This window comes from Zingiber officinale, chromosome 8A (genome assembly GCF_018446385.1).
Source record: "Zingiber officinale cultivar Zhangliang chromosome 8A, Zo_v1.1, whole genome shotgun sequence".
Classification (NCBI taxonomy): domain Eukaryota; kingdom Viridiplantae; phylum Streptophyta; class Magnoliopsida; order Zingiberales; family Zingiberaceae; genus Zingiber; species Zingiber officinale.
In genome coordinates, this window is record NC_056000.1 from 75,449,803 (window position 1) to 75,521,891 (window position 72,089).

General features: G+C 39.8%; 2 protein-coding genes across 2 annotated transcripts; both read right to left on the minus strand.

Moving 5' to 3' along the window:
* Window positions 1–7,894: 7,894 nt before the first annotated feature.
* Window positions 7,895–14,671, minus strand: LOC122009586 (pre-mRNA-splicing factor 18-like). The gene is made up of 2 exons (XM_042565792.1): window positions 13,668–14,671; window positions 7,895–8,457 (listed from the first exon to the last, which is right to left on the minus strand). The coding sequence occupies exons 1-2, from the start codon at window positions 14,547–14,549 to the stop codon at window positions 8,050–8,052; spliced, it is 1,290 nt and encodes a 429-aa protein (XP_042421726.1). The 5' UTR covers window positions 14,550–14,671; the 3' UTR covers window positions 7,895–8,049.
* Window positions 14,672–16,752: 2,081 nt separating this feature from the next.
* On the minus strand, window positions 16,753–20,266 carry LOC122009587 (alpha-1,3-arabinosyltransferase XAT2-like). The gene is made up of 3 exons (XM_042565793.1): window positions 20,054–20,266; window positions 19,879–19,971; window positions 16,753–18,069 (listed from the first exon to the last, which is right to left on the minus strand). Exons 1-3 carry the CDS (start codon window positions 20,181–20,183, stop codon window positions 16,883–16,885), a joined length of 1,410 nt encoding a protein of 469 aa, XP_042421727.1. The 5' UTR covers window positions 20,184–20,266; the 3' UTR covers window positions 16,753–16,882.
* Window positions 20,267–72,089: the final 51,823 nt, after the last annotated feature.

The window sequence follows — 72,089 nt, forward strand, 5'->3', positions numbered from 1 at the left end:
ACGGATTTTGACTTCCAATCGGATAGGGACAATAGTAAGTCAACTTCGGGGTTTTGTGTTTACTTTAGAGGTAAAGTCATAACTATGGAAGAGTGATAAGCATAGGTATTTTTCTGGACTCCACCATAGAAGCTGAGTATATGGCAAGCCTCTAAGGTAACCATAAAAGCTGAATGACTCAATAACCTCAAGATAGACTTAGATATGATTTCTAGTTTGTCCAAAGATTATTACAATTTATTGTAATAATAGTGGTGCAGTAGCAAACTCGAAGAAACCATGAGTCTATAAGGCAAGTAAACACAATAGAGTGTAAGTACCACCCAATACGAGAAATCGTATAAATGAGGAGAAGTTGTTGCTGCCTAAATTGCATCAGATGATGACCTATAGATCTTCTCACTAAGGCTCTTAAGGCAAGAGTTTTTGATAGGCGTGTTGAAGGGTTGAATCAGATGTATGGCAGTAGATATAGCAACTTAGTCTTTTAGTATAAGTGGGAGATTGTTAGGATGTATACTAAAAGCCTAGCCTTTGGTATAAACATTTATCTAGAAATAAGAATCACATTGGTCAAATATCTACATTTATGATAAATGTAGTTGTTCAATTAATTTATATTGTAGATAACATGGTGTGTGGTGTCACACACAGAAGATCATGTTATCAGTACCTTATAAATTATAAACAGTAGCTCACGACCAAGATGGAAAGGAACAAACCATTAGAAGGTCGTAGTGTGATTAGGTATTAGTTTATCTTAACTATATAATTACACTAGTACACTTAGAGTGTATTGAGTAGGACCATTAGAGGTCGTTTCTTTTATACTGACTTTATAAAGGAACAAAGACCTCAGTTATTATGGAAGTGTGTGCTCTTAATCCTAATATAATAACAAGCACATATATTTGATATTTATTTCTTTAATTTATCAATGGGTGAGATTTAGTTCAATAAATCAATAAGCCCGATAAGTTGGGAAATGATATCACTTATAGTGTGTGTTGTTGATTATAGAAGGAAACTGTGCCCTAGTAATCTAGGTTGAGAATGTCCCCAAGAGGAGCTCATAAGGATTGTCATGTTAAACCCTGTAGGTGGACTTAGTCCGACATGACGATAAGGTTGAGTGGTACTACTCTTGGACTAAGATATTAATTAAATGAGTTGTTAGTAACTCACTTAATTAGTGGACATTCGACATCTTAAACACAGGGAGACTAACACACTCATAATAAGAAGGAGCCCAAAATGTAATTTGGGATTGGTGCGGTAGTTCAATAATAGTTCTCTAGTGGAATGAATTATTATTGATAAAATTAAGTTGTGTGTTCGGGGCGAACACGGGATGCTTAATTTTATCGGGAGACCAAAACCAATTCCTCCTCTCGGTCCCTATCGTAGCCTCTTGTACATAGAGATTTATACCCACCACATACCCACCTTCTTACCCATCCAATGGGGCCGGCCAAGCTAATTTGGAACCCAAGCTAGGGCCGACCAAGACTAAGTGGATGAGCCAAGTTGGTGGCCGACCAAAGCTTGGGTCTCAAGCTTAGGTGGTCGGCCACTAAAATATTAAAAAGGATTTTTATTAAAATTATTTCTTATGTGGATATCATGGTTTTAAAAGAGAGTTTAAAAATAAAAAATTTCCTTTTATAACTTTCTACAAAAGATTAAGAGAAGATATTAATCTCTTTCCTTATTTGTAGATTAAAAGGATGGTTTTAATTTTTGGTAAAAACTTTCCTTATTTGTAAATCATCTACATGTTTAAAAGAGAGTTTAAAATTTGAAATCTTTTCTTATTTGTTGATTAAAAGGTGGATTTTAAATTTTAAGAAAACTTTCCTTTTTAACCATGTTCATGATTTAAAAGAGAGTTTAAAAATTAAATATTCTCTTTTATAAGTTTCTACAAAAGATTAAAAAAAGATTTGATATCTTTCCTTATTTGTAGATTAAAAGAGATTTTAATTTTTAGAGATAACTTTCTTTTTATCCACATGTTTAAAAGAAAGATTTTAATTTATAAAATTTCCTTTTTACCAATCATGAAGGGATAAAAATTATTGGAGAAATTTTTTAAAAATTTCTGGAGACAAATTAGGAAGTTTTAATTAATTAAAACTTTCCTTGTTTTGGGGAGAAGAGTGGCCGACCAAATAAATTGGGGAAGAGAAAATTATTTTTAATTAAATAAATTTTCCTTTTCATGGCAAAAGAATTAAGGAAGTTTTTATTTAAATTTCCTTATTTGTCAAGACCAATGATTATAAAAGAGGGGGTAGAGGTGCCTTCATGGTGAACGACTCTATTCTATTTTCTCCCTCTTTTCTTCCTTGGTGTGTCCGACCCTTCTCCTTTTCTCTCTTCCTCTTGTGTGGCCGAAATCCTTTATCTCTTGGAGCTTGGAGGAGGTGGCCGGATCTAGCTTGAGGAAGAAGGAGAGAAAGCTTGCATCCCTTGGAGCTTGGTTGGTGAAAAAAAGTTCTTCATCCTTTAGAAGATATGCTTGGCCGAAACTTGAAGGAAGGAAGAAGAAGGTGCCTTGGTGGTTCTCGTCTCGGAAGATCGTTGCCCACACAACGTCCGGGATTAGAAGAGGAATACGGTAGAAGACCTAGAGGTTTTTGTTTGCAAAAGAAAAGGTATACTAGTATTTAATTTCCGCATCATACTAGTTTTATTTCTTTGTAAAAATACCAAATACAAGAGGCATGCGATTCTAGTATTTCGAATTAGTTTTCGATGTTGTGTTCTTTTATTTTTCTTTTCCTTGTGATTTGATTGTTCTTTTTGGTTGACCTAAAGTTATTTAAGGAAATTAAATATTAGCTTTCCTTAAAAGACTTTGTCTAGGCGGTGGTCGTTGTTCCCATATCCAAGAAGGCCATGTACCTCGCCATGCAGTCCTGGAAGCCAATTTTGGAAATTAATATTTAATGGAATTAATAACCTAGGTGATTTGGATCGAACGTGTTAAGTTCCGCAGAGATCCAAGTCTAAACCTAAAAGAACAAATAAATTAAACTTTGGATCAAACGTGTTAAGTTCCGCAGGCTATCCAAGTTTAATTTAAAAGAACACATGGTAGCTAGGAAAAGATTCAGACCTTTGTATAAAATTTTTGTACAGTGGAACCATTAGGTTTTCCGAGTAGCAACCAACAGAAGTAGTAGATATTGGAGGCAAAAGGAAAAAAGTAGCGGATGTATGGTCACACGCCAAGAAAATTATAAGGAGAAATGATAAATGAGGTCACTGTTGTCGTTGCTATTTGCAATTATTACAAAACTGAAGTTCCTGCCCATAGCAAAGCACATGGGAATAATGGCATTGATAGGTATGTGAAGAAATGCAAAAAGAATCCTCATAATGCGGTGAAGTCAGATTCTTCTCAACCAATCTTAACACAGTCATCCATGAATAATGCTTTGACACCCCACATCTTTTGCCAAAGAAAGCTTGAAGATAAGGTTGTTGCATTTGTTGTTAAAGATGAGATGCCATTTAGGGTAGTGGAAGGGGCAGAGTTTGTAGTGATGATGAAGGAAGCTCAACCTCGATTCAAGATTCCCAACAGAAAGAAAATTACATCTCTTGTATGGGATTTATATGCACTGGAGATGGCTAAGATAAAGAGTGTCATTAGCGATCAAGGGGTAAGTATCACGACCGATACTTGGACCTCAATTCAGAATATCAATTACATGGTAATCACAACTCATTTCTTGGACAATGATTGGAAGTTGCATAAGCGAATAATAAATTTCACCAAGATTACCTCTCACAAAAGAGATGACATTGGCAAAGTTTTAGAAACATGCTTGAGCGATTGGGGGATAGATAAAGTTTTCACTATCACAGTTGATAATGCTAGCACGAATGATAAAGCGGTGGAGTACATGGGAAAGAGGCTAAAGGAAATGAGCACTCTATTATTTGATGGTAAATCCTTGCATTTGAGATGTTGTTGCCATATTATAAATTTAATTGTCAAGAGTGGGTTGAAGTTTCCTAATGAGTCAGTTGAGTCCATTAGAAATTTTGTGAAATATATTCACTCTTCTGGGGCATGGTTGGACCAATTTAGAGAGTGTGCTATCCTATTGAAGATGGATAAAATGTCAACCGTTCCAATGGATGTGCCTACGAGATGGAATTCCACCTATACAATGCTTTTTGTTGCATACAAGTTTAAAAAAGTGTTTGGTAGGATGGCAGAGAATGTTCAATTTGTTGAATACTTTGAAGAAGTAGATGGTTTGGAGAAGAAAAAGAGAGTGGGGCCTCCTATGGAAAAAGATTGGGAGAAGGCACAAGTCTTTGTAAATTTTCTCAAGAGGTTTCATGATACTATATTGCAACTTAGTGCTACCAAGAAAACTACATCACCCTTGATTTGGGAGGAAATAGTTGCAATGAGGATGATCATTGATGAGACAATACTTGACACTACTGATCCTTCATTACAAGAAGTTGCTAAGAGAATGGAGAGTAAGTTCAATAAGTATTGGGGTAATCTTGAGAAGGTGAACAAGCTTGTTTTCCTAGGTCACATTCTAGATCCTCGTTATAAACTTCAAATGATTAAGATCCATTTGGGAGATATGAAATTGGATGTTAGTAAAATACAATCCTTTGTTGACGGTTTAAAGAATTGTCTAATGGAGTTGTATCATGCATATAAAGGGAATTCACCTTTGGATCATATTAATGGGATTGATGATGGTGATGTAGATAAAGATTTGATGGAAATGTATAAGAATGATCCCATTAAACTAAACTATCATCTGAAAATGACTCAACTAAGAAAAGCTCAAAAGCAAGCAGAAATAACCAATGAGGTGGACAAGTACTTCTCGGATCCTTTTGTGAAATGGAGCTCAAGCTTCGATATTTTGGAATGATGGAAAGGAAATACAACGACATTTCTAGTCTTGTCTAAGATTGCTAAGGATATTTTTTCAATCCCTTCATCTACTGTTGCTAGTGAGAATGCTTTTAGCCTTGGGAGGAGGGTTGTAGATCCATTTAGGGCATCATTGCATCCCAAAATGGTGGAGGCACTCGTGTGCACTACTGACTGGCTTAGAGGTGAATAAATTAACTTATACAAGGAGCCGACAGAAGATGAATTCAACTTTTATAAAGATTGTGAAGAAGTGGTCACAAGTAAGCCAATATTTAACTTGTTTATCTTTGTATAGACTATAGAATATAGACTATGCTTATATGATATTTGTTGTTTGTAGGTACCGTCAATGCTTAATTGTGGATGTTTTGCACTAAAACAGAATTTCAACTGAAGATTATCAGATGGGTTGTTGCTTTGATTTTGATAAGGAGTCTTTGTATGTAGGATTGTATGTTTTGCTCTAGTCCTGATTTGCTTCTATCTTTCTATTTGCCAACACATCTGATATGTTTATTTTAATTCACCGAGCACCTCATGTAGCATTGCCACTTTTCTGCTTGCGACAAAATGGTTTGGCTGATGGCTCTTCCTAGTTTTCATTCTATGATGCTTTGACTACACCAGCTTAACTTTCAAATATACAGCTCACTGACTGTTTTTTGATCTGCAGTTATAGAATTAGAACTTCACTTTGCCTTCAGTTTAAACCTCGTCATATCGCTGTTGGAGCTGCATTTCTTGCTGCCAGGACCCTAAATTTTGAGACAGCCTTACATCCAAACATTTTGCACCAGTTTCATACGACACCATCTATCCTCCAAGGTATCTAGTTAACGAACGTTCTGGTATCGCATGATTGCTGATGATGTTTGTCTTATGTTCTATACTTTCTGTTGGAGCTGCAAAAGTTGTCTAACAGTTGATGGAGCTTTCTTGACTCGAGGGAAGACCTCATTCTGCTTTTATAGTAGCAACTAGTTATTGTCTCAGGAAAAATTGGCTGCCCTAATGTCTATCAAGTTTGCTTTTGTAATTGCCCCTTGTGAACCTTATACTTGCTAAGAAAAAAATCTGACTTCCCAATGTTGCCACTTTTTGTGTCAATATGATATCCCTTCGATAAATTGCTAAATAAAATCTGAAATTTTATTTTATTAGCAAAATAGTGGATGCTTTGAACTTCTAATTTCACAATCAGTAAAATTCCAACTCCTAATTTATCATAATTTATTATTGTTTCAAAAACTCGGAATGCTCTGAATGTTCACACATGATTAAATATACTTAATTGAATTGTGAACTCTGATAATTGAATTGTGAACTCTGATAACATGAACAATGACAGGTTTAGGTCGCCGATAGAGATGGCGAGCGCTGTCAACGCAGTCATTCACGAACCCATAAAAGCCAAGCTAATATAACAGTGGCAAGGAGAAAAAGGACAACCTCTCTGAATGAGCTATGAATGGCATTGTGTCAACGAGATTGAATTGAGAGATGCAGTATTAGTTTGTTTCTTTGTTTTGATGGTTCTTCTTCCAGAACTTAATCATCCGATGTTCAAAACATTCTTATTATTCCTCGCAATCTACTCTTATTATTCGATCGAACTGATATTTGATTCAAAATATTATTGTATAATGAAAATATTTGAACATTCGGGATATCATCTCCCTACCCGATGGGATCCCGAACATTCGGGTCCCGACACTTGTCGGGTACGGGATTGGGAGAAAAATTGATTCCTAATTTTTTATCCGGATGAGAATTGGATAAGATGATTACGAGACGGATCCCTACCCGATTCTACCCTTAATCTTACCAGCTCTAGGACCTCACCAGAGGTATGCTAAAAAAAAAACTTACACAGGAAAGATGATTCATTTGGATATATATATATCCAGACTTTTTCTACTATCTCACTTTGATTTTATTGACTCCATATTATTTTCGGACCACTCGTATCAATATATGTTAAGCAAAGGAGCGAGAGTACAACAGTAAGCAAAGGAGCGAGAGTACAACAGTCAGGACATCCGAACTTTCAGCAAACATGGCAACGAAGAGAAGAGGAGACGAGCAACTTGATAAAGTCAAGGAAAAAAATTGATTTAGGTGAGCAACTTGTATTAACCCTCGTTAAGCAAGGCATGCAATGGTCAGATGAAGATAATGAATGGACCAAGTAACTATCAGGCCTTAATCTATGTTTGGTGCCAAATTAATTTGGTAGTCAATTAATTGAGTTCATCGAGTAATAGTGAATTTTAACTATCGCAAACGGTTTATTATCATTACTCCTATAATAAGATATAAACAAATAAATCACGCAAAGCATTTTTTATTAGAGAGGTCAGACACTAAAAATGGATCCCAATTAGAAAGATTATTGATAAAAGCAATAAAAAAATAATAGAATAATAAGTACAATTGAAGAATCTACCCTGGGGTGAAAATAAAACAAAGCCCATGGGGCATGATACAGCTCAAGGCAGTTAATAAATTATCCACGCATCCGTAGTTCAAATTTCAACTACGACAGATTCCGGGCTATCGAACTGCTCAGATACCTATATTATAAAATAATAATAATAATAATAATAATAATAATAATAATAAACCTACAAACTCAAAATGTAAAAGTGAAGGCATGAATGATTTTCTCGTAGCTCCAAAAGCACAATGGAAATCTCAGTCATATTCAGGAATAAAGAGGAATAGTTATTCATTTTGAAATTTCTATGAGTATTCCAATTTAACCCTTTATAACGACATACAATGCAAAAAATGTTTATAATAGCATAAACCGATGGCCATAGGAAATCTATATCTAGCAACCTTACAATTTTATAATCTTTGTCAGCGCACAGTCGATTGCATAACAACTTCGAATGACACTTAGTTACCATTCAAAGCAATTACGTTCAAATGATAAGACTACAAATAGACAAAAGAACCAGAAGGACAAGTCCCTGCAAAGTCTGTCATGCATCAACGTAAATAGAATTTTGTCTCAACCAAGGAATATTAACTGAGAGTTGACATGGTAATAAAGACAGACATACATGTAAAAAGATATCCGATACGGATTAAGGGTTGGTGCCAGATTTGAACTCGTCAGATCATTCCTTTGGTGCGGGCAACAATTTTAGCCTCTCTTCTGAGGATCCGTTTCCAGTATGTCTTTCCTCAGATAGAAGAGAAAGTAAGTCACTTCCATTTGCTAAACTATTGAACTCTACTGATTTGGATGGATCTGCTGGATAACGCCGTTGGCAAAATGTCATAAGCCTCTTCACTGACTGTAAATATTTACGGGTGGTCTCATCATTCATGACATGAGCCACGCTATTTGTGTAGATCTTCTCACGAGCAGAGCGCTCGTGAATGCCAACCATAGTTACACCAATTGGCCATGGAGCATTTCCGATTGCCATCTTGATGTACTGATCCATTGCAGCCAGATAATCTCTTTTCATGCAACACTTCACAACTACCAACAATGCTTGACGAATGTCACTGGGAAGCTCCTGTAAAAAAACTTTATATCAGTGCAATTAACATATCTACAATCAGCATTTATTTTTCTGTAACAATGAGAATCGATAAAAAAAAAAAAGATTAAATTTGACAGGGAATACACGTAGGCATGAGAGTGGACTTGCCCTGTGGCTGCAAATTGAAATGCCTAGGAAGGATGACCAGTTGCCTGGTATATAAGGTTAAAGAATGAAGGCGAAAGCATATTTTTTTCCATCTCACTTAGAGGAGCCTATGGCTAGATCGATTGTACTGGAATTCATGAAGGAAAAGCAAAGCAGATATCTTGGGCTTTTGACTTAGCCTTCAATTTGACAATGACAACAAAAGAAGAGTCATCGATGGTTTCATGTCATTGTTTAAGGCAATGTGGCAAGAGGTAACATAAGATTTATGGTAGATAAGAGATATCCCAATCAAATCGGAGAGAGAAAGCCGAAGGAATGGAGAGGGGAGGTTGCAGCCCTTTAAAGAATACCCTTGGAAACCTAAGTCTAAAAGATGGCTCTGATACTATTTTGAATATCAAATACTAATGTGGACTAAAGTTACTACATTATCTATTAACCCTAGTACTTTTAACAAGAGCATAGCATGGAAGGGTAAGTGTTATGTATATACCAAGCTGATTTCAGATTCATTAATTCTACATTTCAATCCACTAATAAATTCCAAAGCAAAAAAGTGGCAAAATCAGGCAAGTAATACTTCGTCTGGTCAAACTAAAAAATTTGGATTCATGGCTTTGACTTGTACCTTGTTTATTTGGTGTAGAAACTCATTTTTATATCTATTTGTAGAAAAGAAAGTATTTGCCATCTTTCAATTGATAAATAAGTAAGATCTATAAAATCTTAGCTTCTAGGAAAAGAGAATAAGAGATGACTATTTCCTTGTTTTGGCATGATTTGACTTTGTTTTGTAGCTTCATGTTTATACCAGTTCCTGTTTTATAAGGAAAAGCTTTTCGACATGATTAATAATTGGATAGTAGTTAGAATACTGTTTCCTCATGACCACATCCAATGAATTCTTCCAAATGGGGTTATGGTGCAACGGCAGGGCATCCAGGTTGTCACCCAAGCACCCGTGGTTCGAGCCCTAACTATGGCGAATTTGCAGGAAGTTTTCCTCCAAATGGGGCACGCAACTAAAGGATGCTGGGTTCCTGGGCTGCCCGCTGCGAGCGCTTCCCGATTTACTGGCAGTGGGAAACTTCCATGGGGTCGGGCCGGTTACCCTAGGCTCAACGTTACCCAGCCTGGTTAATCTTTTTTTTTTTTATTTGCTTCCTATGAGATGTCTTCTGCAACTATTCTTTATTTTTCATTGCCACTGTCCTCTAAACTCCACTCCTAGCTTGTGTTCCCTATGAAGGGTAGAAAATCTCTTGGAATAAGTGGTCAACATCCACGAACAACCACATAGGAAAAGTGAAACCAAAAAAAATTCTGGTCATTTTGGCCAGGTGGGTTTTGGCTGATTCGGAGGATTTAATTCCTTCTAGAAAATTTTCACTTGAACTTTTCACTCCAAAGGAAACAAGACAATAGTTAGGAAACACTTAGGCATACAGTTAGGAAACAGTTAGGCATACCATCTTTTTCTCCTACAATGTTATGGAGCAAATTCACAAGATACTTTTCTTATTATGACTTAAAAGCCAAGAGATAAAAAGAAGGGAAGGGTAATGAATGAATTATGAGAATTATGATACCTAGGATCAGCAAACATAGAGACAGAAATAGTTAATGACTGTACATAATGGGAACAGGTATGGATAAGATGGTGCAAGAAATACCAAAATGGGTATGGGGTGAGAGAAAAAATCCATACCAACATTGTACACTATTCGTCATTTAAAACAATCAGAAAAATGCTGGACTTGTTGAGATGGATCTGATAAAAAAAAGATGAAAAACACTGAACATCAATGATCAAGACAAACTGGACAGACGGTTCAAAATAAATATAAAGAACAAAAACAAATAATTGACTTGAGAAAACGACTGTGGTAAAAAGAATCTTTAAAAAAAGCAATCTAGTGTTTGTGAGTAACCTCTACACCAGCTAATCTCGTCTTTGGGAAAGTCAATATATCCAACTTAAATCATTAGAGGTCTATTGCAATTATAATCTTCAACAGAGCTAGAAAATTTGGGGCACAGAGGGTTCTTTCAAATGACCACATGGAATTGAATAATTAATATAATAGAACTATTTTTACTTGGTTGAAATGAACAAATCCACCTACATTGCAACTACATTGGAACTTTCTCCTTGCTCTAGGTCCAACTTTCACTTAAATCCGGGGGCGAAGGAGGCAGAGAGGAAAAGTGATATAAAAATATGAGTGATTCTGTGAGGTTTTCCTTAAAATTTCCTTCCCCCTCCTATCTTGTCATCCAAGTAAACTCAGACTAGGTGAATTTGATGAATTGCAGTTAATTTTACCAGGATTTCATTAATTACATGAGGCCATTCTTACATAACTAGATTTGACTACAAATAACATTGAAGAATCAAAAACTCATATTTCCATAGGGCACATCATCTAACATCATAATCTCCAAAATTCAAGAAGTAAAAGGCCGCTCCAACTAACTGGTTAGAGAATGGATTAAAACTACACAATTCATTTAGGATATAGAAGAAAGGTCAGAATAAGTTTACACTATATTATCCAATGCAAGTCTATTCAAACAAACTTGAGAACAAGCCAAAATAAAATCATATTGTATGCCAATATACCCTATTCCCCTTATCAATTTAAAAAAAAAATTACTTTAACCCTAAACAGGAGGATCTATCAAAATAAACAAATAAGGTCTTAAAAAATCCTTGCACCATTCTCTATTACAAAAATGTACTCAACTCCTGGTGAATTGTCAGTGTCTAAATTTAACACCATTTTTAAAGAGTACAAAATTATCGCAACAACATCTAAGTAATGATCTTCAAGGAACACAATTTTTGCATTTTTTTAGTCTCTGCTTCTAATAAGGAAAAAATGCATCTTTATGTTCCCTCTTATCCTTAGAGATAGCTTTTACTTTATTGACCCTCTTTTCTTTTCAATCATCCCTTTTAAAGAATAAGAAAAACATTGTGACTAATCATATCTTAATGTGTAGAAATACTACTGTTGAGGATCATGAGCATGGGCTAAAAAATTAAAGTTGTATAACCTATGACAAAGTCACCATGAAAGGGAAGAGGCTCAAATGTCTCCTTAAAAGTAGCAAATCTCTAATTTAAAAATCAAACTATTGCCTAAATATGTAAATGAGTTTATATAAATAAGCATTAGGATCACTAGTCACATAAAATAGCTGAATAAAGTGAACAAGACAACTCTTAAAAGAGTTTATCAGACAATTCAAGTTTATAAATACAATGAGACACTTTACTGTATTATCATACACTTTATAATAATTATTACTCGGCATAAATTCATTCCTGAAGTATGTAATTATGTATCTCTTTCATACAAGCTTAGTAAAACTCTCAATCTAATGGGAAGAAACAAACTTGGAAAGGAACAAAAACAAAATTGTATGATAAAGAAACTTATTCAATAAATATCATAGTTGTCAAGATCAATAGATACCAATAAAGATTCCAAGTTAGATTGATATCGGCAAAAACCAATCAATCTTTTCTGAGAAATCAATTATCTCATAAAGATCAATAGATCATTGAGAAATTTTAAAATAGTATCTGAAGAAATTGCCTAGAAATGAATTACAGAATTAGACTCAACTAAAAAAATAAGGAAGAAAAGACAATAATTTGGTCAAATTGAGGGCGAAAATGAATGAGATAAGTTGAAACTTGGATGAATTAGGTTTCTCAACCTTGCATATGGCAAGAGTCTTTCCAACTTAGGTTTCTCAACCTCTTAATAACTCGAGATTGCTCATGAGATTGATAATTTATCCTTGCTACTACTCATGAATTGCCACGAGGCCCACGAGCCTAACCAAATGCCTCATCTCTTTCATGAGATGATTGAGAGAAATTATTGCTAATTGGGAGAAATCTTAGAGATCAAATTTGAATGTGATTTAGGTTCCCAACTAAGCCTTACAAAGGAGACAACCCGATGCACAAATCTTCCGCCAATGCACAAATCTTCCGCCAATACGGGATCCTGGGGAAGCTCATATGCAGTCATACCAACATTACAAGAGGTTGTTTCCGCGACTCGAACTCGTGACCATAAGGTCACACGACAACAACTTTACTAGTGTGTCAAGGCTCCCCTTCTAACTAAGCCCTATAATAAATATTAAATAAAACTCTACATTATCAAATAATATTAACAACACAATACTATTAAATTCACAATAATAAAGAACATTTTAGCATTTGTCATAATACATTTTTATTTTATTAATTATAACATCATAAATTTGTTGTTTATTACTTTCATATTGATAGACATGATTTGTTGTGTATTAAGGATATCATACATAGAGATTTATATTAGCGATCTACTATTACCTATAGTTTTAAAGTATGTTTTATATCAAATAAAAACAAAAGTATGATATTATCAACTTGATCATGATAATAATGTCATTACTAATATTGTTATAATCTACTATGTATTACCAATCTAACTTTATCAGACCTACTTTTTATTATTTATATACTTGTTAAATATATGGTACTAGATAAAACATAATCTACATCCTTATTATGACTGAACATAATTTGCATCTGGTATATTGAACTATTTTTTCTAACAATTTTGATTTCATTGATCTTAGTAATCCAATATGACCGATATTTAGATTTTTTTTATTCCAGTAGTGTAACAATTTTGGTAGCCACAAAAAATTCCACAGTATCAATTTTAATATCCATGAAAAATAACCTATTATCATAAAACAGAACAATCGCAAATTTAAAACATTATCTTAAATAATGTATTCTACTGAAAGGAAGAATCTGCGTAAAAATAATAATAATAATAATTGTCTGAAAATTTTAAAAATTAAAATAAGATTCCTAATTTGCATCAGATAGTGTATTAGCAATAGAATCAGAGAAGGAAGAAAGAACCAAAACATTAAGAATCAAAGAGATGGATAGTTCAGACCAAATGGATTGTGAGCTCCTTACAGCAGCAAATATACGAAGAGGAACCAAGCAAGATGCAAATTGTACTATTATTGGAAAACCAACGACATACCTTCTTCCTGCAGAACTTGAACAATGGATTCAGATAACGAGCGCACTGCTTACAAGTTGCAACCATCGACTTCCCTTTGGCTGTTCTTTTCTCTGCCTCTGGCATCTCATCCAGTTCCTGGTTCCATTCATTCAGCAGTCTCTTGAAGAAAACAAGAATCTTGTCCTCAGTGCAGAGATCCTCGAACTTGGCTTTCATGCGCTTCAGGTCCTTGTCAGTGTCCAACCCGGAAGACCCTCCATCCTCACTCAGATTTTTATCCACGTCTGCGTCGACACCATCATCCTCCAACCTATCCCCATCACCCCTCTTGCTCTTTGCCCGGTCACGCAAGAACGAAGACGCAGAGCCAGACTTCTGCCTCTTACGGAGTTCATAAATATCTCGAAGAAAGTCATTGGTCTGACCCTCCGTCATGTCGCTGTCGATCTCCAAGGTACCCGATTTGAGTGTGAGCTTGAGGCGGTCAAGACGGGCGTCGTCGTCCTCCCCAAAAAGAGTGATGGGCTGCTTGAGGATGCGGAGTCGGCGGATGACTTCCTGGCGGGGGAGGACGAGATCATCGATGCGTTGCTCTTCGGACAGGATCTCGAGGGGCTTCTTGGAGGCGGCGGCGGCTGAGGCGAGGGCAGGGGGGAGGTTGGAGGTGGGTTTTGCCTCGAGGGAAGAGGAGGCGGCGGAGGAGGAAGAGGAGATGGTTGTGGTGGCTGTGGTGTTAGGGTTGGAGCGGTGGGATTTGGAGATAAGGCTCCGCTGTTCCTCCTCGCGGAGCTTTTGCATCGCCTTCTGGTCGATCTCGGAGCGCTTGAGGAACTTACGGCCGCCGAAGTCTGCTTGCACGTTCTTCCTCTTCTTCTCGAGCTCGCGCCTCAACAAATCCATGGCTTCCGTCTCGCTCCCTTTCTCCCACGAAGCGGAGGGAGAAACCGCGATAGGGAAGGAGAAAAAGGGGTCGCCGAATTCTTTATTCTTCAGGAAACTTTCACTTCATTCCCGAGACTTATGCATTTTTCTAAAATTGCTACTTAAAACGTTGAAATGATCAAAATATATGTGTTAGAGTGTGAAATGTCGCACTATTTTACTATTTAATTAAACGCACCGTTAATATTATTTTTTACAAAATGAGAATAAAATAGTTTGTCAACACAATAAAAATTAAAAAGGGAAACAAAATTTTTTTAAAAAACTTTCATATAATAACATAATAAAAATAATAAATAGGAGAAATAAAAAAAAATCTACACATGAAGTCATGAACATTTATTTTAGATATTTACTCATTGTTTTATAACAGTTCCCTTTATTATTCATTGTATACTTTCCAATAAAAATCCAATAGTGTAAGGAAAAAAAATACAGCATCCTATTATATAAAATGGTTCGTGAACGCACATAAAAAAATTTACTCCCTTGGTTATCTTATATAATCATTATACTTGGCACTCAAGTCATCTAACCGGACACACGATGCTTGATAACCCATCTATGTATCCTAATTGAGCCGATAATTATATGATTGATTTAGAATAAAATAAGGATTGAATTCTAATGATATTAATAAAAAATTCACATGTTAACTTACTCAATACTTGATTACGCCCTCCGAATGAATGAATGAATGATGTAGGAGGATCGTGAGAAAAGGGGGGACGACAAATTTTACCTTTTCATGCAATTGATAATCCATTATAACTGCTCCAGTTACTACAAAAATCATAGATCAATTGCTCATTCAATCTTCAATCTACTTCACAGATTTTTTTTTTTAAAAAAAAAGAATTCATGCATATACAATGTGAGATTCACAGGTGTTCAATTTTATCTAATTTTTAGTCTCAATATCGATGCAGAAAACATGCAAAATTTTCAAACGTTTTTACAAAACCCAGTAAATAAATTTTCAAATACCCAGTAAATCATAATTTCAAAATTACTACATCAAATACCCATTTCTCGTTTCACCCTCGCCTTCAAATCAATTCGACTGAAAAAAAAAATTAATTTCTTTTTGTGTGTTTGAAAAAATTCATCACTCGATTTTAGCCAAAACTGATTGATCGATCTAGAGAGCTCGAAATGACATGAACCAGTTCTTATGTGTTCGTCTGATTCTCTTGATTGTAAAAATACTATAAAACATCAATTTAACTCAATATATTGAGAGCAGTGATTTTTTAAACACGAATGTATCCGAAAAATTAATTTGTGTTTAAAAAAATCATTGCTTTCAATATATTCGGTCAAATTGATATTTGATAGTATTTTTACAATCAGGAGAATAAGACGAACACATAGAAACAAGTTTAATCATTCAAGATCTCTAGGTCCATTAATTAATTTTAGTCAAAATCGACTGATGGATTTAGAGTCCTCAGAATGATATAAAACTGTTCATCTAATTTTCTTGATTATTAAAATACTATCGAACATTAATTTGATTCAATATATTAAATATATTAAAAATAATGATTTTTTTTAATACGAATATGTATAAAAAAAATTAATTCATGTTTAAAAAATCACTACTTTTAATATATTAGGTTAAATTAATATTTAATAATATTTTTATAATCAGGAGAACTAGATTAATATATAAAAATTGATTTCATACCCTTCCTTAAAGTTCATTAGTTAATTTTTAAATTCATTAGTCATTTTTAATTGAAATGCATTTATCAAACAGAATTGATTTCAGATTCGACTAAAAACAATCAATGGATTGATTTGAGAACGATGATAAAACATAAAAATATCAATGGATTGATTTATTTTTCTAATTGAATTGATTTGAGAAGGATGATAAAACATAAAGTAGATACGTTATTTAATAGTTTTAATTAAAATTATGATACGTGGAGTATTTTAGAAACTTATCTACAAGATTCGATCAAAGCTGCAAATTTTTTCCTCGTGTCTTCATCAAACACCAAAAGTTCTTACACAAATGTTAACCATTTTTATCTCCAGCAATCTGACATCAAATGAGTGCATACAATGTGACATTGGAATTTGATTTTATGAGCATTAAGAACCTTTTGGTTTGAAACAAATGCAAACAATCTAGCATATTCCTCTGGAAGTATACTGAAACAACTTCATAGCGTATGAATTCAATTGACTTGAAAATAATTAACTAGGCACTTCTAATCATAATGATAATATTGTCTGTTGTCAACAGATTAACAGAGTGAACTATGAAGAAGCACCGATATTTACTGTTGACGAAGAAGCTCGAGAGCATGCAATAAAGTACTGCCAAACCTTGCCATATCAAGATTCACGCCTTGTCTGAAAAAGTACAACTCAATCATATGAGCCCACCCATGTTTTCTGTAAGCTTCCTTTTGATCCGAAAGCACTGGATCACCTCTCGCATACTGCTCCGTCAGTGTGCTCTCTTCGAGACTTATAGTATACTGCAAATAGTGCATCTTCATGCTTATGGTACCAAGTCCAAAGTCAATCCAACTTATCCCTTCCAATCCACCCAAGGGAATAACTTGGATCACGACCGCATTAGTTGGAAGGAAGACGAGATTAGTTATTCCAGCACCATGAACTCCCAGCATCACATCACATGAGTTAACTATTTGGGCAAATTCAGCCAAGTCATGATACTTTGCCTCCGCAACAACAGGTTCAAAGCCATATTCTTCTACCTTTCTCACTATTTCGTCGACATTGGCAAATCTTCTTGTAAACTTCCTAGCAACGATAAGAAGTCTAGGCTTCTTATCTTGAGCTGGTCCTAGTTTAATTGTTGTATCACGCTCCAGAGCAAGAGATTTCCTGGCATGTCGTCCAAAGTCAACCATTGACAAACCATAAGGAGACGCATAGGGATCAATGCTCATCTCCTTGTGGAATTTAAGACCAACAATAACGTGAGGATAGCAGCGAACTGTTTGGTCCTGGTTGAAGTCAATGATTTCATAGTTGGTGAGTGGTTGTATTAGCTTTTTGTACTTCTCATTCCACCATGGGAGAATCTCACTTATGAGAAGCTGAACTTCTCCATTGAATTGTTGGGAAGTCGTAAAGATAGGGATAAGTATATCAGTGAAATCGTGAAAAAAGTTGCCCATGTAACCGCCGGTTGAGAAGATTATTGCTGGAACTGAGTTATGTACCGCACATACGGGACCATTGTGACTGGATATAGTTTTCACTGACATTTCTGTGACACGAGCCATTGCTCTGGAATCTCCTTTCCGAGGATGAGGCTTTAACTTCCATGATTCTTGTAATTTGGTAGTATTAGTGGAGGATATAGCAACGAAAATGGAGGAAGAGTTTCCATGGATCCTAATATCACCCTTCATTTCACAATAATCATTTCTTCTGTTTGAATAATCACAAAAAGGATTGCTTGGTAATTTCTCTTCTTGGTGCCTGACATCTGCACAAAATTTATTAGCTTGAAAATTGATATGCTTAGCTACAGTTGTTAGTTTTCAGGTTAGAATTTTAGGTTTATACCTTCTCGTAAAAATAAAACTAACTGCATCTAAAATTAACCAACTTCCCAGAGAGAGAAAAGTTTTTCAAAAGAATAACTTGGCATGCAATTTTATCTTAACTTTGGTTTGTTTTGGCAAATGAATTTATTGTTTGCTTGGTCTTCATCAACAATTTGTAAACAGAAAAGTAAGACATTGCTACTACAAAATTCGAGATGCTTGTTAGAAGTAGAAGCATTATTAGAGATGCAACAAAAAAGCTGTAATATTTCATCCCAATAGGTTCCCAAACATAATTCATAAATAGTTTGCAATAAATTCACAGAGGAAATCAAAGCATCAGTAAGTCAACCATTACATCTACTTGGACACTTTGCTATGTTTGTAGAATAAAGATGCCAAGTGTGTTTAAATAACATGAGTGAATTGTATATCATGATTCCAAGTTATACCTTCACTCCAATTATCTGTAGGATGAACTGGTGTTGTTTATTACCACAAGGCAGAATAATTTACGTCTTTGTGCTCTATTGTGGCAAGACTACTATGGTGCATATTAAAGTGTTTCAATTCACTCAACCTTCAATGGAAATGATATCAAAAGAAAAGCTTTGCTGCAAAAAATGAACATTTTTAACCAACAGTATCCATAGAATTTCTCATATGCCATTGCCACCAATTCTTTTGGCATGGAAAAAAAATGGTTTTTAAAAGAGAGGAGAAACTCGATCTGATATTGTTGATTATGAAAATACAGATTCCTATGAAAGTCATGCTAATGTGCATAAACACAAACTAGGACAATTCTTGATGTGGACAATAGGTAATGACGAGTGTTATCATTACTACTTTCACTAGAAGAGCAATTCATATGATTAAAAAGCACATTTCTATAATATTGGATTAACATCAGAGTGAAGTTTAAAAATTTATCCATCATGTTAACAATTTGGTGGTGCCAGTGCAATTGCCCCAAGGAGTAAATTCATCCATACCCATTGATACCCTTAAACTTATGGTGCTTGACATTTTAAGGTGCGATAGTCTCTCATTTTTTTCCCGTCTTCTATCATAGAGCTGTAGTCCTTGAGGTTAAAGTTAAGATGCCCTTAACAGTAAGAAAATTTTCTTCCAAAAGAGGACAGGATTTACAATGATGCCAAACAACGGAAAGAATATCAACGACCTTAGTCTATTCCATATGAAACTCAGATATTATCAGAAAAACTTATTCCAAAAAAAATACAAAGAGAAAAATCCACAAAAATGATGTTATTTACAGAAATCCAAAACTACTGTCTGACTTTTAACTAATTAAAACACATCCTCCTTTTGTCCTTCACTGAAAGACATTTTTGAAATGTTATCATTATTTTAAAATCTGTCTCAGATTGGAATCAACCATTACAATTTGACACAAATGCTTTATCAAATTTTAATAGAATAGAACAGAAAGCTTCAGAATTCTGAGAAACTAGCAGTAGTAGTGAAAGCTAGAATGCCTAGAAGATGCAAAAGATGGCGCTGGTAGCAGAGAAGAAGATACCTTCACTTAGCAAGACATAGATTTATGGATCTGAATGCATACAGCTGGTTTTGATTCTTACTCTACCACTAGATGCACAAATTTAAACTTTAGGGTAACTGGGTTGGGTTTGCTTCTCCAAGAAATTTGCGTCACCATCAAAAAAAAAAAACAAAAAACAAAAACGATTTTTCACAGTTACGTGATAATAAGTAAGCTTTACCTTCCTGAGGGGTACTTGCTACCTTATCTTCAGTTATCTTTTCTTTTGCGTCGGCAACGGGAGGAACCGCTCGATTTGAGCGCCAGAAGGTCACTGCGCAACCAAAACAGCGGAAATTTGAAGGAAATTAAACAGATCGATTAACACGAAGGAGGGTCAAGAAAAAGGAGCTCACAGCCGGAGAAGGAGACGACATAGCAAGTGTAGACCACGAGGAGGATGACGGAGAGCAGGAAGCATCCTCCGAGGAGTGCCGACCGGAGCCTTTGCTGCTCTCCTCTGCTCGCAGCCTTCGCCTTGGCCATCTTCCGAGCTCTGTCGATAGGGATTTGGACCGGGCGTGTCGACCCTGCGAAGAGGGTAACAAGTCTTGAAGACTTGAAGTAGGACTAATTAAAAGGAAGTAGGTACATGCAAGAAAAGGAAATTAGTAGTTAATTAAGTAAATTGTTGTCAGCGACTTTTAATAATGAGGTATGAGGAGGAACAGCAAAAGATACCCCTGAACGCAACCACTCCCACCCAGGGATGGCAATGGGACGGGGCGGGGGCGGGTTTGCCATTCCCATCCCCGCCCCGTTCTTATTTTTTCGGGTTCGGGGATTCCCCGAACTCGAATCCACGGGTTCGGGGATTCCCCATCCCCGCCCCATTTCCAAAAGAAAGCATGATTTCGCATCCTAACTTACTGAACTTTAAACTACCAATATAATTATATACTCATCCTAGCTGACTGAACTTTAAACTACCAATATTCACGTTTATTAGATCTACTTTAGTTTTTAAACTTGAGTACTTGACTCGAGATAAAATTGATAATATGATAATATGATATAATTAAATTATGATTCGATATAAAAATCATTTTTCGGGGCGGGTTTGGGGATGGGGATAGTATTCCCATACCCGCCCCATCCCCGCCCAATCCCCGAAAAATCGGGGATCCCCATCCCCATTTCGGGTTTTCCCCGCGGGGCCCCAAACCCGCGGGGAAAATTGCCATCCCTAATCCCACCGCAGCCCAGCATCTGCCACCTGTCAATGTCACTTGCTGAGGTGATGGAAAGGGAAATTACCCTATCATCGCCTTCAAATGAATTAATTTTTGAAAAAAAAATATTGTATAACAAAAATAAAAAATGTCATTTTTATTAAAATGGTCAAATTGGTGTTTTTTTTATAGTAATTATGAAAGGCACGTTCTATCTTACTTTTGATAAAAAAACTCTCTCTCCTTGCCAATTCAAACTAAATATCTATATTTAAACTACTTTATAATTATTAAACCATTGTACCAAGTAGCTACTCTATTATTGACTCGGAATACTTGAATTTAATACAATTTATCAACCCATATTATATTAACTATCAATTGTAACTATTGTAATATATCAAAACTGGTATATAAGGATTAAAATGATTAATATTTGAGATAATTAAATTTATTTAGAAAAATAATAATATAATAACTGATAATTAATAAAGAAATACATTTATAGGAATATATAAAATTTATTAGATTTTTTTAATTTTAAAATAAATGTTTAGATATTTCATGAGGATAAATGGTGATATGGGATATTGCGAGTCGGTCTAAAGATGACGTGACAATCAAAATCAAGTGAGGTGATGATCAAAGACCAAAAGGAATTTAGATATTTCCATAATGAGATGATATTCCCACTTTGGGTCTAAGCCCTTAAAATTTTATTTTTAGGTTCTATCCAAAAGACTTAATACCAATAGAGATATCTTTTGCTTATACACTCATGATATTTCTTGTATATTTTTAATATGGGACTTTGTTTGTAATTTTACAATCCAACAATCCCCTTCCCCCGAACGAAGGACCACAGACTTTCCACGTCCGATCCTCGATCCAATAGGTCTTCCTGCCCCTCGGTCCACCCGACCTATTAGGACTTCCTTGCCTAGTTGCAACTAGAACTTCCTGCCTGGTATCTAGTCCTCTTGATCCGGACACGAGAGCCCCCACTTTCATTTTTTGAGGTCAATATTCTACTCGCATGGCTCGATTAGACCATAGCTCTTATGCAAAGTCGACAATTAGACCTTCTGACAGTCCGGGGTTTGATACCAATTATTGGAGCAGGTAGACCGACAAGAGGGGGTGAATTGCTTGTAAAATAAAAAATAATCCTTTCCCGATCTTTCAACTCAGATTAATATCACGATTATAATAAATTAATTTAACAACTCCTGTATTCATTTCTTAGCATAATTTTGAGCATTCAATGAGTGTAAGAAACTTCACCTTTAACGAAGGAGATTTTATAGTGCTTTTATTTGCCTTGGATTAACAACCACCTAGGTTGTATAGGTACCCGAGATAGTTTTGATATGGTCAACTGACTTAAGTTAGGTTCTGTGTGTGCATTTTTGATGTCTTGTGTCTAAGTGTACAAGAACTTAGGAGCACAAGAAGTCTAGCGAAAGACGCAGCTAGCAAGAAGGATGGCACGGGAGAAAGTCAATAGGCTTGGTGCATCCAAAGGATGAAGTGCTGCGGAAGAGTATGCTGGAGGATGAGAAGGAAGTGTGTTACGTTTCCAAGGGACGAGAAGCCAAAGAAGAAGCTTGCTCGAGGAGAAGCCCGAAAAATAAATTTGGGTGAACCTTATTCCGGATGGCGGAAATCATCCAAGCGAAAGGAGCCGGAATAGAGGAGAAGTGAGCAGTCAACAAAGGTTAGCTGTCCAAGCGCCTAGAGCAATTTCAGGTGCCCGGATGCTCTGAGTGCCCGGAGGTGCTCCGGACGCCCGGACTGCCTGGGACAGCCCCAAGGTGCCTCCCTTGGAGAGCTTTGAACGGGCCACGCCAGCATGATCCGGGTGCCCGGAGGTGCTCCAGGTGCCCAGACCACATAAGTTTGATCCTGATCGAGTTGTTGCAACGTGGATAAAGTTTTATTCACACTCAGGTGCCTGGAGTTGCCATGTCATCAAACGGTTAGATTCAATCAGCAGACTATAAATAGAGCTCTAGTCTCAGTAGTTCAGACAATTACTTGTACACGAGTTCATTTTCTATTCTACTACTTTAATTGTGAGTTGTCAATATTGTAAGAGGCTACTCCGTCCGAAGGAGAATTCTAAGTGAGCTTTTCATAGTCTTAGATTATCACTCTTTTGATTACAGACCAAGTAAATTTATGTGCCTCTTTCTTTTATTAATTAATTCCTTATTTCTTTTTTATATAAGTATTTTGTCTAAATTATTTCAAAAAATTGAGAAAGGTCTGTTTATTTTTTTTTAGGATAATTCACCCCTCTTGTAGGTCGACTTAAGTCCATCAATTAGTATCAGAGTCAGGCTCGCTTCAGAAGGACTAATCGTTATTCGAAACAAAAGAAATGGCCAGATCCAACATCTACCCGCCGAAATTTGAGAGAGACTTCACAACATGGAAAAAGTGCATGGAGGTATTCTTCAAGACCGATTTTAAAATCTTATTAATTATAAAATGCAATTTTGTAGCACCTAAGGATCATCACATAGCCGAGAAAGAAGAGTACACGTGGACCAAGAAGGAACAAGCTAACTTTGTGGCTAACAAAAAAGCAGAGTTCCATCTACTTAGTGTTCTTTCGCCCTAGGAGGTCAACCGGATTGGAAGCTACGACTTCACCAAAGATCTCTGGGAAAATTTTTTGGATCTTCATGAGGGTACTTCGAAAGCCAAACCAGTAAAGCGAGACATCCTCCGAAACCAACTGACGAACCTCCGAATGAACAAGGGAGAAAAGGTAGTCCAACTCCATGCAAGGATCAAAGATCTGATCACCCAGCTTAACAACCTCGAAGAAAAGGTAACAAATCGTGACTCTTTAAGGTACGCACTTAACACCTTTCCAAGAACTCAAGAGTGGTCATCCTTAGTAGATACTTACTACATCTCTAAGGACCTTGAGACAAGTGCTTTTGAAAGCTTATTTTCTACTTTTGAACTTCACGAATCTCGCTATGTAGATGATCAAGAAATAGAAAAAATCTAACAACATTGTCCTAAAAGTCAAGAAGGATGAATCAGACATCGACACCTCCCCTCGACGATGACGAATCATCATATATGGTAAGAAAATTTAAGAAATTCTTTAGATCTAATAAAAAATCTTGGAAATTCATATTTTTAGAAAAATACTTTATAATTTTTGTTTTTAATTTGAATTCTGTTTTCTTAACCCTTAGAACAAGTTTCATATTTTTTTTTATCTAACTTTCTTTTTTCCTCGACTTTATTTTCTATGATCAAAGGGGGAGTATGAAAGATGAAAGGTTAAGTCTAGGGGGAGGTTATGTTTGTAATTTTGAAGTTAGAAAAATTCTAATTTTAATTTATATTTTATTAGTTCTATGTTTTTACCTTAACTCTAACTCGGGTTGATCCACATTAAAAAGGGGGAGATTATAGGTACCTCGAGTAGTTATGATGTGGTCTTAAGTTAAGTTAGGTCATGTGTATATTTGATACTTTATGTCTAAGTGTGCAGGAACTTAGGAGCACAAGAAATCAAGCAAAAGACGCAGCTAGCAAGAAAGATGGCACAAGGGAGAGTCGACGGGCTTGATGTTTCAACGGACGAGGTGCTGTGGAAGAGTGCGCTAAAAGACAAGAAGGAAGCGTGCAGTGTTTCTGAGGGATGAAAAGCTAGAGTGGAAGCTTGCTCTAGGAGAAGGCCAGAAAATGGGTTCGTGTGAGCCCTATTCCGAATGACCGAAATCACTCAAGCAAACGGAGCCAGAACTAAGGAGAAACGAGCAGTCGACAAAGGTTGACTGCTCCAGGCACCTGGGGCAATTCCGGGCGCTCGGATGCTCCGGGTGCTCGGACTCCTTGGGACGACCCTAGGGCGCCTCCCTTGGAGAGCTTAGAATGGGCCGCGTTAGCATAGTCCAAGCGTCTGGAGGTGCTCCAGGCTCCCGGACCACATAAGTTTAACCCTAATCGAGCCATTGCAACGTGGATAAAGTTTTATCAACACCTAGGCGCCCAGAACCCTTCCAAGCGCTCGGAGCTGCTACGTCAGCAAATGGTCATATTCGGCCAACAAGCTATAAATAGAGCTTTACTCTCAGTAGTTCAGACAATCACTTGTATACAAATTCATTTTTTGTTCTACTATTTTAATTGTGAGCTATCAACATTGTAAGAGGCTACTCCGCCCGAACAAGAATTCTAAGTGAGCTTTTAATAGTCTTGGATTGGCAATATTCTGCGGTGCACGAAGCTCCCGCTATGTGGGGTCCCGGGGAAGGAGCCATTGTACACAGCCTTACCCTGCTTTTTACAAGAGATTGTTTCCAGGATTCGAACCTGTGACCTTTTGGTCACAAAGTAACAACTTTACCATTGCGCCAAAGCTCCCCTTCTATTTCTTTTTATACAAGTATTTTGTCTAAATTATTTCAAAAGATCGAGAAATGTCTGTTTATTTTTTTAGGGCAATTCACCCCCTCTTGCCGACTGACTTAGATCCATCAGGTTGTAACCAAGTAATTCTTCCATCTCTTTTATTTTTAGTTGTTAAATTAATTTATTATAATTGTACTACTAATCTGAGTTGAAATATTAGAAAAGATTATTTTTTATTTTACAAGCAATTCACCCCTCTCTTGCGGCCTACTTGCCCCAACAAAGGTGAGGTGACAGCCAAAGCGTCACTCTCAACAGGGCCTAGCTCCTCACTCAGGGCTAAATCCTTCAATATAAGGACGGCTGGTCCAAGAGTCGGATGGACTTGAAGGATCTAGTGTTCCACTTGTAAATAGACGATCGGCATAAAAGCCAAGTGGGCTCGCAAAGTTACGGTACTCAGTATACAGTTGGTTAGCTTTATAATATAACTCAATATAGAATCGGTCTGCCCAATAGCTGGTCAGACTTCCAAGAGTGTGACAAGTCGATTATAACTCTGGTCGGGTCTAAAGGGATAATCACCCTCATATATACAAGATAAACGTGCAAAACACTCAAAATAAACCCGGTCCGTCTTAATGCATCGATCGAGTGTACGGGACCCAACTCCCTACTTTTGTAATATCACTCTCAACTTACAGATTGTCAGTCGTACAATACAACCTTTTGTATAAATCTAACCGGCCCACGGTCGGTCCGATGTACGGGGTTGAGTTCCTTGTTCTTCTAGAGTCAGTCTCCCATTATATGGTTGATCGGTCCTAGTGCTGGTTGGACCTACGAGACTTAACTTCTTATTACTTATTAGATCTTTAGCACTAGAGCTTATAGGCATATAGACAACCGGTCCTATGGCCAATCGGATTTATGGGATTCAACCTCCTGTTCAAAGGTACAGAGCTTCTATTACATGAGGTCGGTCAGATTTACAAGGCTCTGTTCCCGTTTCATATATGAATGCTCAAGCTAAATGCATAAGACAATTCTCAATACAAACCTGGTCGGCACATAGATCCGGTAGGGCTACTTCGGTCGGCCAAAGATCTTGTCGAGCTACCTCCCGGAGATAATGTTGCCAGGGAATCACAATAAATTATCAAAATAATTACTATTCATCAAGAAATATTTTGATATCTAACACATACCTGTTGGTGCAACCTTAGGTCAAGGTTGACCTGGTTGACCCGACTCGAGTTGACCTGACTCGAGTTGTATTTTGATATTTGACGAGAATAGAAAAGTTGTATCTTGATGTTTGACAAGAATACAAACTTGGGAGATTGTGGGTGCAACCTTCGGTCAAGGTTGACCTGGTTGACCCGACTTGAGTTGACTTGATTCGGTAAAGTCCAAGTATGGAGACTTGGCACGGAAAAGTCCAAGCAAGGAGCTTGGCATGGGAAAAGTCCAAGTATGGAGACTTGGCACGGAAAAGTCCAAGCAGGGAGCTTGGCACGGGAGAAGTCCAAGTATGGAAGCTTGGCATGGGAAGTCGGAGAGGGCTCGACAGCTCGTTCTCCGAACCAGGTCAGAGAGGGCTCGGGAGCTCGTTCTCTGGACCAGATGAGGAAGTCGGAGAGGGCTCGGTAGCTCGTTCTCCGGACTAGGTCAGAGAGGGCTCGGGAGCTCGTTCTCTGGACCGGACGAAGTCGGAGAGGGTTCGGTAGCTCGTTCTCCGGACTAGGTCAGAGAGGGCTCAGGAGCTCGTTCTCTGGACCGGACGAAGTCGGAGAGGGCTCGGTAACTCGTTCTCTGGACTAGGTCAGAGAGGGCTCGGGAGCTCGTTCTCTGGACCGGACGAGGTCGGAGAGGGCTCGGTAGCTCGTTCTCTGGACTAGGTCAGAGAGGGCTCGGGAGCTTGTTCTCTGGACCGGACGAAGTCGGAGAGGGCTCGGTAGCTCGTTCTCCGGACTAGGTCAGAGAGGGCTCGGTAGCTCGTTCTCTGGACCGGATGAGGGAGTCGGAGAGGGCTTGGTAGCTCATTCTCTGGACCGGATGAGGGAGTCGGAGAGGGCTCGGTAGCTCGTTCTCCAGACTAGGTCAGAGAGGGCTCGGTAGCTCGTTCTCAAGACCAGGAAGGCCTTAGGGTTTAGGGCTGGGAAGCTCTAAAACCAACATAGGCATTGGATCGGTCTGTTGACTGATCCAGTGATACTTTGGTTTATCTGATCGGTCTGGTGACCGATCAGCAACCAAACAGAAGCGTACTGTGGGTTATCTGATCGGTCTGTAGACCGATCAGGAAGCAATGTTATCTGAGGAAGCGAGGGGATTCAGAGAAGGGGGGATCGGTCTGTGGACCGATCCACCTGTATCCTGATCGATCCACAGACCGATCAGGGCTCTGCCTGATCGGTCCAGGCCTAGCCGTTGAGACACAACGGCTAGATTTCTATGTTGTTCTTTGTCTTCTTTTTTGCAGGTGCAGATATATCTCGAGGTCGAGGGCCTCTAAAGTAACGTTTTTCTTCTTCCTCCTTGCTGCGATTTGAGCTTTGCTGAGCTCCTCTTAGCTGAAGCTTCGTGTGAGCTTCCTTCGACTGGGTGATCAGCTGCTGTTGACATCGTGAAGTTGCTGCTTCATCGAACTCCAGTCGACGAGAAGGCAAGCAAAGTGTTTTTACATTTATATTGTTCTTGTTTTCTTTCTCTATTGGTTGTACTCCATTCTTTCTGTTGCAAGAGAGATTGTGGCGAGGTTTCTCCACCCAGAAGGAGTTCATATTAGCCGGTTATCCGGGGTCTCATCCACCGACGGATTGATAGTCTTCGTCCACCTTACGGACACGCCGAGGAGTAGGAGTATCATCTCCAAACCTCGTTACATCATCGTGTTTGAGGTTTGATCTTCTCCACTTTCGTTTCTACATTGTATTTCCGCTGCGCTAACCTAAATTGTAGGAAGAAACGATAATTTGAGGTCGGCTATTCACCCCCCCCTCTCTAGCCGCTATCCGAAGGTCCTAACAAGGGATCGGTCCAGTGACCGATCCAGTAAAGGGCTGAGCGTGCCAAAATGCTGATTTTCGACTGATTGTCTGAAATTTCAGCTGGAAGTTGGTATTTTAGATCTCTAAAGGATTGAAACTCTCCAAGATATTGTTGGTGCAATGGTCAAGGGAGAGTTGACCTTTAGGGGGAGTTTTACCTATTGGTCAAGCGGGAGTTGACTTTTAGGGAGAGTTTTTACTCGTCAAGATTAGTGATATGGGATTGTCGCTATGTTGATTGTTGTATTTAGTATCAAGGGGGAAATTAAGGGTTTCAATGAAAGGTATGAGACTTTCATTAGGAAGAAACTCTTGACCTTGATTCACTCTTTTTGATGTGTGTCAAAAAGGGGGAGAATGTCTAGAGAATATTCAAGGAAGAACATTGGAATTTGGGGAGAATGCTCAAGGAAGAGCATTGGAGAACTATTGGAAAACCTAAGTTATGTTATCGGGTTAACCTAACTTGATTATGGTTTTTGTCAAACATCAAAAAGGGGGAGATTGTTGGTGCAACCTTAGGTCAAGGTTGACCTGGTTGACCCGACTCGAGTTGACCTGACTCGAGTTGTATTTTGATGTTTGACGAGAATAGAAAAGTTGTATCTTGATGTTTGACAAGAATACAAACTTGGGAGATTGTGGGTGCAACCTTCGGTCAAGGTTGACCTGGTTGACCCGACTTGAGTTGACTTGATTCGGTAAAGTCCAAGTATAGAGACTTGGCACGAAAAAGTCCAAGCAGGGAGCTTGACATGGGAAAAGTCCAAGTATGGAGACTTGGCACGGAAAAGTCCAAGCAGGGAGCTTGGCACGGGAGAAGTCCAAGTATGGAAGCTTGGCATGGGAAGTCGGAGAGGGCTCGGCAGCTCGTTCTCCGGACCAGGTCAGAGAGGGCTCGGGAGCTCGTTCTCTGGACCAGATGAGGAAGTCGGAGAGGGCTCGGTAGCTCGTTCTCCAGACTAGGTCAGAGAGGGCTCGGGAGCTCGTTCTCTGGACCGGACGAAGTCGGAGAGGGCTCGGTAGCTCGTTCTCTGGACTAGGTCAGAGAGGGCTCGGGAGCTCGTTCTCTGGACCGGACGAGGTCGGAGGGGGCACGGTGGCTCGTTCGCTGGACGAGGGGAGAGGGGGCTCGGGAGCTCGTTCTCTGGACCGGACGAAGTCGGAGAGGGCTCGGTAGCTCGTTCTCCGGACTAGGTCAGAGAGGGCTCGGTAGCTTGTTCTCTGGACCGGATGAGGGAGTCGGAGAGGGCTCGGTAGCTCGTTCTCCGGACTAGTCAGAGAGGGCTCGGTAGCTCGTTCTCTGGACCGGATGAGGGAGTCGGAGAGGGCTCGGTAGCTCGTTCTCCAGACTAGATCAGAGAGGGCTCGGTAGCTCGTTCTCAAGACCAGGAAGGCCTTAGGGTTTAGGGTTGGGAAGCTCTAAAACCTACATAGGCATTGGATCGGTCTGTTGACCGATCCAGTGATACTTTGGTTTATCTGATCGGTCTAGTGACCGATCAGCAACCAAACAGAAGCGTACTGTGGGTTATCTGATCGGTCTGTAGACCGATCAGGAAGCAATGTTATCTGAGGAAGCGAGGGGATTTAGAGAAGGGGGGATCGGTCTGTGGACCGGTCCACCTGTATCCTGATCGGTCCACAGACCGATCAGGGCTCTGCCTGATCGGTCCACAGACCGATCAGGCCATAGCCTGATCGGTCTAGGCCTAGCCATTGAGACACAACGGCTAGATTTTTGTGTTGTTCTTTGTCTTCTTTTTTGCAGGTGCAGATATATCTCGAGGTTGAGGGCCTCTAAAGTAACATTTTTCTTCTTCCTCCTTGCTGCGATTTGAGCTTTACTGAGCTCCTCTTAGCTGAAGCTTCGTGTGAGCTTCCTTCGACTGGGTGATCAGCTGCTGTTGACATCGTGAAGTTGCTGCTTCATCGAACTCCAGTCGACGAGAAGGCAAGCAAAGTGTTTTTACATTTATATTGTTCTTGTTTTCTTTCTCTATTGGTTGTACTCCATTCTTGCTGTTGCAAGAGAGATTGTGGCGAGGTTTCTCCACCCAGAAGGAGTTCATATTAGCCGGTTATCTGGGGTCTCATCCACCGACGGATTGATAGGCTTCGTCCACCTTACGGACACGCCGAGGAGTAGGAGTATCATCTCCGAACCTCGTTACATCATCGTGTTTGAGGTTTGATCTTCTCCACTTTCGTTTCTACATTGTATTTCCGCTGCGCTAACCTAAATTGTAGGAAGAAACGATAATTTGAGGTCGGCTATTCACACCCCCCCTCTCTAACCGCTATCCGAAGGTCCTAACAATACCTGCAACAAAACCTTCTTATGAGGGTGACTATACAACCTGTGTCATTATTGTGAAGGTTATAAAAGACTTATTCATATACATGTAACGGAAGATTTCTCGAAGGAAGACTGTACACCTTCAATTATTAAACATCTTCTAACATCGAATATTCCTTGTTGTTTCATTATTGCGGAGGTTATGAGAAGTGATATAAAAAAGAAAGGTTCTCTTAGTGGGTGAGGTACGTTTTAATATGCTCATATGCTTGATGATGCATCTACTATTCTACTTCTCAATTTTCACTTGACCACTGTACTGATTTAAGTGTCGGAGTGTCTGTGCCAGGGACTTCTTTTCTCGTTCTAGCTCTAACATTTTGTTTGCTCTCTCTTTGGCGTACGTAGAGAGGAAGGAGGCACTTGAAGCCCTTCTTTGCTTCATCTTAAAGTCTTTTCTCCAGGTTGAAGTCTTCTCCTAGTCAGCAGTAAAACCACCTACCCAGCGCGCCATCTCTTTAGCTTTTAAAGAGGATCAAATGGGTCAAATTTTTCTAAAGTGTTTTGAATACCCAATTAAAATGGAAATTGATTGAAATATAAACTTAGGATTTAATAGTTTAATCCTAAGTTTTCTTTGGTTTGCGAACACAAAGCCACCGCCCTCACCCGCACTGCACGTCACTGCCTTACACCTTCTCCTATTCTCTCCGGCCAACCACAACCTCCACCCCTTCCCTCCACCTTGACCTTTGGCAATAGACTCCCTAGCTCCGCTCCCTCGCGTCGGTGAAGCTCTGGTTTCATCGTGCTAATGTGTGTCGAAAGCCCCGTCTCCTCTCAACTGTCGCATGATGTCTTGGAAGCCACACCGCTACTAGTTTCGGTCCCTTTCTTCCCTCCAATACCGTCATTAGCCTCTGTTGTCCAAGCAGACGTGAGATCAGCCCATCGTCTCTGCTACACTTGGGGGTTGAATCTCTGCCTATGCTCGCCACCCCAAGAGCTCACCTCCTATTGCAAGTAGCCATACCGAGCAGTAGATGGGCAGTCGTCCCTACTCACTTGTGCATCGCACGATTTTCTAATGGGCTCTCTCCTCTTTGTTTCACCACCACCATGGGTCTTTCTGTTGTAGTAACTTAAGGCGACCATCGCCGCCTGTTCCTGCCATCACCAGTGTGCCACCACATCTCTAGAATGTGGGTAATGTTGATTAATTTGATTAGATTAGGGGTATATATATATATATATATATATATATATATATATATATATATATATATATATTGATCCGGTGGTAAGGGGGGGGGGACCCGGCCAACATGAGGTCAGAGTGGTCAACACCCGGCAGCCGTTCGATCGAGCGGATAATTACCTTCCTGATCGGCAGGAGGAATGGGCGACCCGACATTTCGACAGCGACGTCAAGTTTCCGACGCTCACAAGGCAAAGCGGGAAGAAATGGAAGCCGAGCGTCCATCCCGCTCGGCTAACAGTAGACGCGACTTTCGGACGGTCGGGGCACCCGCGTGAGGGCCATCAGCCGACGGGCCTCCGTTCAACCCGGGAAAGGTACTAGCTGAGCGATTACTCCGCTCGGCCCGGGAAAGTCGCTAGCCGAGCGGTTCCTCCGCTCGGCCTGGTAAAGGACAAAGGGAGCTGGTGGCGAGATTTTCCTAGGAACTAGTGTCGCTGACAAGAGGCATGGCCAGCGGCCTGGTCGGACAGAGAATCGTACGATGGAAGCTTCCACTGTCACGTCAGAGATATGCTCGTGCTATTAAGGTAGGGTGTCAGACATACTTTTCTGACACATCCATTTCAGGTATGTTTTGAGGAGTGTGCACGCCTCGGGGAGTGTGAACGCGCCTCTGGGGAGCCCTATATAAGGACCCTCAGACTTCGACGGAGGTATGTGTTGGATCGTGAAACGTCGATAGAGGGGGGGTGAATATCGATTCAAAAAAAATCGCGTAAATAAGAGTTAAGCGCAGCGGAATAATAAAAAACTTAGGCAAACTGAACAAGGTGTTTTTTTCTTCGTTCGGAGCCTGTGACGACTCCTACTCGAAGGCCCGTACTCCTTGAGTACTTTCGTTGGGCAATTCACTAGCAATTCGAAATACTATTACAAATTAAGGTACAGAAATGCTAATGGAAATAAAGCGATACCGACAAGAAAATTAACCAAAGAAGAAGGAGCACTTTGTCGGGGCTTTGTTATCGTCGCAGGAGCGTAGACCAGCAGAGCAAGCAGTCGAAGAGTTCACAGTTATTTTTGAAGCTCCACCCCTGAGGCTTCTTTTATATGCTGCTCCGGGCGCCTGGATCCCTTCCGAGCGCCCTGGTGCGACGTGGCAGGTCTAATCAGCGAACTCCACGTGGCGACGACTCGGCCTGGATAAAATTCACCTCCAGGCGCCCGGATCCCTTTCGGGCGCTCGGACCTCCGGGCGCTCGGACTTCCTATTTCTAGAAACTTCCTTTCCTGCAAAACAGAGTTAGTCCGAGGCAAATATATATTCTGCAAAACAGATTGTTAGCACAACTAAAGTAATATGATTTAACAAGAAAAGAGTATGACTTAGATTCCGTCTTTCCGAGACCGGAATCTAGTCACGATCTCGACTTAGATATCCGAAATGGATCTAAGCCGGATCGACGCCTAATGTTCCCTTCCCGGGAACGCATCCTCGCAGTCACTCCCCTCCAGTGACTTACCTCACTTACCTGCCAGACGTCCAGTCAGCCCTTCGACCCGTCTGGACTTCTCACCAGCTATCCGATCAGCCCATCGACCTAGCTGGACTTCTCGCTAAGCGTCCGGTCAGCCCGTCGACCCGCTTGGACTTCGTGCCAGCTATCTGGTCAGCCCGTCGACCTAGCTGGGCTTCGTGCCAGACATCTGGTCAGCCCGTCGATCTGTCTGGACTTATCCTGCACACTCGATCAGAGTGTTAGATCAACAATAAACCTAACTTAACCTATTTGTCATTCATCAAAACCTGGGTTAAATCGTTAGTGCTAACCGCACCAACAATCTCCCCCTTTTTGATGGAAAGACAACCTGGTTAAGTTAGTGAAGACATTTGCAAGAAAAAATAGATAACATCATTATGTGGAGGTTTTTTAAGTTAGTTTGTATTTTCAATTAGTTTGGCTAACTTAACCCACCTAACCCTCCCCCTTTGGCATTCAACAAAAATAAGCATGTTTAAAGTAAAAAAAATAGACTTCAGACAAAGTAAGGAATCATGTCAAGTTAATCTGGGGAAGTTAAACTTAGTAATTTATCTTTTGTAAAAGAGCTAAGTTTTGAGACAAGTTTAAAAGATCTATTTTTCAAAACTAGGTAAAATTGATTTTCTAAAACTGAGTTGGTAAAGGATTCAACTTTCAAGACTTAAGTACATAAAAGACTTGATTTTTTAAAGCTAGTTTTCAAAAATATATAAAAAAATCCAGATTTAAAGGCTAAGTTTTGTGAAAAATAGCTAATTTTTCAAGTATAGCTTCTAAGGTTAAGGTTTAAGAATAAGTTCTAAATTTCAAGAAAAACAATTTTTAAAACAGGTTTCAACTCTTTTCAAACATAAGCAAAATTTCAAAACTAAGTTTTAAAATATATTTCAAGATTGATTGAAGTTTAATTTTCAACACTAAGTTTGTAAAAGATTAAAATTTTTAAAAAACTTAGTTTATAAACTTACGCTTAGTTTACAAAAATTAATATTTGTAGAATTAAGTAGAATTAAATAAAGTCAAATTCTCATAACTATATTTTTAAATTCAATTTTCAAAACTACGTTAAATCTAATTTTGAAATTCAATAACTTAGTTTTCAAAAATAGGCTTAAGAAATTTTTAATAAAAATGTTTTGAAAAATCGAAAAAATTTTAATTGATTCCTCCCCCTGGACCTGACATTAAATCAAATGTCTAACCAGTTAGTTACTGACTGACTTATCAAAAGATAGCAGCTTTCACTTGGTTAGTTAAGTTAAGGTCAATCTTAACTTGATTAATATATATTTTGTTTTTAACGCCCAGACTTATGTCGATGCACTGAAATAAGCATCTTAAGTTTTAGGCAAGTGGCCTATGCATCTCACCCCATTCTATTGTTCGGCAAACACAAGCAAGGTAAGCCTAGGATTTTGGTGAGATGCTCAAAACTAGTCCTATGGGTGCATGTTCTCTAAGGATTTTGAACTAGTCTAAGGCTACAAGTTTATTTAAAAATCTAAAAATAGGAAAGTTTTAAAAACTGACACATGTTTGAACTTATGAGTTAAAAACAATCATCTTTGAAAATATTTCTGAAATTCAAAATTCCTAGGCTACCAAAATAGAACATAATCAATGCAGGTCTGAAATATCACTAGATAGATCCAAAATATTTTACAGGTAGTGTAGCTACAGAAGTGAGTCATAACTAGAGCTACTGAGATGATGAAGGGGGTGGTCCAGATCCCAAGGATCGGAGAAGCGCCATCAGCTCAGTGTGTCGGGTATCCCCGACAGCTCGTAACTCGGTAACCTCTCGCCGTATGTCCCGATGAAAATCAGAGTTCTCCTGTTGGAGACTCGCCATAGCTCTCTCTAGTTCGCTCATACGGTCGGCTAGAGTGCGGGGAGCGTGACGTGGTGCTCGAGATGGGGGCGGTGGTGGAGCCGGTGCGGCTTCCTCTGGAAACAGTGCAAGCATGAACTCGTCCCCCTGTGCGTCTGGATCGAGCTGGTGCTGTGCCCCCCTCCGCCAAGACATAGTCCCGTCATCCCTATCTACGTGGATACCAGCTAGGGAGAAGTTCCGAGCTGCTATAACATCGAACTCGGTCGTATAGGCAATGTCTCCTCTAGTGACATCAATGTGCAATGAGGACATATAGGTTGTCAGAATGTGACAGAATGGCATGTGGACTCGTCTATCAGTCACGTATCCAGCCGAGTAGATAATGGTGGAGAAGATATGTAGGCTGATGCCAATATCTAACCTATGACTCAGGGCATAGAGTAAAAATGAATGGAATGGGCGCATCACAGCGATGTCCCGAGTAGTCAGTGGTAAAATGCAAAGGACTAAGACCTTATAAAGAGCGTAGTCCTGGACTCGAAGTTCTACCGACCTAAACTGGGTCACAGTGGGATCTCGCTCTCCCCAAAAAAAAAACGAATAAATCATATCGAGAGTAATATGTGAGTAGGGATCTCCGAATGGTAGATCCTTGGGAGGATAGCACAAGAAAGGACAAGTAGATGGACGTAACTCTAAAAACTCTCGGATAGTCGTAGGGGAAAACGTGATATCAGTACCCGCTGCCCTAGTGGTATAGGTGAGATCGTCTACTTTCACTAGGTTATTGCAAAATTCAGCACACAGACTTATGTTTACTGGACTGGTACATTCGACAAGGTTCTTTAAGTTATAGTGGTTTATAACCTCTATAACGGAGGCACATTAACCTAGAAAGAACGATCTATCTATACAGTTAGTCCTAATGGCCTTATAAATGGTTGACTCAAACTTAATCCTTAGTTCATCTGTGGGAAACCTAGGGTCAGTGCTAGCATTAGAGGGTCCAACACCAGTATTTGTTCATTTCCTACTGTATATAAAAAAGATATTCTAAGAAGAAAAATGAGAAGACAAATTCTAATAAATTTTCAGATAGGAGAAGAAGTTTTACCGAGGAGCCATCGACAAATATAGATCTGACGACTTCGGTTGAATCGCAGCAGCGTCTTCACCGCAAGAAAATTTTGATTTAAAATACTCTCGCACTGTGGTTCGGAGTGAACCTTGGCAAAAGTGAAGATTTTGTGGGGCAAGGGTTGGGGGCGCCCGCTGCCCCTTATTTATAAGGAGCTCCGGGCGCCTGGAGCCATTCCGGGCGCCCGGAGTTGATTTTAGGCGGGGCGCCTGGATTCCCTCCCGGGCGCCCCGGAAGTGAATACCAGGGGCGCCCCCTTTTTGAGATTAGATTTAAAATTAATTTTTAAGTTTTTAAAATTAAAATTTTGAAATTAAGTTTTAAAATTAAAATTTTGAAAATGATTTTTTAAGTTTAAAATTTTGAAATTAATTTTTAAGTTTAAAATTAAAATTTTGAAATTAATTTTAAGTTTTAAAATTAAAATTTTGAAATTAATTTTTAAGTTTAAAATTAAAATTTTGAAATTAATTTTTAAGTTTTAAAATTAAAATATTGAAATTAATTTTTAAGTTTAAAATTAAAATTTTGAAATTAATTTTTAATTTTAAAATTAAAATTTTGAAATTAATTTTTAAGTTTAAAATTAAAATTTTGAAATTAATTTTTAATTTTAAAATTAAAATTTTGAAATTAATTTTAAATTAAAATTTTGAAATTAATTTTAAATTAAAATTTTTGAAATTAATTTTTAAGTTTAAAATTAAAATTTTGAAATTATTTTTAATTTTAAAATTAAAATTTTGAAATTAATTTTTAAGTTTAAAATTAAAATTTTGAAATTAATTTTTAAGTTTAAAATTAAAATTTTGAAATTAATTTTTAATTTTAAAATTAAAATTTTGAAATTAATTTTTAAGTTTGAAATTGAAATTTTGAAATTAATTTTAATTAAACAAATTTAAGCCTTATTCATCTCACCCGATCTATATTGTCAATCAGGGAATCCTATGATTTTGTGAGATGAAATTGGATTTTTAATTATGGAGTTTTGGTTTAACTTGTGTTAGATTCAGATTTAGCTTTGGTCTCCACAAATAGGCAATCTTCGGATAAACTTCTAAGCTTGGTGAGTCACATGGACGTCATTAGTAGTAACCAACCTTTCGAGGTTTTCCGAATAGTCCTATCCACGGAGCTTAGTACTAAATCTTTGTCTAACTGGTTAGGATTCATTTAAGGGTAGCTTCGGTCAGTTCCAGTTGGCCAAATGCACCAGATCGAAATCATATCTTTCTAGACATGCGATGTCCAAGCTTCCCTAACGTACTATCATCCAAAAACTTCACCAGTACCATGATTCAAGTTAAACTTGGTCTCTTTTTAACTAATTCTAATTACCCTGCCGGGTTAGTTAATTTTGGAGGTGCCAACTATTCTGGAGCCTCCCCCTGAATTATTGACATTTAATTTAAATTTTCGTTTTAGGCTTGTGTCTGTTTCTTTTATAGATATAATTAACTTGGTGATAGTTTAAATTTTGTTGAGTTTTAAATTTTGAATTTTTCGATTTAGATTTGTATTTGGTTTTTTATTTGGTTTAATCGAGTTTATATAATATACTTTTTCTTTAGGTATATAATATTGATTAAGTCCTACTTGCGTGGTCAGACACGCTTTTGGAACCCAAGCTTGATTAGTTGATTTGTATTGAGTTATTAATGACTTAAAAGTTTTATTTGAGTTCGACTTGTATCCGAGTCCGGTTTTATTATAACATGCTTTTTGATTGTTCAGGATTAAGTCAAGATTTTTTGATCTTGTTGTAAATTTTTCTAGCATTTCTTTTAAATTGTTAATATCATTTTTTAATGATAAATTCTCCTCCTCAAGTGTTAGATCTTGAGTTGGATTTGAATTTTTGATTTATTCCTTGAGGTTTTGATTTTCCTCAAGAAGTGATTTGTTTTCATTTTCTATTTTAATTAATTTACTATTTAAACAGGAAATAATTCTAAAATTTTTTTGTTTAAATTAAAATATACCTCATTCGGGCCTTCGGAAACGAGTACGGACTCGTGGCTTGTTTGAGTTCGGATCCGTCTTCATCTTGACTCGTCTTACTGTTTGACCGGGCCATCGGTCGAGTGGCTCGATGTTCGCTCTTCTCCCTCCGATTCGTCTGAGTCCCCCGTTGCTTTGAGGGCCTTCTTTTGGTTGGCTTCGGTTTGTCGAACTTGATTTTGGGCATTCGTTCTTGTAGTGTCCTTTTTTATGCAACCAAGCAAGTCACGTTCTTTTGTTACGAGGAGCTGATCTTTTGAAGGTCCTTTTGCTGAAGCTCTTTTTCTCCTGGTGAACATTTTCTTACCAAGTTCACTAGGTGTTCTTCATCATCTGAGTCTGGGTCGGAATCTTCTTCATATTCAGGCTTGCTCTTCTTTTCTTTGGAGGAACCTGCAAATAAAGCTATACCTTTCTCGGCTCCAGCATTAGTTTGTTCATGTAATTCTAATTCACAGAAAAGCTCGTCTAATTTTAACTTAGAAAGATTTTTAGAAATTTTGTAGGCATCTACGATTGATGCCCACAAACTATTACGTGGAAAAGCATTTAATGCATACCTTATTAAGTCTCTATTTTCCATCTGGTGGCCTATCGCATGAAGCCCGTTGAGGATGTCCTTGATCCTCGCGTGGAGCTGATTCGCCGTTTCACCTTCCTGCATTTTTATATTAAGAATTTTATTTAAAAGCAGGTCTCGTTTTGTTACCTTGGCGTCGCTCGTTCCCTCGTGCAGCTCGATCAATTTGTCCCACAGCTCTTTAGCGTTTTTGTGTGGACCGACTCTGTTCAGTTCTTCTCTTGTTAATCCGCACTGTAGAGTGTTGATCGCTTTATTTTCTGTTGACGCCTTTTTCTTCAAATCTGCTGTCCAGTCTTCAGGATCCAGTATATTCCCGGAGCTGTCCGCTGGAATTTTATAGGGTCTCGTAACGCTCATCCACTGGTCGAAGTTTGTTTTGAGGTAAACCTCCATGCGCTTCTTCCAGTACGGAAAATCGTCCCCGTTGAAGAGTGGAGGTCGTACTGTGCTGAATCCTTCTGTCTGAGACATTTTAGTCCTGCGCACAGAAGAAAGAAAAGAAAAACAAAAATCCCAAGACTTGGTCTTGGATTAGTAATGTGGAAGAAGAAAAATAATAGAAGTATCTAAATTGGTGTTGCACCAATTTAGATTTAATTGCAACGAAAAAAAATTCAAAGCAGGTAATAATCCAGTTTGAAATTAAACGTAAAACTGAAAATCGAAAAAAAATTAATTTTTCACCCCCTGTCTGATTGGTGGTTGCACCAAATCAGAGCGGTACCTGCTCTGATACCACTTGTTGGATCGTGAAACGTCGATAGAGGGGAGGGGGGTGAATATCGATTCAAAAAAAATCGTGTTAATAAGAGTTAAGCACAGCGGAATAATAAAAAACTTAGGCAAACTGAACAAGGTGTTTTTTACTTCGTTCGGAGCCTGTGACGACTCCTACTCGAAGGCTCGTACTTCTTGAGTACTTTCGTTGGGCAATTCACTAGCAATTCGAAATACTATTACAAATTAAGGTACAGAAATGCTAATGGAAATAAAGCGATACCGACAAGAAAATTAACCAAAGAAGAAGGAGCACTTTGTCGGGGCTTTGTTATCGTCGCAGAGGCGTGAAACAGAGCAAGCGATCGAAGAGTTCACGATTATTTTGAAGCTCCACCCATGGGGCTTCTTTTATATCTTGCTCGGCGCTGGATCCCTTAGGCATACAGTCTGACAGTCTAATCAGCGAACTCCACGTGGCAGCGACTCGGCTGGATAAAATTCACCTCGGGTGCGGATCCCTTTGAGCCGGACCTCCCGGCGCCCGGACTTCCTATTTCCAGAAACTTCCTTTCTTGCAAAACAGAGTTAGTCCGAGGCAAATATATATTCTGCAAAACAGATTGTTAGCACAACTAAAGTAATATGATTTAACAAGAAAAGAGTATGACTTAGATTCCATCTTTCCGAGACCGGAATCTAGTCACGATCTCGATTTAGATATCCGAAACGGATCTAAGCCGGATCGACGCCTAATGTTCCCTTCCCGGGAACGCGTCCTCGTAATCACTCCCCTCCAGTGACTTACCTCACTTACCTGCCAGACGTCCGGTCGGCCCTTCGACCCGTCTGGACTTCTCGCAGCTATCCGGTCAGTCCATCGACCTAGCTGGACTTCTCGCCAAGCGTCCGGTTAGCCCGTCGACCCGCTTGGACTTCGTGCCAGCTATCTGGTCAGCCCGTCGACCTAGCTGTGCTTCGTGCCAGACATCAGGTCAGCCCGTCGACCTGTCTGGACTTATCCTGCACACTCGATCAGAGTGTTAGATCAACAATAAACCTAACTTAACCTATTTGTCATTCATCAAAACCTGGGTTAAATCGTTAGTTCTAACCGCACCAACAGTATGTTTACTTCATTACTGTAGCTACAGTTCTCGCTTTTTTGTTCTACATCTTTCTGCCAGAGATTTGACTTGAGCGTCGGAGGGTCGTTGCCAGGAACCCCTCCCCGGCTCGGCGTTGTGTTTGCAAGTTCACGACGGCAAAGGAGCTACATCTTAGGAGTCTTCGACCAGTCAACAGGAGTGCCACATCCCCAGCTTCCATCGACTCAGTACTTGGATAGGATCAAATTGGTGTCGTCTGTGGGAACGCACCTAAATTCGAGTCAAGGAGATGGAAGAAGCTGGACGCCAACACACTGTGATGCTCTCTCAAGAGGAACTTGATGTGCTCGTGCAGGCGCGAGCGACCAAGATGATAGAGCAACAACAGAAGGCACTAGTCGAGCGGCTGGCGCAGCAAGCAACTTCAGCATCTGGAGGCCGAGCGACGCACGAAGACCTGCTGAAGCAGCTCTTGATATGGGGTCAAAACAAAGGTCTGACCGGCACACAAGCAGAGGAGCCGCCCGCCCCGATCCCCTTCCATTGGTCCTTGTTCTAGATGCCCTCTGAGATTGCGTAAGCGAATCGGGACCGGTCTTCCTCAGACGAAGCTCCCGCTCGGGATGTAAGAAAGGGCAAAGCGCCCCAAGCTGACTCATCACACGAGCGAATCAACCGCCAATTCTCCGAAGTAATTTTGCAAGATCCTCTGTCGAGGCACTACGCACCCTTGACGATCGGCGAGTACAACGGATCGACAGACCCACACGATCACCTCGGCAAGTTCGACAATGCGGCAACCCTTCATCAGTACACGGATGGAGTTAAGTGCCGAGTCTTCTTCACTACTTTGTCCGGCTCAACCCAACATTGGTTTCGAAGGTTGTCGGACGGATCGATTCAAAGTTTCAAGGACTTTAGGACGACCTTCCTCCACCATTTCGCGAGCAGCAGGTGCTATCAAAAGACCAGCGTCAGTCTGTTCTCTATGAAGCAAGGGCCGAGAGAGACTCTTCGGACCTACATTCAATGCTTCAACCAAGCGACCAGTGACTTACCTTTACTCACCTGCCGACGTCCGGTCAGCCCTTCGACCCGTTTGGACTTCTCGCCAGCTATCCGGTCAACCCATCGACCTAGCTAGACTTCGTTCTAAGCGTCCGGTCAGGTCGTCGACCTGCTTGGACTTCGTGCCAAATGTCCAATCAGCCTATCGACCCATTGGACTTCGTGCCAAGTGTCCGATCAGCCCGTTGACCCGCTTGGATTTCGTGCCAGACATCCGGTCAACCTGTTGACCTGTCTGGACTTCACCTGCACACTCGATCAGAGTGTTAGATAACGACAAACCTAACTTAACCTAATTTGTCATTCATCAAAACCTGAGTTAGATCGTTAGTGCTAACCGCACCAACACCCACAACATTCGAGACTGCCGCGGAGTCCCCGCAGTCGCTCAGCCGACTCCCAGGAGTTATCGCCGCCGATCGCCTTCCCCCGAACTGCGATATAGGCGACCGAGCGCCGAACGGTGAGGGGGGATCAGGCGGTCACCCGAGCGGTGGCATCAGCGTTAAGACGACCGCACCCCAGCTTCACGCGGACAAGTCGGGCACTCGGCTCGGGAGGAGGAGAATAGGAACAATGTCGTTCGAGGAGAGATCAACATCATCGCTGGTGGGCCCACTAGCAGTGACTCCAACCGAGCCCGTAAGACGTACCCACGGCATCTAGAAATCCACGCAGTATGCTGCAGCCAAGAAAGGGCGAACGGACCAGAGATCATCTTCGGTCCCAAAGATTTAGAGGGAATCGAAGTACCGCATGACGACACCCTCATTATCCGAGCGGTAATTGCTAATTACACAATCCACCGCATATTTATTGATACAGGGAGTTCGGTCAACATCATCTTCAAGAAGACGTTCGACCAACTCCAGATAGACCGGACCGAGCTACTGCCGATGACGACTCCGCTGTATGGGTTTACTGGTAATGAGGTCCAGCCGATCGGTCAGATAAAGCTGGTCATATCCCTTGGAGAAGAGCCACTCCGGAGAACAAGGACGACTACCTTCATCGTTGTAGATGCCCTGTCCTCTTACAACGTCATATTGGGTCGACCAACCCTTAATGAGTTCCGAGCAGTTGTCTCAACATTTTGCCAAAAAATTAAATTCTCGGTTGAAGATCAGGTTGGAGAAGTCAAAGGGGATCAACTGGCTGCTCGGCGCTGTTACGTCGAGATGGTAAAAGCGGAGGCTAAGTCCGCCCGAAAGGCCTCCCGAATCAAGGTAAACACCATAACCAAGAAACCTCCTACCTTAGTTTATGAAAAAAGGAGTAAGTGCAGATACATCCTTGCCGACCAAAGGCGACGACTTTTATAGCATCTGATCTGGGAGCCGATCAGAAAGCTGAGCTGATCAACTGCCTCCAACAGAACCACAATGTCTTCGCATGGCCAACACATGAGATGACCGACATCTCCCCTAGCGTCACGCAGCATGAGCTTCATGTCCGATCAGATGCCCGACCAGTAAAGCAAAGAAAGAGGGATTTTAGCGCCGAGCAGAATCAGATTATCTGGGCAGAGGTCGAGAAGCTATTGGAAGTCGGCCACATACGGGAGGTCCAGTTCCCGAGATGGCTAGTGAATGTAGTACTCGTCTCCAAACTGAACAATAAGTGGAGGGTCTGCATCGACTTTCGGGACCTAAACAAAGCGTGCCCGAAGGACTTCTATCCTCTAACCAGAATCGATCAGATGGTGGACTCGACCGTCGGGTGCGAGCTGATATGCATGCTGGATGCATACCAAGGATACCATCAGGTGCCTCTCGCCTGGGAAGATCAGGAGAAGGTGAGCTTCATCACGGCGAACGACACCTATTGCTACAACGTATTGCCGTTCGGCTTAAAGAACGTCGAGGCCATGTACCAACGGCTCATGAACAAAATATTCAGGAAGTAGATCGGACGTTATATGGAGGTATACATCGATGACATACTTATTAAATCCTTACGAGATACTGACCTCTGCGCAGACATCAAAGAAACCTGCCGAACACTCTAAGCGTACGGAATCAAGCTGAACTCGGGCAAGTGTCCGTTCAGCGTGAAGAGCAGGAAATTTTTGGGCTATATAGTTACCGAGCAAGGTATCGAGGCGAACCCTAGCAAAGTAAAAGTGCTACAGGACATGCCACCTCCAAGGAATTTAAAGGAAGTTCAGTGCCTCACCGGTCGGATAACGACCTTATTCCGATTCTCCAAGTCGGCCGACCGAAGTCTACCTTTCTTCAAGATCTTGCGCCGAGCCACCAAGTTTCAGTGGGACGAGGAGTGCGATCGAGCATTCGAAGAGCTCAAAGCCTATCTCAATTCACTGTCAGTACTAGCCAAGCCAGTCGCCGAAGAGCCCCTCAAGATCTATCTGTCTTCAACCGAGCACGCAGTCGGCTCGACCCTTGTAAGGTTGAACGGCGAGGAGCAGCCAATGTATTTCTTGAGTCATAATTTAAAAGATGTCGAATCCCGCTATACTGGTCTCGAGAAACTTGCTTTCACACTGGTACTCGCCGCTAGGAGGCTTCACCCATACTTCCTCACGCACACGATCATTGTAATGACCAACAACCCCCTTGGGAGAGTCCTCCTCGATCCAGAAGCGTCAAGGCGGCTGATCAAGTGGACGACGGAGCTCAGCGAATTTGACATCTAGTATCAGCCTCGAACGGCCATCAGGGTGCAGTCCTTGGTCGACTTCATCACTGAGGTGCAGACTCCCGAACCAGAGGCCGCTTGGAAGATATACGTGGACGGATCATCCACTTGGCAAGGAAGTGGAGTTGGGGTGCTGCTAATCTCCCCCCAAGAAGGACGAATACATTTGTCCGTTCGGCTGAAGTACCGGGCAACCAACAACGAAGCCGAGTACGAGGCGCTCATAGCCGGCCTGCAGGCCGCCCAGCACGTCGGAGCTATCAAGGTTTTGATTCACTCAGATTTCCAGCTGGCCACACAACAACTTACTGGGGCATTCGAGATCAACAACTCGAGGCTCAGACTTTACGTCGAGGCCTTTGAGAAACTGAAGGCTAACTTCCGGGAGGTGGTTATATAGAAAATGCCCCGGGCGGAAAACCAAGCGGCGGATGAACTAGCAAAGCTGGCCAGCTCCATATCACCGGTCGTCATCCAACAGCCGATCGAGCAGGTCTCCCTAGTGGCACACATTGACCGAATGGAGGGGCTCACCTTCCCAAATGACTGGAGGACCTCGTTGATAGAGTTTCTATAATCCGGAGCGATGCCACCCGACCGGGAAGAGGCCCATCGGCTGAGAAGAAGGGCGAGTCAGTTCACGCTGATCGGGGAGTAGCTATGCAAGAAAGCTTTCTCCCGACCGCTGCTTAAGTGCGTCGGGTCGGAGGACAACGACTACATACTTTAAGAAGTGCACCAAGGGTCATGTGTAGGGCATCCGGACGACCGCTCATTGGCACGGAAGATTCTGTTGGTAGGATACTTCTGGCCGACTCTCCAGGAAGACGTCGCTCGGATAGTGGCAACCTGTCTATCCTGCCAAAGGTACCATAACTCTTCTCACTAGCCTACAGAAGAGATGAAGTCGTCCGTGGTGTCCTGCCCGTTTGACCAGTGGGGAATGGGCATCGTAGGACCGTTCCCAATGGCGATCGGACAATGGAAATTCTTGCTTGTGGCAGTCAACTACTTTTCCAAGTGGGTCGAGGCTGAGCCGCTAGCAAGGATAACCGAGCAGTTGGTTAAAAAGTTCATTTGGCAACACATCATCTGTCGATTCGGCATCCCACGTTGGCTCATCTCGGATAACGGAAGGTAGTTCGTTGGCCAGCAACTCAAAGAATGGTGCAAAGGGTACGGTATCTATCAGACCTTCACCTCCGTAGCATACCCCCAGAGCAATGGACAAGCGGAAGTCGTCAATTGGGAGATCTTACAGATCCTCCGAGTGCGGCTCGACCATGTAGGAGGCAGTTGGGTGGACGAGCTCCCGGGAGTCCTATGGGCTATTCGCACGACTCCAAAGGAGGGAACGGGAGTAACCCCGTTCCACTTGGTATATGGAGGAGAAGCAATCGTCCCGGTTGAGGTGGGGTGTGTCCGATCGGGTGCAGCACTACGATGGGGACAATGCCGAGCGAAGACAGCTGGAGTTGGACTTGGTGGATGAAGCACGCGCTAGGGATGCCATATGGCTGACATCCTACCGACAAAGGATGCGTTAGAACTACAATCGACGAGTGATACCTAGATTCTTTCTGGTAGGTGATCTCGTATGAAAGAAGGTGAAGTCGGTCGGCAACGTCACCAAGCTGGAGGCTCTATGGGCCGGACCTTTTAAAGTTGTGGAGAAGCTCCGCTCAGACGCTTATTACCTGGAGGACGAGGATGGACGGCGGCTCGAACGCCCTTGGAGCGCGAACCATCTCCAGCCGTACCGAGCCGGCTGAAAGGTGCGCTAATGTAATTAATGTCGTGTCTCCTATGTTCCTATCCCTTTCAAATTACAGGATTGAATCAAAGGCAAAGGTTATAAAAATTACTGTCGAACGACAAGCTTAAAATCGAAGACCGTCGAGTGGCAACGTTAAACCCCAAGGTTGGAGCGGCGACTAGAAATACCCCGCGCTGAAGATCGTCGAGCGACGACGTTAAACCCCAGAGTCGAAGCGGCGACTATAAAAACCCTGCTCGGAAGACCGTTGATCGTCGACGTAAAACCCCAGAGTCGAAGCGGCAACTATAAAAACCCTGCTGGGAAGATCGTTGAGCGACGACATTATATCCAGAGTCGAAGCGACGACTATAAAAACCTTACTCGGAAGACCATCGAGTGGTGACGTTAAACCCCAGGGTCAGAGCGGCGACCATAAACACCCCACCTGATGACCATCGAGCGGCGACATTAAACCCTAGGGTCGGAGCGGCAACCATAAATACCCCGCGCTGATGACCGTCGAGTGGTGACGTTAAATCATAGAGTCGAGCGACGACTATAAACATCCGTTCTGACGACCGTCGAGCGGCGACGTTAAATCCCAGCCTTAGAAAATCGTCTAGTATAGACGCTACAGTTAAAGTCGAACGGCGACTATAAACTCCAGAGGTACGATCCTGAGCGAATATTTCAATACTAGCATAGGCGCCATAGTCGATCGGGACTTCATAGCCAAATACTTGGCAAGCAAGCAACATGTGAAAAAGATGCAAAGGGATTTCATTAATAGACGCTGCCGAACAGCAGGGATACAGTTAAGGTTCACAAAAAACAAGACTCACGGAGGACACTATCGACTCCTCGCTCATTCAATACAATCAAAAGCCTCGTCGGGAATACCCTCAAGAAGCTGGATGTGGTCAACATCCCGGTCGGTGAAAGCTTTAGGGAGGTGGTCTTTCGCCTTCAGCTGGATGATTGTGGCGTTGATGGCTAGTTCCAACTCTGCCTTCAGCCGAGCGGGTGACGACACCCGGGAGGAAGAGCCTTCTCCCGAAAGTTTGAGCTTCTTCAGCTCATCCTCCACCTGTGCTAGCCGCTAGCACATGGCGATGCTTTCCACCCAGTACTACAAAACGAACATTAGTGCCAATCGGAGATAAATTATGAAGTGATAACCAAAAGTACTAACCTCGGTGGACATCTCCAGATGACTGTCGGCTAGAGCGCCCGGGGGTTTCATGGCCGCTCGTGCCCTCGCCTCCTCCCAGACACGGCCGAGCCAACCCCGGATGTAGACTTGATGTTGGGGAGATTCGGCCTGGTCACCCGGGCAGCGAAGATCCTCGGTTGGCAGACGAAGGGTGGCGGTTACGAATCGTCTCCCGCCTGGTGCCGATTGGACAGAGGCAAACGGACCAGAGGATTGGGCAAGACGAATGGGAAGAATGGTTGAGCGGGTTATCTTCCGCCCGGCCGGAGGAAGGGAGGTGAGTGGCTGAACGACTAGCGGCTCTTGTAGTTCAACCACGGACGGAGTCTGATCCGAGGAAGTAGCCTCCACTGTTACGGGGGTTAGGGACGGGACACCTCCCTCCGTAGAGGCTTGAATGGCTGAAGTTGCAGATCGGGACGGCGCCTCCGTTCGGCGCCTCTTGCGGGAGAGCGGAACTTCATCGCCCGAGGATCCCGATCCCTCAGCGGGAATGACGAGCGACACGTCGCGAACCGAGCCTGGCTCGGTTGCCACTCCCACGCTGGGCGTCCGTTCGGCGGTCCCATCCCCGTAGTTGTGTTTTCTCCAACTGTTGTAGTTTCCCTAATCATGCCCTCTTGCGAGCCGACCGGGGTCAAGCCGAGCCGCCCATCTCCTTGGCGGCAGCCACCTCGATCTCGGCCTGCTTGGCCTTCATTATCCCGGCAGCTCGGGCGCGCATCATGATGTCAGTTGCAAAAGAAGAATAGAATCAGTTAGACTCAAAGGAAGGAGGATAAAGAAATCTTATACCTAGGCTGCTCGGGAGCTGCACTCGGCTCGGACTCAGCCTAAAGATGTACATTACGCCCTCTGGAAGCAATTTGTGAATATCGAACTTCAGGCCGGCCAGCATGTTGGCAGCATGAAGATAATCTGGCCGGGTCTTATACTTCTTCAAATCCGGCTGAGGGGGAAGTCTGACTTGCCACTTGGTCTGGAAGCTTGGCTACTCGGGGAGTCTGATGTAAAAGAAATACTCCTTCCAGTGCTTGTTGGAGGTGGGCATCCTGTCGAAGAAGACTAGGCCAATGCAAGATTGGAATAGGTAGGTGCCCAACTCGGACTGTTTAAGGTAGTAGAAGTAGTGGAATACCCGAAGGGTCAGTGGGATGTTGTGCACTTTTAATAGCACAACTACACCACATAACAAGTGGAAGGAATTGGGGATGAGCTGGGTGAGTGGGATGCGAAAGAAATTGTAAACTTCGGTAATGAATGGATGGATGGGAAATCGAAGGCCGGCCATAAACTGGTCTCGAAAGAAACAAATAGTGTCGGTCGGTGGGTTATGTGGCCGATCGGTCGGTCCGGCCAGGACAATCTTGTGGTTGGGCGGGGGGTCAAAAGCGTTGATGAGATGTGCCGAGTCGCCCGCATCAAACTTGGTATCCATGGTGGTGTACCAGGGACCAGGGGCCGGGTCGACTGGTTGGGAGGAACTGGCCATAGTCAGAAAACAGAAACAGAGGGATTTGCTAGGGGGATCGACGGAAAAGTAAAAAAGGATCGACGAGAGGCTCGCTAAACGGGGCGATGGAACACCGGAAAGCGGTAAAGGTCAAGAGAAAAGGCAAGGAAATAGAAGTTAGAGCTTACAGGAAAATGGAGTGGCAGAGAAGAAAGCTGAGAATCGTCAGAACGCTGGAACGAAACGCTGGAAGCAAGAGAAGTCGCCGGAGCAAATGATCGGAGAGCAGAAGTAGAACGCAGAGAAAAAAGTGGCGACGCTGAAGCTTTATAAAGATAGGCGCGGTCGATCAGGGCCGTCCGATCAGGGCCGTCCGATCTAGGTCACATAAACCAAAGCGCACATCCGACCGTTGAATTCGAACCACCAAACGTCACATCAGTAGCTGTTAACTCGGACGTTCGGTGACTGCGCCAGCGACACATGGCGTCGTCCCACAGGTTAGCATTTAATGGGTGCGTGCTCGGCCTTAATGGAACTGATCTGCATGTATCACGAGGATATTCGGAAGGCGTCAGCATTAGTTGACCGGCTTGCACCCCTTTGAAAATTGGCGGGGAAAAGTATCCGAGATACTAAGCATAAAGACACGAAGCCCCGACCGGAGAAGAACAATCCTACAGGAACCGAGTGGGATCCAACCCATCTATCAGCCAACCGACCAACTACTCGCCAGGCTATTCGTCCAGTCAGTCAGACTTTCAACCTCCTTCGACTATACTTGAAGGGAAGGCATGTGATCCGGTGGTAAAGGGGGGGACCCGCCCAACATGAGGTCAGAGTGGTCAACACCCGGCAGCCGTTCGACCGGGTGGATTACCTTCTTGATCGGCAGGAGGAATGGCCAACCCGACATTTCGACAGCTCGATTTGACGCCGAGTTTCCGACACTCACAAGGCAAAGCGGGAATAAACGAAAGCCAAGCGTTCATCCCACTCGGCTAACAGTAGACGTGGCTTTCGGACGAGCGGGGCACCCGCCTGAGGGCAGTCAGCCGACGGGCCTCCGTTCGGCCCGGAAAAGGTACTAGCCGAGCGGTTACTCCGCTCGGCCCAGGAAAGGTGCTAGCCGAGCGGTTCCTTCACTCGGCCCGGTAAAGGACAAAGGGAGCAGGTGGCGAGATCTTCCTGGGAACCAGTGTCGCTGACAAGAGGCATGGCCAGCGGCCTGGTCAGACAGAGAATCGTACGATGGAAGCTTCCACTGTCACGTCAGAGATATGCTCGTGCTATTAAGGTAGGGTGTCGGACATGCTTTTCTGACACATCCATTCCAGGTATGTTTTGAGGAGTGTGCACGCCTTGGGGAGTGTGAACGTGCCTCTGGAGAGCCCTATATAAGGACCCCCAGACTTTGACGGAGGTATGTTCACTTCATTACTGTAGCTACAGTTCTCGCTTCTTTGTTCTACATCTTTCTGCCGGAGATTTGACTTGAGCGTCGGAGGGCCGTTGCCAGGAACCCCTCCCCGGCTCGGCGTTGTGTTTGCAAGTTCACGACGGCAAAGGAGCTACATCTTGGGAGTCTTCGACCAGTCAACAGGAGCGTCACATCTCTAGCGTCCATCAACTCGGCACTCGGACAGGATCATATATATATATATATATATATATATATATATATATATATATATATATATATTTGATTAATGAGTTAATTAAATGGTTAGTTGAATTACTAGCTTAACCGGAAATGTATTAATTGATTAATCAAATTAATTCATAGATTAATCCATTATTACAATTAATTCTTAGTTAACTTATTTAATTGGTTTTGATTAGTTAGATAATAATATATTAATTATTGTTAATGGATTAATGAATTAATTAGGAGATTAATTTAATTAACTTGGGTGTAATTAGGATTTAATGTTAATGATCTAAGTTATTAACACATCTATTAGTTAATTTGATGATTGATTTGTTGGGATATGCCCGATGTTATGTGTGTTAAAATATGTTTCATAAACATGCGTAGCGGAAAATAAAACAATAATAATTCCTAAATTATTATATCACACGCACCACACACATACAAGGTACAACATGTCAAATATGATTACATAATTAAATTTTTACGAAAAGTAAATTTACGCTAGGTGTACCTTACGGATGACCTGTAACGAGAAGGGCATCAATCGTAGAAACGTTGTCGAAGCACACCTCTATTCGTATTCATGCCGAGCTCCTCAAAATAACTTCTTGAGTACAAGCCTCTCCTTTGGAAGTTACTAGCCACGAGCGAAGAAGAGGGATTAAGAGGAAGAGGAAGAGGAAGAGAAGCACACAAGGGAGAGTTTTCTCCCTTGTGGTGGTCACGACAACAAAGGGAAGGGCTTCCCCTGGTTGGCGGCGGCAAAGAGATAGGGGAGAGAGAGAGAGAGGAGAAGAGAAATTGAGTTAAGGTTTTTCAAAAACCTTACAAGCCAATTAATGATCTCCTGTGTATAATCTTCTCTCAACCATATCAATATATAGCCCTCATTAATGAGTTGGATTAGAAAACTCAAATCCAACCCATTATCCCTTAACCAAAAATTAGCCCATTAACCCCTTGGTTTAGTTCACAACTAAACCAAGTTGGTTCATGATTAATTCATGATTAAACCAAATATGGTCCAACTCTTCCATAAGAGATGTGGCCCATCCGTATTTTCATTGCGATAAATATTTCTATATTTGTCTTATGTATGATCCAACAAAATATTTATCTCTTGATCTAAGAATCCTATTTTATAACTTGTTTTACGTCTTTTAGAGACTTGTTAGTGCGTGTGACCCAATAGGTTCCTGGTTTATCTTGGCCGCCCATAATTATATATTCAATTATAGAATAATCATAAGTGACATCTAGTAGTACATCATGATCCCCAAGTAGTCGAAAAATCATAATTGATCTTAGAATTAATTCTAAACCCTTCAACAACTACAGTGAGTCGTGCCTCATCTCTTTCACTTGTCTTATACCCACTTGATTCAGGACATGGTCTATGTATCTTGTCCCCACTATGCTGACTACGTCACACTTAGCCCAAGTAATACTTTCTCGTTCTATGGATTCAAATTACTCGTACATGTGTACAAGAGTCTTTCACTCTTAACATGTGATGTTTTAGCCAAAGACTTTGAGTAATAATCCTAACGAGTGGTCATAGGGTATACGTCTCTTCGCAAGGAGCGATGAATCCTCTATGGGCTATCCAAACACCTTCGGGCACTTCAACTTATACCCAATCATCCCGGGCCCACATCTTAATGAGATGCTTACTTAAGATGTGAAAGTTTAAGTCTCCATGGCCAAGATGACTTGTATACCTCAAGTCGAAGGAAACTTGCACTCGTACTGCAGTAAGAACTTCATAGATATATCTATATATATGTAGAGAATCATATGAAGTCTTACAGCGAGTCACTCCAATGAACTAGTTACCATAACCAACATCCACGTTTAACTCTCGACATCCCAATGTTTCCAGCTAGTGAGAAAATAGTTGCTTGGCTGAACCTAGGAGTATAACTCGTGCTAGTCTTATAGAATTGATAATGTCTGAATGCATCAATTCGACGACTAGGGAAATTTCAATATATTCATAATTGTACATGTAGAGATAATCACTAATTACGATCCAATCACAAATTCTCTTATGCTATGAATTATATTACGGACATTCAGTAAATGAGTTTAAGACAATCAAACATATAATATGCACTCAAATAATGAATCTATACTTATTAAATAAATATAAAAAATTGTAAGGTGATTGCCTTAAGATATCCCTCAAATTCTAACATAATTAATAGTTAATGTATAGAATAATCAGGTTAAAATGAGGAATCAAATAATCAATAAATAGATTAGTTATTTGTGGATTTAATTAATTAACTGAGTAGTAATAAAGTTATTAATCAAATTGATAATTGATATCAATGAAGAATTATTTGACTAATTAATTAATATTCAATGGAATTACTGAACGGATGGGGTAGATTGATTTTTATATATATTATAGATGCTTAGATTTGCTTCATATCTTGTACTTATAGGATTCGAGCTTGAGGTGAACCCTTTTACTTGAAGATGGTTAAGATTTTCTATAATTTGAGATGGGTAGTTCCTTTTTTTAATCTCTATAATTTCTTTGATCTTAGTACATGATTATTTATTGTTATATATCGATTAGGTAGCATTTACTTGCATACCATGACTCTACTCTAGTTATTTCCTAAGTTGATACTTAATTACTTGTACTTAGTTTGATCAATTTAATATTCATGTAGTCTCATTGCTATCCATGCTATTTATACTTTTGCCTTTATGTAGCGATACAGTAGTGTAGGATATCAAGTATCCTACTAGACCTTTGTTTGTTATTTATGCTCATGCCTATCCACTAGTAAGATTATACCATAGTGTAGGATATTGAATATCCTACTAGATCTTTATTTGTTATTTAGGCTCATCCCTATCTACTAATAAGATCGTATCATAGTGTAGGATATTGAGTACCCTACTAGACCTTTCTTTATTATTCAAGTTCATGCCTAAATGCTAGTGAGGTTAGACTCTCCTGTGTATCATTACATTGCTATACTCTATCGACCATTATCTCCCACTCATGGTTGAGAGAGTCATCAACAACCGTTGGTATATCATATTGACCATTGTCTTCCATTCATGGTTGAGAGAGTTGATAGCAACTGTTGCTATATCCTAATGACTATTGTCTCTCATTTATGATTGAGAGAATTGTTAGTGATCGTTGGTATATCCTGTTAACCATTGCCTCTTATTCGTGGTTGAGAAAATAATCAACAACTATTGGTATATCCCGTCAACCATTGTCACCCAATTGTGATTGAGAGAGTCGTCAACGATTATGATACATATGACTGCCCACAAGATATTCATGGTAGCAAGTTTGAGTGTAGTCTGTAGCTAGATAGCTACGTATATACTCTGTTTTGTTAGTATTAGCTCTAGTACCAATTATAAGATGGTTATAAAGGGGCTCCTTTTGTATCATATTTCATTATTAATAAAAGATAAAATTGGTTATTATATTTATTTCAGTTCAGTGTCGAATGAATAAGTATAATGATGTCCTAGGGTAGTAGGTTCTAATCTACAATATATATCAATTAGTTGAATTGATAGTGAGATATTGTAGATATACATAGAATACTACTCTTAACTATTCTTAGTTAAGCATTAATATACAAGGACAATATTAATCTGCTGAGACTAGCAGGTAGGTCAACTGATGACTTAATCTCATAAGTCATGGATATGAGATATTTGGTTAACACATGGGTATATATTAGAGAATATATACTGAATGACTCGTCATGAGAATGTTTTATGAATTGTTATATAAGTGTCATAAATATTCTCATGTAACTATTGGTATGAATAGTCCTTAGACCTGAAGTCACTACAATTTCCTACATAAGACGTTGTATACTTTGGTATCGGCAAACGTCACCTATAACAGGGTGGATTATAATGTCGATCACTGGGCATGCAATAACTTATGCGGAGGGATGTGAGTGATGTAGATGGGATCTATCCCTTCCATATGACGGAAGTGATATCTGTGGGCCCCTTGATTAGTAGGACACAAGAAAATATGACCATGTTCAAATGAGCCAATATGAGGCTTATTTGATTGAGTGTGTCTACTTAGAGATCAAAAAACACAAAGATTGATAAGAGGATGACATGATCTATACCTCATTGATCAATTTACAAGATAATAGACACGGAAAGGTTAAGTTGGATCTCGACATTCTCATCACTGTTGGTGCGGGAAGCATCCGACGATCGAACCTGAGTTTTGATAATGGCAAAGGATTCAAAGTTAAGGTGCTTTGTTATCTGAAAGCTTTTGCTGAGTGTTTCAGGAAAGTCCTAACTGCGGTTAGGCAAGGTAAAACCCTAGGGGGTGGTAACCCTAGGTCATAGGGGGTGGTAACCCTATGCGGAAAGTCTTGGCAGGTCGATGGCTTCAGGCAAAAGTCCTAGGGGGTGGTAACCCTAGGTGGAAAGCCCTGATGTCGCGAACCAGGTGAAAGTCTGAACTGGCCGGTGAAGCGGATGTTCAGCAGAAAGTCCGGAAGCATCGAGTGCCGAGCAAAAGTCCAGTCGATCTTGAGGATCGTACTGGCAACAGGTAAATCTCCTGAGTGGAGTAGGTGAGGACGCGTTCCCCGTAAACGGGTCGACCTAGGGTTTCCGGTAGGAAACCTGAAGTCGACTCGGACAGTCAGAGACGTTAAATATTTCAATAGTTATATCATTGTTTTGTGCTAACTTTGTGCTGAGGTATTTTAGGATTAACATATCTTGCAGGGACCAAAGTACAAAAGACCTCAGATGAACAGTCTTGAGGCGCCCATGGAGCTTGGAGGCGCCTCAGGCCAGCGCAGCAGACAGGAGGCGCCTTGAATGGAGTTCAAGGCGCCTTGACCGAGGTGAAGGCGCCTTGGATAGGCTGAAGGCGCCTTGAACCAGATAGAGTTCGACCAGGTCCGTGCTGATCCACGCGGGTGACTCGGCTCGTTCAAGGCACCTTGGTGAACAGTATAAGGCGCCTTGAACCCCCTTTATAAGGGGTCTCGACCAGCAGCTTCAAACATCTTCTTCCAAGTGAACTATCTGCTACAAGCTGCCTACGAGACGATCCCGAAGTGCTGCAACGACACCCCGACAACCCGGAGCTTCAGATTTAGTCTGTTGTTGTCGGTATAATCTTTTACTGCTTTGAATTGTAATTAGTTTGTAATAGTTTTTACGAGCTTATAGTTGTTGCCCACGGAAAGCGATCAAGGATCGCGGGCCTTCGAGTAGGAGTTGATCAAGGCTCCGAACGAAGTAAATCCTCCTGTCTCTGTGTGCTTGCTTTCTTATTTTCCGTTGTGTTTTAATTACTCGAGTGTTTTCCGAAAAACGAAATAGCCGCGAGTGCTATTCACCCCCCCTCTAGCACGTCTCGATCCAACAATTGGTATCAGAGCGGGGTCGTTTTGAATTGGTGCAACCACCTTTCAAAACAAATTTTTCGTAGTTTTTTTCATTTTCAGAGTCGAATTAGAATTTAGCCTTATAGCTATATTCTAATTTTTGTTTCCCTCGAATCGACTTTTGCTCGAAGTAGGTGCAACACCACTCGAGTTCGTTTTTATTATTCTTTATTCCAGCACTACTAATCCAAGACTTAGTCTTGGAACATATTCTGTTGTTTTTTTTGTTACATATTATAAATGGCCCAACAAGAGGGTTTCAGCACTGTATGTCCCCCGCTATTCTCCGGAGAGGATTTTGGCTACTGGAAGGGAAGAATGGAAACGTATCTAAAGATACAATTCGAAACGTGGATGATCATAAAGATGGGACTGAAACTGCCAATCGATGACGACGGCAAAACTACACCCTGCGAGAAGTGGGACGCTTCTCTAATAAAAAAGGTGGAAGCCGACGCCAAAGCTACCTGCACCCTCCAGTGTGGTCTTACCAAGGAAGAACTCAACAGAGTTGGCCCGTTCTCCTCTGCAAAGGAGCTCTGGGAAAAGCTCATCGAACTCCATGAAGGCACTAACGACACCAAGGTAAGTAAAAGAGATCTTTTACTTAATAAATTATATAATCTAAAAATGCAGGAAGGCGAAACGGCGAGTTCTCTTCACGCGAGAATACAAGACATCCTTAACTCTCTTCACGGAATTGGCCAGAAGATAGAAAATCGGGACGTAATAAGGTATGCACTAAACTCGTTTCCAAGGAATACATTGTGGGCATCAATGGTAGATGCCTACAAAGTTTCCAAGGATTTATCTTCTTTAAAACTAGATGAACTTTTTAGTGAATTTGAACTTCATGAGCAGACTAATGCACAGCCAACCGAGAAAGGTATTGCGTTGGTACAAGCCGAACCCGGGAACCGAGACCACGACGGAGAACCGAACCAGCATCGGAAGCTGAACCAGACTCTGGCGATGAAGAAGGTGACATTACAACCGAGCTGGTAAACCTCGTGAAGAAGCTCTACAAGACAAAAGGATTCGACAAAAGAGATCTAAAGAAGGCAGTAAAATCAAAGGAAGGCCCACAAAATACAAAGATGAAGTTTGAAGTTACATGCTATGGGTGTAACCAAAAAGGGCACATCAAATCCAACTGCCCTAACCTGAAGGAGGTCAAAAAGCAAAGAAGGAAAAAGGTCCTTAAGGCAACATGGGACGAATCTTCATCGGAGGACGACGACGACGAGCTCGAACAAACGAGTCTACTCGCATTAATGGCCCAGGACCAAGTCGTTGAATATGGATGAGAGAGCGAGTCTGAGGCAGAGTCCGAGCAAAGCCACGGATCCGTATCCGTTTCCGAAGGACCAGACCCCGCTGTAAGTATCTCCCGGTTGAACATTTTAGTTAGCTACTTATTGCGCAAATTAGCTAAGTCAAACCTGAAAGTTAAGTCACTTCAAAAGGAAGTAAGTGTCCTTAAAGAAGTGGCTGACACCAAACCCTCACCTGACCAGAGTCAGACTGAATTTCCAACTCAAGTTCAAAAACTTGAGGAAGAAAATTCAACTCTAACAAATCAGGTTAAAGATTTAGAAAATACCTTAGAACGGTTTACTTTGGGCTCCCAGAATTTGGACTTGATTCTTGGGACACAAAGAGCCGTCTACAACAGAACTGGGCTGGGATACAAAAGTAAATATAGATCTTATTTATCATTAATAAACAAACAAAGTATTAAATCAGTCCAAGCATGGGTCTCCAAGTCTAACTTGGTCAATCAAGTTGGACTTGGCCAATACTGGGTTCCGAAGGATCAAATATACTACCTCGATAGACCATATCGAGGCCATGATCCAGGGGGAGCAAAAAGAAAAACAATCCTAAAAATTTAAAATTCTAAATTCAAAATTAAAATTAAAATTAAAATTCAAAATTCAAAATTGAAATTAAAATTAAATTCAAAATTTAAAATTAAATTCAAAATTCAAAATTAAATTATAAATTCAAAATTAAAATTAAAATTCAAAATTCGAAATTGAAATTAAAATTAAATTCAAAATTTAAAATTAAATTCAAAATTCAAAATTAAATTATAAATTCAAAGTTAAAATCAAAATTCAAAATTTGAAATTGAAATTAAAATTAACTTCAAATTAAATTCAAGACTTGAAATTAAAACTCAAAATAAAAATGGAGGATCCAGACTCGCTGGCACCCCCAACTAAACTACCCGGCAGGGTAACTGAACCTAATCTACCCGAAGTGGGTAAAACAAGAGTAGATTACTCGGTAGGGTAATTAAGGTTAGATTAAAAGGCAAGGATTAACTTGACCCACAGTACTAGTGAAGTTTTTGGATGATAGTACGTTAGGGAAACTTGGGCATCGCATGTCTAGGAAGATATGGCTTCGACCTGGTGCATTTGGCCAAGTGGAACTGACCGAAGCTACCCTTAAATGGATCCTAACTAGTTAGACCAAGGTTTAGTACTAAGCTCAATGGGTAGGACTATTTGAAAAACCTCGAAGGCATGGTTACTTTAATGAGTTCCTTGTGACTCACCATAGCCCAAAAGTTTATCCAAAGAATGCTTACTTGTTGAACCCAAAGCTAAACCTGAATCTAACACAAAGTTAACCCAAACCTTAAAATTGAATTATAATTCATCTCACAACAATTATAGGTTTACCTGATTGAAAATTTAGATCAGGTGAGATGACTAAGAAATTAAAACTAAAATTAACTTAAATCAAGTTAATTCAAAATTAATTTCAAAATTTCAAAATTATTTAAAAATCATTTCAAAAATCTTTTGAAAATCAATTTCAAAATTATTTAAAAATTATTTCAAAAATCTTTTGAAAATCAATTTCAAAATTATTTTAAAAAACTTAAATTTCAAAATTATTTTAAAAACTTAAATTTCAAAATTATTTTAAAAACTTAAATTTCAAAATTATTTAAAAAAAAACTAAATTTCAAAATTATTTTAAAAACTTAAATTTCAAAATTATTTTAAAAAACTTAAATTTTAAAATTATTTTAAAAACTTAAATTTCAAAATTATTTTAAAAACTTAAATTTTAAAATTATTTTAAAAACTTAAATTTCAAAATTATTTTAAAAAAAAACTAAATTTCAAAATTGTTTAAAAAAAACTTAAATTTCAAAATTATTTTAAAAAACTTAAATTTCAAAATTATTTTTTAAAAAAAAACTAAATTTCAAAATTATTTTAAAAAAAAAAACTTAAATTTCAAAATTATTTTTAAAAAAAAAACTAAATTTCAAAATTATTTAAAAAAAAAAACTAAATTTCAAAATTATTTTAAAAACTTAAATTTCAAAATTATTTAAAAACTTAAATTTCAAAATCATTTTAAAAACTTAAATTTCAAAATTATTAAAAAAAAAAAACTAAATTTCAAAATTATTTTAAAAACTAAACTTCGAAATGAAATTAAACTTCAAAATTATTTCAAAACTAAATTTTAAAAATCTTTCAAAATTTATCTCTAACAAGTTTACTTCAATTTAACTATCGTGAAATCCATTAAAACAATTCAACCACGTCCTATGTAGGAATTGGATCAATGGATGTTGGATAGTGGCTGCTCCAGACACATGACTGGAGATAAATTGAAGTTTACTAAACTCACGTACAAGAACTTAGGATCAGTTGCATTCGGTAACGAAGGTCAACTTAAGGTAATCGGAAGAGGTAATATCGAACTCAACTCCGATTTTATTATTCGAAAAGTCCTTTTAGTTGAAAATTTCAAGTTTAATTTACTAAGTATAAGCCAATTGTGTGATAGCGGATACTTAGTAACTTTTGACAAAACCAAGTGTTTAGTTAAAAACATTGAAAATCCTGAAATCTTACTTAAAGGACTTAGGATAAATAATATGTATTCAATTAATCTACCGACATCCTCAACAAAGTGTTTACTAACACAAGAAGAGGAAACTGATTTGTGGCACAGAAGATTGTGTCACACTCACACTAGACTCATTTCAAAAATGAGTCATAATGGTCTAGTTAGAGGTTTGCCCAAATTAAAATTTATTGAAAACTCAATCTGTAATGCTTGTCAACAAGGAAAACAAACCAAGTCAACCCATAAGTCAACCAATCTAGAAAGAACTAACACTTTACTTGAGCTCCTTCACCTTGACCTATTTGATTCACATGGAGCCAAGTCACTAAACAAAAACCAGTATTGTTTAGTGATAATTGATGACTACTCTAAGTTCACATGGGTAAAATTTCTAAAAACAAAAGATGAAACCTATGAAATATTCAGTAATTTTTACAAATTAGTAGAAAATGAAAAAGACACTAAAATTAAACGAATAAGAAGTGATCATGGGGGAGAATTTGAAAATCATAGGTTTACCCAACTTTTTAAAATAAATGGATATCAACATGAATTTTCATGTCCTAGAACCCCCCAACAAAATGGTCTAGTGGAACGTAAAAATAGAACACTACAAGAAACCGCTAGAACCATGCTAAATGAATATAATTTAAATCACCAATTTTGGGCTGAAGCAATAAATACTGCAAATCATATTCAAAACAGAATCTTGATCAACAAATTTCACAAGAAAACTCCTTATGAACTATATTATCATAAAATTCCTAACTTAAATTATTTAAAAGTATTTGGATGTAAAGTTCACATTTTAAATACTAAAGATTATTTAAGAAAATTCACACCCAAATCTAACAAAGGAATATTTTTAGGATACTCCTCAAACAGTCGAGCCTATAGAGTCTATAATCAAAACACCTTAAAAGTTGAAGAAACAACTAATATAATATTTGATGAAGAAAATAATCTACCAAATATAAATGAGAATGTTGATGTTGATCCAAGAAATATAGAAGATGATGAAATTCAACCAAATCTTAATAAACCAGAGGAACCGGCCCCTGACCCACTTATAAGACCAACTAGGGCCAGTACCTCACACCCATCTGATCAAATCTTGGGTGATCCAAACCTAGGAGTCAGAACTAGATCCTCCTATAGAATTAAGACTATTTTAACTAGACTTAGTTAGATTGTACTCTAAACTTAGCTATTTGGCAAAATATTTTCTCAATACAAATCATGTCGAAGCTAAATATATAGCTAAGTATTTTCAAATTTGGCAATCTAAGAAGAAAATTTATCCCTCTTTAAAAATTTTCCTTCAGAAAAATACAAATCTACTTTCAAACTGGTTTATTTTTTATATATGGCAAAGGGGGAGAGTAGGTAAATTAAAGTTAAAGGAAAATTCAAAGTATTTAATAAAGGAGGGCTTTTATTAAGGGGGAGTCTAATATTACCAAGTTAAAAGTTTCGGCTTTTATTAAGGGGGAGTCTAATATTACCAAGTTAAAAGTTTCCAGCTTAACTGTTATTGCATTTGAAGTTTATTTACTTAAGCATGGTTAACTTTATGCATATGTTGTTTTTTCTTAACTTTGAATCACGTATTGCCATAATCAAAAAGGGGGAGATTGTTGGTGCGGAAAGCATCCGACGATCGAACCTAAGTTTTGATAATGGTAAAGGATTCAAAGTTAAGGTGCTTTGTTATCTGAAAGCTTTTGCTGAGTGTTTCAGGAAAGTCCTAACTGCGGTTAGGCAAGGTAAAACCCTAGGGGGTGGTAACCCTAGGTCATAGGGGGTGGTAACCCTATGCGGAAAGTCTTGGCAGGTCGATGGCTTCAGGCAAAAGTCCTAGGGGGTGGTAACCCTAGGTGGAAAGCCCTGATGTCGCGAACCAGGTGAAAGTCTGAACTGGCCGGTGAAGCGGATGTTCAGCAGAAAGTCCGGAAGCATCGAGTGCCGAGCAAAAGTCCAGTCGATCTGGAGGATCGTACTAGCAACAGGTAAATCTCCTGAGTGGAGTAGGTGAGGACGCGTTCCCCGTAGAGGGAACAGTAGGCGTCGGGTCGACCTAGGGTTTCCGGTAGGAAACCTGAAGTTAGACTCGGACAGTCAAGAGACTGTTAAATATTTCAATAGTTATATCATTGTTTTGTGCTAACTTTGTGCTGCAGGGTATTTTTAGGATTAACATATCTTGCAGGGACCAAAGTACAAGGCGCCTCCATGGAGCTTGGAGGCGCCTCGGGTGCGAGCCAGGAAAAGGCCAGCGCAGCAGACTCGAGGCGCCTTGAATGGAGTTCAAGGCGCCTTAGACCGGAGGTTGAAGGCGCCTTGGATAGGCTGAAGGCGCCTTGAACCAGATAGAGTTCGACCAGGTCCGTGCTGATCCACGCGGGTGACTCGGCTCGTTCAAGGCGCCTTGGTGAACAGTATAAGGCGCCTTGAACCCCCTTTATAAGGGGTCTCGACCAGCAGCTTCAAACATCTTCTTCCAAGTGAACTATCTGCTACAAGCTGCCTACGAGACGATCCCGAAGTGCTGCAACGACACCCCGACAACCCGGAGCTTCAGATTTAGTCCGTTGTTGTCGGTATAATCTTTTACTGATTTGAATTGTAATTAGTTTGTAATAGTTTTTACGAGCTTATAGTTGTTGCCCACGGAAAGCGATCAAGGATCGCGGGCCTTCGAGTAGGAGTCGATCAAGGCTCCGAACGAAGTAAATCCTCCTGTCTCTGTGTGCTTGCTTTCTTATTTTCCGCTGCGTTTTAATTACTCGAGTGTTTTCCGAAAAACGAAATAGCCGCGAGTGCTATTCACCCCCCCTCTAGCACGTCTCGATCCAACAATCACTTGGGTAACAATAATGACTTGTTAGATGCCACTCATTGTTTGTAAATCTAAAATATTGATTTGGATACATTGCCAACATTATGAGAACCTATTGGGTCGCACATAAAGAGCAAGTTGATTTGGAGATGGGTTCATATGATGGATTATTGAATTAAATCTAATTTGAATTAGATTCATTGAGTTTGACTCAATTAGATCAAATTATTGGATTAAGTCTAATTCGAATTAGATTCATGGAGTCAATTTGGATTGATGTTCATGGAGTCAATTAGGATTGATAAGGTTCAATGAATTAGACTTATTGGGTGAATTTGAGTTCATCAAAGAAGATGAATGGTCAATTTTGATCCATTGGATTGAATGATTAATTTTAAACCATTAGCTTGAAGAGAGGAGGACCAAAGGGCAAAACCCTTTGGTATTTATTAGATGGATATAAATATGATTTATGAATGAAATTTTCTAGAGATGAAAACTTACTGTGTCCATTGAGATTCCTCCTCCTCTTCTTCTTCCTTCTCTTGGCAGAAACTCACCTTGTGGTTGCTAGCACAACCAAAGGTTGTTTTCTTCTCCACTTCGTGAGTCAGTGAGACAAACAAAGGTTTGTTTGTGTGGATACCATTAGAGGCACGGACGTGTGATCGTGCTGAGATCCAAGCTGTCGGGAGTTCGTATACACACATGAAAGGTATAACTCCCTATGATTAGGAACTTAGTATATGTTGTTTCCTTCATCCGATGGATCTTCTGGAGAGGATCTAATAAATTTTTTATTGTGCTTTTCACATGTTTACCACGCTAGATCCCTACACATTTGCCCACTAGATTATACATGGTAGGGAGTTGCCGCAGATAGTGATTATTCGCTTATCCTGACTAGTTATGGGACCATCTTTGGTAGAGCATTTTTCATGCAGTCAGTGCTTATTATATGCTTGCTATATGTCGATTTGGATGTACTGTATGCACTTTCGACTTATTGGTTATACCCAATTGAGCAGGTTAGTATAGAGTTTGTTTATTGTTACGTTTAATTAGCAGATGATTATACTATTGCCCTTACTTTTTGTAATAAATATTATTGTCTGATATTGCATCCTTTGATCTCCTTATATATAGTATTATGCCCTATCTTCTTATACCTACTGAGTTGTTGTACTTACTACCCCTCGCTTTTCCTTTGACTTTTAGGTTAACTGATAGAGGATGTGTTATGTCGCTCAGAGGTCTTGGTTGCCGATCCCGCTTGAGTTCAGATTTCTATTCGAGTTATTTGGATTATTTTCTGCTACTTGTATTTACAATTTTCTTTCTGTATCGAATGTTTGAGTGTTGGTTTTATATTGTTTAGTTGGTATGTTCACATGTTCATGCATACATATACGCATTAGCTCATATGTGTTTAGTGATTGCATTAGTGTTTGTGTTGACTTGAATTAGTTTGATATCGATTATTTCCTCTATTATCACTAGGGGATACCGTCTGGTTTGGCGGACAAGTATACTCTCGAGGCGTGACAACTATACATTATAAAAAAGGTAGATCCGCTACTTTAGCGTCGCCTAGTGTTAGCCCCATGGATATGGAGGGAGCTAAATGCAGATACACGGGCCATAGGCGCATGGTGGGGTAAACCCCAAGTCGTCAGTTCCTGAGAATCGAGCCCTGACTATTACGCCAAAAATATCATGCGTCCACCGTCTATGTTACGTCATGGGGGCAACAACTATACATTATAGTATCTATGATCTATAACAATTATAATATGTATTACTAGTATTGACTTAAGTTGAACAAAACCCACATGTGTGCATCTATTGTGACAATTATGTGTCGTAATTGTTACAACAGTATAGTAGCTAGGATTAATAGCTATTACAATTTATACAAGGGTAGTTATGAGAAATGTTGTAATAGTTATTAATCTTAATTATTACTAGCCATCGGACATCGAACATACGCGTTGTATGTGTAATATAATACATGAATACATATAAATTACATAAAATGAATATTTACTATCAAGTAATTAAACAACATTATTCAATACTAGTATGATTTATTTTATAAAAGTCATAATCCGAAAACAAAGTAGAAATTAGGTTATTAATCATACCTCAATTTATGTAGTGAGAATGTCTTATATCATTAGAAGAACCGATGAGATAATTGATAAGATACAAAGATGGATAGATGTAGTCATGATTTTTCCCAAAGAATTGATGAGATGCATATAAAAAGGATAAGAAGGAGAAAGATGTAGCAAAAATTGGAGAGGGAAAGAGGAGGAGAGAATGATGAAGAATCGATGAGGATTGAGGCGGCGAGAAGAAGAGATGCAGATAGTAGAAATTAAGTTACGCGTATGTGATTTGAGAAGGATAAAAAGTTGAAATTACTAGGAAGCCTTGAGATTATATTCGATGTGAAAAGAAAAAAGAATATTAACGTAACTTAATTTTGGATTTTACCAAATTAATTGAGAGTTGGTTATTAAAGAGTTTAGATTCTTAATTAAATAGTAATATAAGAGGAATAATTTAAATAATAAAAAGTGGTTGAGTATTGTTTTTATTTTTAAGCATCTTTTAATTAGGTCCTCTAACTCAATACTTTTTAGTCCAAAACAAAAAAAATATACATTTTTAATAGATTTGGATGACCAAAGTGAAAAATATAACATTTAATGTCACTTAAGTTATTAGGATTGATTTATAAAGGTTGTATTTTTAAAATGATAAATTGGCTTTATATATATATATATATATATATATATATATATATATATATATTTTGACGCACCCTAAATATTATATATTATATCTTTGAGCATCTATTTTTTCGTTTTAATTTTTTTAGCTTCAACATTATACCTCAATCCCTGAACCCTAAAAGCAAAACCTAATTGGCTTAACCTTAGCTAAAAGAAACAAAAAAAAAGTAAAAAAAACACTACAGAATCAATTCTTAACGAGGCACTTCGAATCGATTTAAGGTGCCTCAGATGCATAGGAAAGAGTCGGGTATATATATATATATATATATATATATATATATATATATATAACCTTATGTTGCATATCCTGTGCACATATGAAATTTTTTTTATTCTTAATGCTATAACTCAACCCCTAAACTCTAAGGCTACGTTTAGTTTAGGGTAATGTAATCCAGCATGTAATGTAATCAAATTTGTAATGTAATGTAATATAATCTTGATTACATTACTACGTTTGGTAATATAATGTATGTAATCTTTGATTATAAGGATAGTTACATTCTTTTGTTTGGCATCCATTATTTTTTTATAAGGAATGTAATTCATATTATTATAAAATGACAAAAATATCCTGCGACTTCTACCGATGGTCGCTGCACCTTTGTCGGAGCTTGCGGCCGGCGGTGGCGGTGGCGGTGGCGGCCGACGGCCTGCAGTGGCTGCGGCGGCCGACGACGGCGGCGACTTGCGACCGGCAGTGGCGGCAGCTGGCGACCGGTAACCGACAGCGGGCGGTGGGCGAGCGGCGGTCGACGGGCGGTCAGCGGGTGATGGCTGACTAGAGGTATATTCGACATTCAAATTTTGGTTAAACAGTGATCTCGTAATATAATCGAATTACATAGTATTTGCTTTGTAATCCATATTACAAAACTTCACTACCTTTTGTAATTGAGATTACATTATATTACAGGTTTAAAGTTAAAACAAACAAAATAATTAGCCTTGTAATGTAATCCTGATTACATTATAAGGCAGATTACACCCTACCAAACGTAGTCTAAAAGCAAAATCTTATTGACATAATCAAAAGCTTAAAAAAAAAATGTTGGTTATTGCGAATGAGTCTTTAATATAACTACAAGAAAATTAGAATTCTACAACACTTAAACGACAACGCTTTTTATAAAAAGTGTTGTCTATTTTTTTTTTAGCAATGCTTTTAGTGAAAAGCGTTGTCTATTTCATTATTTTCTTATTAATAGACAACGCTTTTTTAAAAACCGTTGTCTATTAGTGATTTTTACGGGTCAAAGACAACGCTTCGTAAAAAGCGTTGTCTATTAGCCTTTTTTTTAGTGTCTACGACAATAATTTTTAAAAAGCGTTGTCTACTGTCAAGTTATCATCTTAATCTTAAATGATCTAAACCGCTTATCTCAAGATCTGACGGCTGGATCTTCATCCATCTTCATCACAATATGGACAACCCAGATTAAAGGAGGAGAAAACTTCGTTTCCTTTTACCCATGCGACGACACAGTGCTGGTGATTCCTTTATGTTCGCGACATCTCCTCTCGCGCGGCTAGGGCACGCGACCTCCCACCGCCGGCCGTCTCTTCTTCCTCACCACCGGCCGACAGCTCTTTCTTCTCTTCACTGTCGCACAGACCCCTCTCAAGAATCGGGAAGTGCGGTGGTGGATCTCACCAACGATGACGACGCCCAACAACCTTCCCAACGACGGCCACCACCAGCGCCCACACCCTCCGCCCGACCCTCGGAGGCAGCGCCACTACCTTGGCACGCCCATCGCCACCCCTTCCTCCTCCTCTTCCTCCGCCGCCTCCTTCAAGGGTTTCTGCTGCTACCTCGATGGCGCTCGATGTGATGTACCGCGGAGTGCCGCTCGGCGTGGCGACGGTGCCGGGCTTCGAGCATCCCGCGCACAGTAGCCGCCTCGTCCAGACCCATGAAAGATTGAATACTCACTTTGCATTATTGAGCTTCAAGAGAACAAGAGAGCTGTGCGTGGTGATAAGTGTCTAAAAGTTTAATTGTTTCATTTATTTCTGTTGAATCAAGTGATGGGTTGGTTTACGCTCATCAAAAGAGCCTTCACTTCGAGCTCTAAGGATAAATTGGTCCAGACAAGTACCCCAATCCAAGTAAGTCGAACTAAAGGTGCCCTTAGATTCAGACAGTTCCTAAATGTGATCTTTGTGACTGCATTACTCACAGGACAAGCAAAAAAGAGAGAAGAAAAAGTGGGGATTTAGCAAATCCAACCATGATGACAATGGTTCCTTTATTCAAATGCATAGACAACAAAACATAATTGAGCGAATACTGGAGGATGTTCAAAATGAGCAACACCAACAACATAGAGTGCAACAAGTGCTCCCCAAGAAGGCTCAACAATCGAAATCGCCTGCAAGAAAACCAAGGACTGTTCCCAACTATGCCCACATTTCAGCAATCAAAATCCAAGCAGCATATAGAGGTTACAAGGTAAGATCAATCTGTTTGTCATGCATCATTTAGCATTCATAAAGGATTGACCAATACATACGATCCCTTGTTGGGCTAGTAAGTAATGTTCATACCTATCATGTTTCTTGAAATTTAAAAACATGCATCGACCTAATCTTGATATATCAGAACATAAATGCAAACAGAAGAGAACTCTAGCCATGCAACTAACAATGAGTATGCGATAACACAAATTCCAACAATATGATCACAAGATAAGACATTGTTTCACAAGGAACATTTCCAGAACCAAGAGTTCAAGTTGTGCCAATTAATAAGATTGCTATTCTTTTTATTCATTTCATCTCCCTGTTCTTCTGCAAGAAAAAATGTTCCAAAACACTATAAAATGTTCCAAAACACCATACAATGTAATGTTCTTCATTTCACCGAAGGAATCATTTTCCTCTTCCTACTTGTTGCTGTAATTGCTATCGTTCATAGGAAAACCCTTTGGATGCTGATAGGTTAGCTGATTGAGTCTTTGCTATTTTAGAGCTTCATGTAGATTTCATTTCATGCTTTAGGTTTCGTTCTATGTTTTTCTTCATATTGTCTTTCATATTGAGTAATGTTTTATGTGAATGTTAAGTGCTTGTATTAATTTGACATCCTACGTTTCAATTTGCACACATTATGATTTCATTGACTCATGTCCATCAAGTGTTTGATTAAATGTCTCTTCCATTATATAGATTTTAGTTGATACATTTTCTTTAGTTTAATTCCATGTAATGATTGTTAGTTTAGTGATTTATGTTCCTATGATGTTTGTTCTTTATTTGAATGCAATTAGTTTAGGTTTTGTTACATGCTCTAGTTTTTGTTTCACTAGATGTTTACTTGATGTGTTTTTACTTTCCATGCTCTAAGTTAGATTGGATCAAAAATCCAGACTACGAACAAGTGAGTTTCCTACTTTTCCTTGCAAATTGTTGATAGTTTGTCATTGGATGATTATCTCATCTGTAATAATTCTTTTAAGAATTCAGTCTGTTCAAATTCTTCTTATCTTGAATCTGTTAGTTCTTTTATTTTTCTAGAAGTTGTGTAATCATGCTGAATTGGTTTATATTTTGAATCTTATTTTTTCTCTATTTCGTATTTCATGTCTATTATCTTATACTTGAATTTTCTTTGTTCATATATTCTTTGTTATCTTCTACTAAGAAAACAACGCTTTTTTATGCATTGTGAGACCTTACCATATGTTTAGAACAATTTGTATTGATGGATGCCTGGTGAGCATGGCTGGTGAATGTACTAGAATGTGTTTTATGCTATATGTTATTTTTAGTCTTTTCAGTAGATATTAGTCAACCAACAATATTTTTTGGTTTCATTCACTAGTCTGAGATGTGCTCTTTAAGATATATTTTGGTTAGTCTAGATTAGTTCATATGTTTGCCCATAGAGCTGCTGTGATATTAACTACTAAGAATTCCTACAAGTTTCATCCTATTTCTATGATGCAATGCTTTATATAATCCAGTTCAATTAATAATTTATGATGGTCCTGAAATTACTGTTTGGTATCACATTAACAATGGCTCCGTTTTAGGTTGATTATGAAGTTATGAGAGTGGAGTGATCAAAGAGGAAGACAAAGTAGAATTATCACAACTAAGAGTTTAATCTCTGTAGCTTATCGCGCTTAGTTTCCTATTGATGTGATGAATTTATTCCATGAAATTAAGAAATTCTCAGTACTCCATGTGTCATATATGGACTCAATTCAAGTTTATGGTTTTTTGTTCATGGTACTATTTTTCAACTTATGTACTGATTTTGATGTTCGAGTTCTTTTAGGTACTTGATCCAACCATGAGGCCGAGTATAAAAGAGCTTTAAAAGGCTTCAGATCGAGTGTTTCTAAACATGTAACCATTATCGGCTGGCTATCAAATGGCTGTTCTTGCTGTTTAATGCCTATATTTCTCAAACTTTGTAGTGTACTACTATTAACATTTTGTAAAAGCAAGTAGTGTTGTATTTATACACTTCGTTTAGGAATACTTTTATAATGTCAGAATTCTATTATTTTGGTATGAATTTGAAATCATTAGCTGAGTTGATTATATGTAAAATTCAAATCTAGACATGGTAAAAGAAAATTAATAGTTTCGTAAATATAAAAATAATAATTTTTAAATAATTTTTTTATTTTTTTTCTTTAAAACGACAACGCTTTTAAAGCGTTGCAAAAAGTGTTGTCTTTGTAAAAAAACAACAACGCTTTTTAAGCGTTGTAATAGTGTTGCAAAAGCGTTGTCTTCGCTACAAATGACAACTCTTTAAAAGCGTTGTCGTTGAGCAGATTTTTAACAACAGTGCATTTAACAACGCTTTTTCAGGCACAAAGACAACGCTTTAAAAGTGTTGTCTATTAGCTTTTTTCTTGTAGTGTATATTAGAGAGAGAGAGAGAGATGTTATCATGTACAATAAATTTGGGCGTCACCCTTTACTTGGTTCGTAAAAGTGAATAGCTCATGTCGAATAGTACTTATGTCTTAAACAACAATTATGAACATTAATCTTAAATGGTAATTGTGAACAATAAAAAAATAAATAGTAGTTATAAATAGTAATTATTGTTGGTGCAATCGACCTAAGTTTGATCAGTACGATCATGATTTTGATGTGTGTGTTAAAGAGTTTAAGTTACGCTTTCATATTATTTTGATATGTGTTTAAGTCTTGCAAGACTTGGTGAAACACAAGAGGAACTTGGTGTGACCAAGTTTGGGAAGCTCATTCAAAGGCTCGGATCCTTAAGTCGGTGAAGGATGGTGTGGAAGACATCTGAGGGACCGCTGGACGAGGAGCAACGGAGTGAAGTCGAAGGAAGAGAACTTCAAGGCAACGTGAAGGATGGCACGGAGAGGAGCCGCAGGCTCAGGTGTATATGAGGGATGAAGCCCGAGGAAGAGGGCTTCAAGGGCGACTCCGGAGAGGATGAGTGTGAGTGTCTAACCGGGACCAATCGACTGCTGAAAGTGACAATCGACTGGTCCAGTCAACTATGGAGTCAACTAGGAGCAAACAAAAGTATTCTGTTCGCTCAGCCAGCAACGACCAGTCGACTGGTAAGTAGCCGTCGACAAACTGTTGGCACTGCAAAATAGCCGTTGGCTACCTCCAACGGTAGCACCAGTCGACTGATGGAAGTGTTAGTCTTTCTATCAATCGACTAGTGCCAAGATGAGTTGATATGATGATCAACTCTCTCCTCTTATTTATAGGAAGCTTTGAGGTATGAAGGAGGTTACTGATACTTGTTGAATAACTCCTTAGTCATTGCTCAAAGCTTCCAAAGTCTACTCTCTTCCTCCCAAGCCTAAACTTCATCTTGTAAAGAGGAAGAGATCTTTTGTGAGAGGTTTGCTCCACCGAGAAGGAGAAAGCTCTAGCCGGAGATTGTCGGGGACTGATCCACCGAATGATCAAGGATTCATCCACCTCAAGGACACGCCGTGGAGTAGGAGCAAGCAATCTCCGAACCACATAAAGGAATCATGTTAGCGTCTGTGTTCTTACTTATTGCTTTCATTGTTTTAGTTTTTGTATTTCCGCTTGCACACTAACACCGTGTAGAGAAGAAATCGAATTGGAGGTGACCTGGCTATCCAATCCCCCTTCTAGCCGGTCGTCGATCCCCTACAAGTGGTATCAGAGCAAGGACCCCTATAATCTAGAATTATTCTCCTCAAGTTTTGCAACTTGAGTTAGGGTTTCAGGTTGAATTGGCTTAACTGTTGAGTTTGAGTTCAGTTGATTGTTAAGTAATTTATTTTGTAGATTTAGTTCATTTATTTTATTTTTAAATATAGTTAATTTTTTATTTAAACATGATATTATTTTAAAAAACTTTTTGTTTAAAGTAAATTGTACTTCATTGGAACCTTCAAAAATGAGTGCGGACTCGTGGCTCGATTCGAGTTCGAACCCGTCTTCTGAATCGCTTTTCGATTTTGGTCTGTAAGCCATTAGCGTGAGGTAGTTTGTGTGCTTTAGTTCATCACCATCTGATTCCTCTACGGATAATCCATCCCAAGTTACCTTGAGGGTTTTCTTTTTCTTCAGATTTGGGCAGTCATTCTTGTAGTGCCCCTTTCTGT

What these genes read in the sequence shown, in the direction of transcription:
- LOC122009586 (XM_042565792.1), bottom strand. Translation starts at nt 14,549, where the DNA reads ATGGATTTGTTGAGGCGCGAGCTCGAGAAGAAGAGGAAGAACGTGCAA. An exon ending in TCAAGTTCTGCAGGAAGAAG is followed by an intron (nt 8,458 to 13,667) that starts GTATGTCGTTGG and finishes GTTTTTTTACAG; the next exon opens with GAGCTTCCCAGTGACATTCG.
- LOC122009587 (XM_042565793.1), bottom strand. Translation starts at nt 20,183, where the DNA reads ATGGCCAAGGCGAAGGCTGCGAGCAGAGGAGAGCAGCAAAGGCTCCGG. An exon ending in TGTCGTCTCCTTCTCCGGCT is followed by an intron (nt 19,972 to 20,053) that starts GTGAGCTCCTTT and finishes TTGGTTGCGCAG; the next exon opens with TGACCTTCTGGCGCTCAAAT. An exon ending in AGCAAGTACCCCTCAGGAAG is followed by an intron (nt 18,070 to 19,878) that starts GTAAAGCTTACT and finishes AATTTTGTGCAG; the next exon opens with ATGTCAGGCACCAAGAAGAG.